At 38.7% G+C, this 59,105-nt stretch overlaps 1 protein-coding gene and 1 pseudogene across 8 annotated transcripts; both read right to left on the bottom strand.

The window, feature by feature from the left end:
- Window positions 1–4,911: 4,911 nt before the first annotated feature.
- tcea3.S (transcription elongation factor A (SII), 3 S homeolog) lies at window positions 4,912–31,281 on the bottom strand. 8 transcript variants are annotated; one of them, XM_041583237.1, is made up of 27 exons: window positions 30,734–31,276; window positions 29,979–30,041; window positions 29,724–29,829; window positions 28,279–28,351; window positions 28,100–28,144; window positions 26,812–26,880; window positions 25,261–25,314; window positions 24,607–24,660; window positions 23,422–23,475; window positions 22,542–22,595; window positions 21,693–21,746; window positions 21,367–21,420; window positions 21,048–21,101; window positions 20,729–20,782; window positions 18,048–18,101; window positions 16,466–16,537; window positions 16,307–16,384; window positions 14,268–14,396; window positions 14,109–14,186; window positions 12,021–12,092; window positions 11,862–11,939; window positions 11,643–11,779; window positions 10,972–11,028; window positions 10,387–10,541; window positions 8,814–8,960; window positions 6,319–6,390; window positions 4,912–5,168 (listed from the first exon to the last, which is right to left on the bottom strand). In XM_041583237.1, the coding sequence occupies exons 1-27, from the start codon at window positions 30,800–30,802 to the stop codon at window positions 5,160–5,162; spliced, it is 1,995 nt and encodes a 664-aa protein (XP_041439171.1). In that variant the 5' UTR covers window positions 30,803–31,276; the 3' UTR covers window positions 4,912–5,159.
- A 9,562-nt stretch (window positions 31,282–40,843) lies between these two features.
- LOC121400778 lies at window positions 40,844–50,686 on the bottom strand (annotated as a pseudogene).
- Between the last annotated feature and the right edge of the window lie 8,419 nt (window positions 50,687–59,105).

The following is a 59,105-nucleotide window of genomic DNA, read 5'->3' as shown; positions in this document are numbered from 1 at the left end:
GCTTCTAGTTCCAAGTAATTATTGAAATAAAAGCTTCCTCTATTTAGAATTGTCTCTTGCACTTCTTTAATCCAATTAGGTAATGAACCATTGAATACACTCTGTACATGACCCTCCAGGCAGTTTTCTATCTATGTGAATTTCCCCAGACATGAAATCCTTTGCAAAATCTATGTAGATCCAATCATTACTATCCAACTTTCAGTTCTTCCTTACAATAGCAGCCACATTTATTTGACAAGGCCACTTTCTCATAAAACCTACTGATTACAATGTATGATATCTCCCTCCAGATTATGCTTGGGAATGTGTATTCTCAACAAGTCTTTGGTTTCCATGCTGAGACAGATTTAAAGGCAAATACAACAAGACAGCCTGGGAAGATTAAAACTAAAACATAGGTAGGGCTTAAGCCTCGCAGGGTTGTTTTACTCAAGGAGTGTTACTGCTACGTACTGTTAATTTCACTATAAACCTTGACCTGGTCTTGTGCCAAACATCTAACACACGGGGAAATACATTTCACTATGTAACATCCATAAAGGCTGGTGTACAAACTGAAATGTCAGTTTCTGCCTTCAATAAATATGTGGGATTGAGTGAACTTCTTCAAAAGGATTTCTATGATACTAAGGGGCAGATTTATCAAGGGTGTAATTGAAAATTAGAAATTCGAATTTTCGAGTTTTTTATGGTCAAAACTGTTCAATTCGACTAGGCAGTTATTCGTATTAGATTCAAGTTTTTCAAAAAATTCAAATCCGATTTTCGAGATTTATCATACCCTGGCCTTTTAAGAACTTGAATTTGACTATTTGCCACCTAAAACTTGCCAAATTTCTGTTTAAGTCAATGGGAGACTTCCAGGGATCAATTTGGAGTTGTTTACAGCCTTCCTGACATTCAAGGTTTTTTTTCGATGAAAGAACTAGAATCAAGTTTTTAAAATTCGATTCAAATTCGATTCGGGTTTTCAGGTCGATTACATTCATCCGAGTTTGAAAAATTTGATTTTTTTAAATACATTTTGATTTTATGGGAGTTTAGGGTAGTTTTTAAAAAATCATATGAATTCGAAATTCGACCTTTGATAAATGTGCCTCCAAGTGGGATTTTGTGCTTTTCGAATAAGTTATCTAAGTCAAGTATAAAGGGATGCCCTCTTGGTTTGTTAATTAAAGGAATCTGTCATTTTTTATGGTATAGTTTGTATTACTAAATTACACTGTGTACATTGGAAGTAATTCATTTTACCATTAAAAATGTATTCTTGAACCAATAAATGTATTTTTTTAGTTGTAATATTGGTGTGTAGGCAACCATCTCGGGTTATTGTGCCTGGTCATGTGCTTTCAGAAAGAGCCAGTGCGTCACAATGGAACTGCTTTCAGATAAACTATTGTTTCTCCTATTTAACGAAACTGAAGGAGTGACTTGGTGAACCGGACTTGGATTTTTACTACTGAGAACTGAGTGATTTCATATTTACCACTAGCTGCGGCATAGGAGCATTTTTAGCAATGCAGGTCTGTTATTTGGTTACCTTCCCACTGTTCTGTTGATGAGCTGCTGGCAACAAAGAGAGGGGTAATATCACTCCAACTTGCAGTGCAGCAGCAGTAAAAAATGAATATAGTTTCTAAGAGCCAAAGCCAAATAGTTAAGGGCACCTGCATACGTTTTAAGCCACCTGCAGGCAGAGTAATTAAAGTGACAATGATTGGTTGCCAAATAGCCAGGTTTCCAGTGTTATATAAATGTGCTGTTAAATGACACAGCCTAGATTTGCACAGTCTGTTATCCCAAAGAATACTCCTTAATTAAGGGGAATCCCAACACACTATAATCGTATATGTAACTAGCATTTATATTATTTTTGCACTAATGTATAACCTTGCATTTATCAAAAGACATCCTCATTTGCCAGTTGCTGCCCAATTCTCCAAATTAGTCAAATCGATCAGCAGCATCCTGCGTACAACTTATAGTTTTGCATAATTTAGTATCATCATAAAAAACAGAGAAAGTACTTACTGTACCCAACTCCAGGTCATTAATAAACAAGTTAAAAAGCAAAGGACCAAGGAAAGACATCTGGTCCGCACTGGTTCAATTAGAAAATGTTCCATTTATTACAACTCTTTGTTATCTATCATTCAGCCAGTTCTCTAAACAACTACTCATGTTATAAGGTCAATATTCCATAATTAAAATAGTAACCTTCTGTGTAGTACTGTATCAAATGGCCTTTTTCTTGTGAGTCAATCGTGAAGTACAAGGAAGGAGCGTTAAAGGATGCAAAATGCAAGGTAAGCCTGTACATACAACTGCTTTTCTGTTTAGGCCAAGGTGCATGGCACAATTTGCATTTGTCCTGGGCAAGGGTGCAGGTGTTTTCTGTATAGACGTGCATTGAAGAAAATCAGTTTGCAATCCCTGTCCGTATTAGGGTGTAATAAACATGTAATTCTGCAATTATGTGGGTATACTCTGAAAATAAAAAGATATGACGAGTGTGTCATATCCACAAATTACATAATTAAAAGCTCGATTCTATTTAGTTTAACCATTACCTCAATTTAGTCAGAAGAAGGAACATCAGTCTTTTAGATCACAATTGCACAAATTGGGGAGGAAACAAGAACTGTTAATAATTTAATAAAACATGCTAATCTGAATCAGCCACATATCATTGTTTATACTTTCAAGTGAATGTAGTTAAGCATTTATTTTACATTTTGTGTATAAATGCTAAATCCTCTATGTGTTTCATAAAAGCATAGGCTTTAGACAAAGGCATCCTGGTGATTTTCCTTTGAAGTCAAGATAAGCAGTAGGCCACTGGGCTGCCTGCTGGGCCTTACTGTATGACAACCTCAGAAAAATTAATGTGGACTTTTCCGACCCCAGTAATTCCAGGGTACAATGGATTGAGACAATAGCCCCAATAGTTACACCAGTATCACTTCTCTCATGTCTGTCTAGAATCTATGTAATGCATGTAAATAACTGTCTGTATGTTTTAAGAGATAATATGCACATTGCTAAATCAGCACACTCTCTTTATACCTCTGTACCTTTCTCTACTCAGTTTCATATTTTAGATCTTCTAACCAGCTCAATAGTGTTAAATTTCTGCTGGAAAATTCACATATAACAGTTTTTTCTGTACTCCAGCCGGATCCACAGTGTGCAATGTCTTTATTGATAATGATCATCTCTCTGTTATGTGTGTGCCATTAACATGGACATCTACATGCAATATAAATATTTTATTGAATTAGAAGAAGGTCAGATATTTCCCAGGCTAGCATCGGCGATTCCAGTGAAGAAGCCGCCTGAGGCGGCTCCTCAAAATGCTGCCCCGCTCACCGGCTTACCCATCTGCGGGGGAGGCATCCAAGGCAGGAACACTAGTGCGAAGAGCGCAACTGCACTCTCCCGCACTAGTAAAGCCGAATTTCCAGTTTCAAAACCGAAAATTTGGCTCTTAAAAGTACAGGAGCGGCTTTTTGCCGCCCCTGGAAATGTATCTGGCGCTGCCGCCTGAGGCGAGCACCTCAGGTTGCCTCATTGGCTGAGCGCCCCTGCAGGATAGGGAAAGAAGAGGCAGAAAGAAGGATAGCAATGCAGTAATATCCATGTAGGGACAATACACACTACACACAGGCAGTGGGAACTAGAGCAGGAGATACTGCTACCGAAACTAACTCCAACAGAGAAGTGCACATACAGTATAAGCACTCAAAACCACTGTGTCTTTATTGAAGCTGATCATCCCAAATCAGCACTTGCAAAGCTCAGGAGTGCATATTGATCCTGTGAGTAATTCCAACTGCGTTTCAGTAGTAGAGGAATATTATTTTTTGTAAAGTAGATCAGGGTCATCTGTCATTCTGATAAATTAAGGACACTCATTAAACTCACAATTAGCAGGGTAAAACTACCCTGGTTCAATTTAATCCACACTGATCAATATTCAGCCTTGGTGCATATATGTTTAATACATGTGCTTTGATATGCAGTGATCTGGTAACCCTAATGGAAGCACCGTACTTAACATTTTGCCCCCTTATAGGTACCTGGTAATGAGTATGCAAGGCAGTTTTGGGCTTTAGTCCTTAAGAAATTAATGAGCTGGAGAGAGTGCAGAGACGTGCAAGTAAACTGGTGAGAGGGATGAAAGATTTAAATTATGAGGGTAGACAAGGTTGGGGTTGTTTTTTCTGGAAAAAAAAGATGCTTGCGTGGGGGACATGATTTCTCATTATAAGTACATTATATACATTATAAGTACATCATATAGCATTATAGACAGACAGCGGGAGATCTTTTTTTCCATAAATTGGATCACTGCACCAGAGGCCACCCCTTCAGACTAGAAAAAAAGAACTTTCAATTGAAGCAACGTAGATGGTTCTTCACAGTGAGGACAGTGAGGTTGTGGAATTCACGGCCGAATGTTGTTGTGATGGCTGATTTTGTTAATACTTTTAAGAATGTATTGGGTGATTTCTTGGACAAGCATAATATCCAAGGCTAAAATATACAATTAATTTGAATATTGGTATATACAGTTTATATGAGCGTATGGAGGGGTCAGTGTCAGTGTGTGTATGAATGGATGCTGGGTTTCATTTGAAGGGGTTGAACTTCATGGACTTTGGTCTTTTTTTAACCCAACTTAACTATGTAAATTACTATTGTCCTCCCCAGAGCTGCGCTGCCATCATGTGGCATGTGGATCATACGGTTGGATCAGTACAATCTGTCCTTCCATCTAAATATTTTCTGTTTGTTTCTGACCAATTAGCAAACAGTATGGTTGGCTAGATATATGGATAATTCTAATCCTGTCTGGTTCATACATCACAGCTCATAGAAGAGAAAATAAAAGACCAAAAAGCACAATTTCCATTTAAAATGTTTAATCTTAGACAGAGCTGGAACCATTGGCACTCTGATAATGGTTTTATGAGAATACTTCTTTAAAAGGAGTAAGAGAAAGAAAGAGAGGAGAAAGCTTGAGAAAGATGTAATTTACAGACAGAGAAAAAAAAAATGAAGACAGGGACATGAAACATAGGAGTCAGAATAACGCTGCTCTTTGGAGGGCAGTCCAACACAGCATTGCATGTAGTACTGAAGCTGGAAATTCATCAGCAAAACTGCAAGAGAAAGAGGGTGATCAAAGGCCTGAGAAGAGCAATGTGGGTGACCAAAGGCAAGCATTTGTGACTTTCCTTAAATTTTTGTAAGTTTTTGTAAAACTTTTTAAAAATGGTCCCACTAAATTGCTAATGTTGGCTATATGTGCCTCAGTGCGCTAACCCCATAGCAACAAATCCAGATTTTTTTTTAGCATTAGTACAGGTATGGATATTATCTTTCCATAATTTGAATTACCGTACATTTGGTCTGCTAAAAATCCCTTAAACATTAAATAAACCCAATAGGATTTGTTTGCCACAAATATGGATTCATGCAGCTTAGTAACCATCAAATACAAGGTACTGTTTTTTTATTATAGAGAAAGGGATTTTTTTTTTTTAAATTAGAATTATTTCCTTAAAATGGACTGTATGGGAGATGGCCTTCCTGAAATTCTGAGCTTTCTGTATAAAAGGTTTTCAGATAAGGGATTCCATACCTACAATGTGTAAAGCTATTTGTTGATTAATCATGTGTAGGTTACCTCCCTGTGTTAGTAAAAGCGAACACATATGCAGTGTCATGTAGATGGCATGATGGACAGTGGCATAACTAAACTGTGTCGCCTCCTCCCCACAAATACACACAGCATTCCCCCCCACTACTAAACCCACACACCCACACTTCATGCACAGTGGAAAATAGGAGAGCGACTGGAGAGGGGAGATTTCTAACAACTATAGATGAAGCAGACCCGCCCGCAGTCTGGGCAACCTTTCCCCTGGAAAAAAAATTCTAAAATTGATGTATAAGAGAAAACAATTATTCTTTTTTAAAGATTTACATTATTTTTTACCCCAATGCAGGTTTTTCTCTACATCTGTATAATTTTAAATGGATAAAACTGTTTTGTTTCTTTGATTTTGTGTGGTCCGAGCTAAAGAATCATTTGTGGAAATGGAAGTGGAAAAAAATAGAAAACGGATGTCTTATGGTGTGGGATAGATGAAAGAAGAAACACGGAAACACAAGAAGAAACACAAATTCTACTGCATTTGCATTCAGCACACACAAAATGTGCAACAATTAGCAGGCAAATGGTTAAAGGAATACAGGTGGCAGGGTGCAGAAAGTATAGAAACAGGAGAGAGGGAAAGATAATCTCACCTTCCAGCGATTTCCACACTCATTACACAATACAAATGTTGTCATGGGCTCATCAGCACTTCTGGTCTGCACCTGAGAGCATATAGATTTACACTTACATATTAATATATTTGTATACATTATATCTATCTATCGATCAATCAATCCATTTATATATCTACAGTATCTGTTATAAATATATATATATATACAAAAATATATATTTACATGGAGTTTTTATGTTCAATCTGTGTTTAAAATGGTTTCATAGGGGCACTGGTTTCTGATGAAAAATAACCATAGTATGTGCTTACACTGTATTTTTCACTAATGAAGGAATATTTGAACAATTTCGGAAAGGACAACAAATAATCATTCAATTCAAATCTTACACCAATCAGTCTCTTGTCTATGCTGCTGCTTTGAGTACCTTTGTGGAGTCAGAACCAGTTTTGGAATAAAAGTCAGGGGCCTATGTTTTACAGTGGAGTAGGCAGTGGGATTTTCAAAGTCCCCTGTTAGTGAGAACATTAGATAATCTTCCTATTATTTCACTCAAATGATTTTGACATTTTTATATTGAATTACACTTTTTTCATATTTATTGACAAAAAAATGCTAATTTGCATTTATTCAAGCACAATTATACTCTAACTTAAAATTTCAGTGGAAATTTAGCCTGGTCATTCCATGTCCTGCCCTCCTTCCAAAACCAGAAAGGATTTGGATTACCAGAAATTAATAATACAATTCATTGTATAGCAGAACACATACAAGCACTTGCTGATAATGTCCATCCAAAAAAAAGAAAATCCTTTTAACCACTAGCATACTCCTTTCTGTACTGCAGCAGGTGAGCTCATTAGTAATAATGCCCTAGATACAGTGACACATCTTTGCTTTTTATTTCAAAATTGAAAAGGCTGAGGGAGAAAGGGAGGAGAACAGAAAAAGAAAAAGGGGCAACCTACATACAGTAATATTAACTGGAAGCAGCAGGAATATAGTTGTACAGAGCAATTTTATAAAGGCTTATGCAAAAAAATAATTACATGTAATCTGATTCACTGGAAATACTCCAGTTCATAAGCAACGTATATTGTGAACATACAGCATTTGCATTAGAAAAGAACATGCCAGTTATTTGTATTCAAGCTGTGCACTTGGTATTGAGCTACAACTTCAAGCATTCTCCAAGGTATACTGGCATATACACTAATAATTTAGTGTTTCCCGTGCTAAGAAATCACATATGAATCATACCTCTGTGATAAATATAGTAACAGGACTTTTATTTCTAAAATAAACCGCTGCACTAAGCCACAAGGCTCTAAAACAGACACAGAAATGTCATTCACTGCTGTTGTAGGGAAAGAAACCCTCACTGTTATTAGTTTGGTTGCAGTTACACTTATAGACATGAAAGCACATTTGCAGCCTGCTGTCACGGCACGATTCATGATAACGGATGTATATATGTAAAACGTCCAATTTATTGACACATCACAGATGAAGCCAGCAGGGGGAGCATGGCTTGACGCGTTTCAGAACCCAATGCGCCCTCTGCCAGTTACTTATTTAAATAGCCACACCAATAAAATCATTAATTAAAGGTTATTAAACACAGTCAGAACGTTACAATGTAATAATGTATACTAATAATAATATTTACTAGAGCCATAGCGCTAATAATGTTATAATCACAAACTGTGATGACCCGGCAGTGAGAGGTTATTTATATTATATAATATCTCTCTTTTTTTATACCTCTCACTGCCGGGTCATCACAGTTCATGATTATAACTATATTAGAGCTATGGCTCTTGTAAATATTATCATGGGAATACATTATTACATTGTAGCATTCTGACTGTGTTTAATAGCCTTTAATTAATGATTTTATTGGTTTGGCTATTTAAATAAGTAACTGGCAGAGGGCGCATTGGCTTCTGATGAAGTGACTTGCACAGTCACGAAACACATCGAGCCATGCTCCCCCTTGCTTGCTTCATCTGTGTGTGTGTTCACATTTGATTTTAACTTGATGTCTCAATTAATTGGACGTTTTAAATATATACATCCGTTTTCATGAATCATGCCGTGACTGCAGGCTGCAAGTGTGCTTTCATGTCTATACTGGATTAACCACGTGACCAGAGTGGTATCGGCCACTAACCGCGGCATTGGATTCTTCGCTCCATCTCCAGGATCAGTCTTTCCCTACAGTGTGATACTTTTCTCTGCTCTGGGTTCGGGTGCAGTTGCACTTACCATCACACATTGTCATTCAGTACCACACATATACAGTACACATAATCAGTGGCACACACATGGCCACACATATAGAAAACCTGGTTGTAGCAATAGTGAGGTGATGTTGGTTTTTGACCTGTTGCAATAAACCATAATTTTTTTTATCCGGAGTGCCGCCTTTCAATTTCTTCAAGCACACCTGGTTGAAGCTACACTCACCACCATTTCGTATCCCACATGTAAACACAGCCAATAGTACACACCTGGTTGTAGGAGCAATTCTTCTTTTTGCACTTTTCGCACTGTAGTAGATCTGTCTGAGTACCTCCAGTTTTCGCCATCTGGTGCTCTCTGATGGCTTCTTGTGTCATAGTGTTCCTAAGCTCCCGCAGCTCATCACTTGCCATCTCCTGCCACATATTGAAAGGGAAAAGTGTAATCTACTGTGAATACTTGTACACACATTAGTACACACAGACAACCTCCTCAGGGGACTGGTGTATCTTTTTCCATACAGAATAGTAGATTATCTGTTTCTCTTAAATAATCTATATATCTCTTATAATTGACCGAAGTTAGCGTTCAGGTATGTTCCGTAATGTGTATTTCATGGGGATGTAACATAAGAGCTTTTATGTTGGCTCCCTAAACGCTAAGGGTGGAATTCACAAAAGTGGAGATAGCCCATTTTTGGAGTAAAAGTGATGGTAAACTGGTGTAAAATATTTTCTCCATATTCAAAAAAACAAAAATCTGCCTAAATTCCGACTCAACCGCCACTTTTCCTTTTTTAGTGAAAGAAAGACAGTTTACAGACAATTTTATAAATTTGTCTTTCAAATTAAATAAATATGGTGCAAAAACAACATTTTAAACAACATTTTCTCCCGACATTCCCCCCATGTGTCAGACCAATTCTAAGATAACTTGCTCTGTTTTGGTTCAGCCAATCTTTATTTCACACCTCTTGTAGATGCCCCATTGGGGAGTTATTACCATATTAATAGGAATTAGCATTTTATAGTCAGAGCACAAGTTTCTGTCTAACCCTATAGGTGTAAAAGCCTCATTAACAAAACAAATAAAACACTGTTTAAATAAAAACAAAAGAGTGTTTTCTATAATTTGATATGTAAAAGTTTTTTAATCACACTTGCATTATTTTACTAGATTTATCTTAATGAATGAGGCAATATTAGCAATTTCAGTGAATATATTAACTAAAGGTAAAGTAAAGCATCCTAGCCAATTTTTTAGTTTTAGCAGCAGACACTTGACCTAAGATAAAACATATTTCTGATACAAATCCCTATATTATGCAAAATAGTCTTTTTTAATATTTAGATCCTTATTTCCTTTTACAGAAGTAGAATAACACAAACATGTAGGCAGATTTAGAAATCCCAGATTATCCCGAAAAAATTTATAATTTTCCTAGGTAAAATAAATCACCTTCCCCAGAAATTCCAATTTGATGGCTGACTGACAAGTTTAGTAAGTGTCTGTTTAACAGACAAATTCACAAAAGTGGAGATAGAGGTTTGTGAATTTGGTGGGAAACCCAACATTTTTATATCCACTTTTATTTTGCCTCAGTATCACCACTTTTGTAAATCCCCCCCCAAAATCTGAAAACTGTCTGTTTAAAAGACAAATTCACAAAAGTGGAGATAGAGGTTTGTGAATTTGGTGAGAAATCTGCCATTTTTATCTCCACTTTTATTTTTTCTCAATAGCACTCCTTTTGTGAATTCCCCCCTATAAGTCATTACCTAAAAGCAGTCGCTCTCTATAATCTGTCATTTTTGCTACAAGGAAGTTTGTAAAGCCTGTCACCTCTGCTGTCATTGTAGCAATGCTCTGTGGTGTCACCACTCCACAAAGAACGTTCTTTCTCAGATTGGGATTCTTCGGATCCTTGAGATTGCTTATTCGACTTCTGATCCTATTTCTGTACTTCATATCGGTGACTTTCACTTCGCTGTATATACGTGAGAAAGTTAGGGATAGTGACCCAGACAGAAAGAAGTTATTTGCCTCTCACGTAAAACTTTAAACAAGGATAAGAAACGTCTGAACAAAACAGATGTGCTGTAGGCTATGTACTATGTCTGACAGAAGTACCGGTATTTAGTACAGAACTTGTTTTTTTGACAGAGAGAGAAAAACGCTTAACTTTATTCAATATTCTAGTGTACTATGTGTTGACTGTTGAGTGTTATCGACTAGAATAATGCTACGAGACACAGGATACAGTTCTGAGGTCCACATGCTATATGTATAGAATTAAAAACAGATTGTACTATACTGAATATAGTTTCTTTCTAATCCCTATCCTTGAAGGCCAAAAACAGAAGAAAGATAAGAAACCACCAGGACTGCAGGGAGACACTGGTGCACAATGCTGTACATAAAGGATATATTCCTCGATTTCCCATGCAAGTCTTTCACAATTTGTTCCAAACTGTTTATAATCATCTAGAAAAGAGATATCAGTTCACAATCTTTGTCGTATATTGCAAAATCAGTTTTCTATTTTGACCCCTCTAAGATTTAAGTTTTACTGTTTCTATACTCAATCTACATGAAAAAAAACCTAATTCTTTTAAAGGGGTGGTTCACCCCGAGGTAACCTTTAGTATGTTAGATAATGTCCAGTTGCTAGCATCTTTTCAATTGGCTTTCATTTTTTTAAATATTTTTTGAGTTATTTGTCTTTTTCTTCTGACTCTTTACAGCTTTCAAATGGGGGCCACTGGCCCCATCTAAAAAAACAAATGGTCTGTAAGGCTACAAAATGATTGTTATTGCTAATTTTTATTACTGATCTTTCTATTCAGGCCTCTCTATTATTCTAGTCTCATTTTCAAATCAATGTATGCAGCCAGACTGCTGAAATTGCAAACTGAAGAGCTGCTAAATAAAAGTTAAATAACTCAAAATCCCCAAATAATAGAAAATGATAACCAATTGCAAATTGTCATAGAATATCACTCTCTACATTATACTAAAAGTTCATTCAAGGTAAAAAAAAACCCCTTTAATGTTTTCTTTTTGTGTATCCCCTGCATATGGTATATGCTCCATCTCACCATCGGTCTTCAGAGCTGAGGCCACCATTTCCACGCATTTGTCCCTTACTGAATCACCAGTCAAGTAGCAAGGCCCTAACAAACAGGATGATGGGGAATGGATGTCTACAGGTGATCCCATCTGCCCCCCACTAGCTCTGCAATGAAAGCACAGCACACAATAAATAACAGAATTCTACATCACTCTAAATCTCTCCATTATTCAATCATTAGCATTACCCTTGTTTTTCAGCATCACTAAATGGTTTTGTGGATCCATTCCGAGTAGGTTGAAGTGGGGAGCCAGCAGAGAATTTTCTGTTGCATAAGACAAAGGCAGAATGAGTATTGTTGGAAAATAAACATATAACCACTAACTTTAAAAGCCAGTATTTTTACCTCTCCTCTTTGGTGTTAGTGGGACTCTTACAAGATGCAGAAGATTGGAGAGGGGAGCTGAGAGAGTGTCTCCTAAGACAGAGGGAAAATTCAATGTTTTGATATTGTGTTGAGACCCTTGCAGTTTGTCTGGAATTAAATAACCACCACAAATACTTACAACAAAGCAGTAGTGGGGGCAAGAGAGTCTTGACTAGGGTTAGGCAAAAGAGGTACCTGCCCAGCACTCCACATCATTGCACCACAGACAGGGGCCTCGTCTGCCTACCCCTAGTTCCGGCCCTGGCTGGTCCTGTTTCCTCACCTACCCTGACACTGCTCTAACCCATACTAGCTCCACCCTCCGGCCCACACAATCCCCAAAACCCCTCACCACTGACTCGGGACCATCTTAATCTTTGGCCCTGGAAGAGCATTTATTTAAGCCTTATGTAAATTATCCACTGTAAATCACATTCACCAGGTTCCATTTTATGAGAAGCCATTTAAACTGCCTGTAGGTTTTTAAAGAGTTGCAGTGTGTCTGAATAGGGTGTCCACACAGACATGGGGAGAATTTACAAGTTCACTGCAGATATTTCCCAGATCAGAATTGAACTATGGACCTGGGGACCTCAGGACAAACTGTAAGTGCTAAGCACTGAGCCCCCATAATTTCTCCTTATTTGTAATTTTTTACACACTCTAAATAATGCTGTGTTAATTTGGATTTTATTTATGCATTTTAAACCTATATCACATGAATCATTTTGACTCTCACTATTATCAGTCACTGCTTCTCATATTGCACTATGGGAAACATGGGGCTTAAATCAAATTTAATAGTGATGGAGGAAACTCCTCATGGTAGTAGTCACAGAATTACCAAAGAGATGCGGACCAAGCATTTTATACATTGCAGTTATTTTAGTCACATTATCCATGTCCTTGCCATTGCACTCCTGGATCTGCCAGCGCTGCCTGTTTTACAGATTACAAGGTGCAGGATAGTGGGCTGTTATGGTAGAGAGGGGAATCCACAACTGGGTGATTCCCAATTAAGCTAAATTAGTCAACTACTTTAAAAAAAATACAGTGTATGGCACATCGTTAGCAAGAAGGATATAGCTATGTTACACTAGTGGAAAATGTAAGGTTAGATATAAATTGATAATTATATTTTATGTTGATTAGTTGTTATTATGACACTGTAAGGCATGGGATCCCCTTGAGGAAGTTTTAGAGCAGGTTCTCCTCTGTGTCACTCAACAGGGGATTTCCCTAGGTAGTCTATATAAGGGGTAGAGCACTGGGCCACTTACATTTGGTTGATATAAATAAGGTAAGAGTGACTGATGTCAGAAACCTTAGAGAGGTTCCAAGTGAGAAATATTGTTAGAAAAGCTTGTGGTTGGCCAGATTTGAGGCACCTACTGTAGGTGGTGAAAGATAGGGGTAGGTCACTAGCTGAGGCAATGTGAAGGAGTAAGGAAGGAATTGGTACCACGATGGTACCTCATCTGTGAGCGAGGGACCTTTAGGGAGCTATGATAAAAAAAAGATCCTGTGAAGGAAGAGTATTAGGGTGGTAAGTATCAAAAGAGGACCATTTAGCCTGAGAATCCGTCTACTGTGTTAAATAATATTATCATTGGGAACTGTGTAAACTACTGAGAACTGGAGTCACTGTGCAGTTAATTCCATTTTTTAATGTTCTACTATAAGTCTGCCATTCCCTGTAATGGTGGTGTGTCTCTAAAGGATTAAATCAGCCATTAATACCGAAAGTTACAAAATGCCTGTGGTACACCTTTAATGGAATTGATCCGGCCAACTCAAATTTGATTGACAAGGAACAGAGTTGCCTAGTGTTCACATTTAGTTTTTAAACATATGCAATTTGGTTTAATTTGATTTGATCACCAGTCAAGTAGCAAGGCCCTAACAAACAGGATGATGGGGAATGGATGTACAGTATATAGGTGATCCCATCTGCCCCCCACTAGCTCTGCAATGAAAGCACAGCACACAATAAATAGCACAGCACACAATAAATAACATAATTTTACACCACTGTTAATCTCTCCATTATTCATTTAATAGCATTACCTTTGTTTTTCAGCATCACTAAATGGTTTTGTGGATCCATTCCGAGTAGGTTGAACTGGGGAGCCAACAGAGAATTTTCTGTTGCATGAGACAAAGGCAGAATGAGTATTGTTGGAAAATAAACATATAACCACTAACTTTAAAAGCCAGTATTTTTACCTCTCCTCTTTGGTGTTAGTGGGACTCTTACAAGATGCAGAAGATTGGAGTGGGGAGCTGAGAGAGTGTCTCCTAGGACAGAGGGAAAATTCAATGTGTTGATATTGCGTTGAGACCTTTGCAGTTTGTCTGGAATTAAATAACCACCACAAATACTTACAACAAAGCAGTAGTGGGGGCAAGAGAGTCCTGACTAGTGGTAGGCAAATGAGGTACCTGCCCACCACCCCACATCATTGCACCACAGACAGGTGCCTCATCTACTTACCCCTAGTTCTGGCCCTGGCTGTTACTCACCTACCCTGACACTGCTCCAACCCATACTAGCTCCACCACCTGGCCCACACAATCCCCACCACCCCTCACCACTGACTCTGGGCCCTCTTAATCTTTAGCCCTGGAAGAGAATTTATTTAGGCCTTATGTTAATTATCCACTGTAAATCACATTCACACCCGCTAGGTTTCGTTTTATGAGAAGACATTTAAACTGCCTGTAGGTTTTTAGAGAGTTGCAGTGTCTGAATAGGGTGTCCTCTTAGACGTGGGGAGAATTTACAAGTTCACTGCAGAAAGTTCCCAGGTCAGAATTAAACTATGGACTTGGGGACCTCAGGACATAATGTAACTGAGCCCCTTTACACACCCTAAATAATGTGTTGATTTAGATTTTTATATGCATTTTAAGCCTATATCACATGAAGCGTTTGACTGCCTCTATTATCAGTCACTGCTTCTCATATTGCACTATGGGAAACATGGGGCTTAAATCAAATTTAATGGTGATGAAGGGCCCTATGCTTGGAAACTCCACATGGTAGTAGTCACAGAATTACCAAAGAGATCAAGCATTTTTATATTGCAGTTATGTTTAGTCCACATGATCCATGTCCTTGCCATTGCACTCCTGGATCTGCCAGCGCTGCCTGTTTTACAGATTACAAGGTGCAGGGTAGTGGGCTGTTATGGTAGAGAGGGGAATGCGCAAGTGGGTGATTCCCAATTAAGCTAAATTAGTCAACTACTTTAAAAATAAATACAGTGAATGGCACATTGTTAGCAAGAAGGATATAGCTATGTTACACTAGTGGAACATGTACGGTTAGATTATAAATTGATAATTATATTTTATGTTGATTAGTTGTTATTATGGCATTGTAAGGCATGGGATCCCCTTGAGGAAGTTTTAGAGCAGGTTCTCCTCTGTGTCACTAAACAGGTGATTTCCCTAGGTAGTCTATATAAGGGGTAGAGCACTGGGCCACTTACATTTTAATTGATATAAATAAGGTAAGAGTGACTGATGTCAGAAAGCCTGAGGTCAACAACCTTAGAGAGGTTCCAAGTGAGCCAGATTGTTAGGTAAGCTTGTGGTTGGCCACATTTGCGGCACCTACTGTAGGTGGTGAAAGATAGGGGTAGGTCACAAGCTGAGGCACTGCCAAGGAGTAAGGAAGGAATTGGTACCACAATGGTACCTCTTCTGTGAGCGAGGGACCTTTAGGGAGCTATGATAAAAAAAAGTTCCTGTGAAGGAAGAGTATTAGGGTGGTAAGTATCAAAAAAGGACCAATTAGCCTGGGAATCCTTCTACTGTGTTTAATAATATTATCATTGGGAACTGTGTAAACTACTGAGAACTGGAGTCACTGTGCAGCTAGTTTCATTTTTTAATGTTCTACTATAAGTCTCTGTAATGGTGGTGTGTCTCTAAAGGATTAAATCAGCCATTAATACCGAAAGTTACAAAACGCCTGTGGTACGCCTTTATTGGAATTGATCCCGCCAACTCAAATTTGATTGACAAGGAACAGAGTTGACTAGTGTTCACATGTAGTTTTGAAACATTTGCAATTCGGTTTAATTTGATTTGATCACCAGTCAAGTAGCAAGGCCCTAACAAACAGGATGATGGGGAATGGATGTCTACAGGTGATCCCATCTGCACCCCACTAGCTCTGCAATGAAAGCACAGCACACAATAAATAACAGAATTCTACATCATTCTAAATCTCTCCATTATTCATTCATTAGCATTACCCTTGTTTTTCAGCATCACTAAATAGTTTTGTGGATCCATTCCGAGTAGGTTGAACTGGGGAGCCAGCAGAGAATTTTCTGTTGCATAAGACAAAGGTAGAATGAGTATTGTTGGAAAATAAACATATAACCACTAACTTTAAAAGCCAGTATTTTTACCTCTCCTCTTTGGTGTTAGTGGGACTTTTACAAGATGCAGAAGATTGGAGTGGGGAGCTGAGAGAGTGTCTCCTAGGACAGAGGGAAAATTCAATGTTTTGATAATGTGTTGAGACCCTTGCAGTTTGTCTGGAATTAAATAACCACCACCAATACTTACAACAAAGCAGTAGTGGGGCAAGAGAGTCCTGACTAGTGGTAGGCAAAAGAGGTACCTGCCCAGCACTCCACATCATTGCACCATAGACAGGTGCATACCCCTAGTTCCGGCCCTGCATGGTCCCGTTCCTCACCTACCCCGACACTGCTCCAACCCATACTAGCTCCACCCCCTGGCCCACACAATCCCCAACACCCCTCACCCCTGACTCTGGGACCTCTTAATCTTTGGCCCTGGAAGAGCACTTATTTAAGCCTTATCTAAATTATCCACTGTAAATCACGTTCACACTCACTAGGTTTCATTTTATGAGAAGCCATTTAACCTGCCTGTGGGTTTTTAGAGAGTTGCAGTAGAGATACAGGATATATTCTGCAAGGTGTTGTGTGATGTATTTTGTATGAAATTGCCATTGCATTTATCCTGCCATAATTTCTTGGGCATTATATGCTGAATGGACCCTGGGATATTATAAAGGAGTCATAACAAACCCTCCCCAAACACAAAAATCATCTACAGCCTACGTGTCAGATGCATACTCTCACTGCACTACAAATAAGAAGAGAGATAGATGCAAACTTTTTTACCTCTGGAATTTGGCAAGTGTGCACTGTTGACTAAAAAAATAACATGGGTAAATGCACCTGTTTGTTTTTTTAACTTCCTACAATGTGTGAATTTGTCCTTTTATATTTTGACGAACAGAGCCACAAATGTGTAAAAAAATATGTCAGTTTGATAAAAGGTCATTTTGTCAATTTCATGTGGTTTAATGCAATTAAGGTCTAATTCAATGTATTACTTAGTGTGATGAAGGACATTGATTACTACTTGCTGCAAAACAAATGGTGATTGCTTGAAGGTCACAGTAGTTGAAGAAAGCAGAATTTGAAATTTGTACAGGTTAAAATATGGGCAGGCCAATTAGGCCTACATTACTGCATTACTGACTTATAATGCAGAGAGATTTACACTATATACATTGTATATGTGTATATATATATATATATATATATATATATATATATATATATATATATATATACAGTTATCCTTGAGAAAGAGCACAGTTGGTGTTCGAAACGTTGGATTTTTTTCAATAAATCTTGATTTTCTTACAAGTATTCCCGTTGAGTGCTGCCCAATGTCACTTTATAAAGATATATATATATATATATATATATATATATATATACTGTTTTTCTGATGGACTTTCCCAACCACTTGAATGTAAGTAATAAACATAACTAGGTCATAAATGTGCATTTATCTGAAGGTGCATTTATCTGGAGATGCAGTAAGCTGAGAGAAATATAGTATGTCAGTGAAGTATAAGAGACCTTTCACATTCTAGCAGATTTTGATTTTCCTTTATTTTTGTTATATCTAAGGAAATTCCCCATTTGTTCACACACATCTCACCTCTCTGGCTTCTTTGGAATCTCAACAGTGGTTTGGGCATTGGTAGGGTGATTTCTGCCAGGGAAAAAAAACACAGCATAGTATACTCAGAATATTAAAGCTAAACCAGCACAAAAGTTTAACTCACTTCATGTTTATAAAGATAGAATGCTGGATTTGAACTTAGCAAATACAACAAATAATTTTCTCCCTCATCCTGTATATAATCCACACAATATATTTTACAGGGACAGTATATTCCCTTGGTCAACATGAGTGCAATGAATAGGGCTTGTGTTGAACATATGTTTTGCCTATTCTTTTAATCAGGAAAATGCCCTGTTTAGATCAATTAATAACAAAAATCTTAGTTCAATAAGTGCAATACATTGAACATTAGTTACAATAACTAATACAAGAGGTAAATAGATTGCTGCCCAAAAGAGCTAACAATCAATTTTAAAAGGTGAAATTTTAAAAGGTGAAGCTTAATTAAAGAAATATGTTATAAGAGAAAAGAAGACAGAAAGAGTGGGAGAAGGTTGGACAGAACCAGGGAGGGAATTGCATAAAAAGTGGGAAGCCTTTGCAAAGTCTTGTATGGGAGGAGGTATTGAGAGAGAGAGAGAGAAGTAGAAGAGTAAGTCACTAGAGAAGCGTAAAAAGTGTTGGTAAGAATTAGAATTCTGGTGGCACTTTGGGTAATAAACAATCATATTTGGGAAGTATGTCTTAAAGGAATAGTTCAGTGTGAAAATAAAAACTGGGTAAATAGATAAGCTGTGCAAAATAAAAAATGTTTCTTATATAGTTAGTTAGCCAAAAATGTAATGTATACAGGCTGGAGTGAACAGATGTCTAATAAAACAGCCAGAATCCAACTTCCTGCTTTTCAGCTCTATAACTCTGAGTTAGTCAGCGACTTGAAGGGGGGCCACATGGTACATTTCTGTTCAGTGAGTTTGTAATTGATATTCAGCATTCAGCTCAGATTCAAAAGCAACAGAAATGACCCATGTGGCCCCCCCCCTCAAGTCTCTGATTGGTTACTGTCTGGTAGCCAGGGCAACCAGTCAGTGTAAACCAAGAGAGCTGAAAAGCAGGAAGTAGTGTTCTGACTGACATGTTATACATCAAATCACTTCAGCCTTTATACATTACATTTTTGGCTTACTGACTATATTAGAAACATTTTTTATATTGCACAGCCTATCTATTTACCCAGTTTTTATTTTTACACTGAACAATTCCTTTAAGTGAAAGTGACATGGTTTATATGTGAATGAAAATGTGGAGTGAAGGACAGTGCAGAAATAATGATAAACCCCAAGCTGTCAAGCTTTTAACTGTGGCAGAAACTTCTGGGATATTATAGGTGTTGCATGTTCTCTTTTGGAGAGGTTTAATTTAAGGTATTGTTGGGACATCCATGTGTAGTGATATGTATGGGGCCTATGTATGAATGAATGATCACCTATTCCTGTATTCTAATCAAAAAAAAGTACATTCCAAAGTAGAACTGTTTGTACAGTTGTTATTGGCAAAACAACATCTAAGGAAATTACAAGAAAGATTTTGATACTTGATTAACTTGTTAATTAGCCAATCAGAACACATTCTTATTTTGGTCAGTGAGACTGTAACTGTATAACTTAGGCAGTTCTTACACAGAGAAAGGGTTTATAGGGCATGTCATCTCGGATTTGAACGTCAGGGAGGATGCTGCTCCCTATACAATTTTTTATAAATTTTTTATAATAAAGACCTATTTATAATTTGCTGTCTCTGGGCTGGATAATCTCAATAAATTGTTTCATCTCTGGGAACTTTGGTTGTATTCATTTACCTGGCTGTGGTAAATTGCGGAATCTATATTTTACACCACTATACCGATATATATCTATAATATTATACACAACACTAGTTAGGGACAACAGACAAGCAAGAAGAGACTGGAGTTAAAGGGGTTGTTCACCTTCAAACACTTTTTTCAGTTCAGTTGGTTTCAGATTGTTCACCAGAAATAAAGATTTTTTTTTCCAGTTATTTTTTATTTTCTATTTGTGACTATTTTTCTAATATTGAAGTGTAAAGGGGGGGGCACATGGGTCATAATTGTTGCTTTTGAATCTGATCTGAATGCTAAGGATCAATTGCAAACTCACTGAGCAGTTATGTCCCATGTTGCCCCCCGTTCAAGTCACTGACTAACTCAGAGTTAGAGAGATTAAAAGCAGGAAGTAGTGTTCTGTTCTGTTACATCCAGTCACTCAAGCCTTTATACATTACATTTTTGGCTAACTAACTATATTGGAAACATTTTATATTTTGCACATACAATCTATTTACCCTGTTTTTATTTTTACACTGAACTGTTCCTTTAAGCTAGTGCCACGTGTGGCGGATTCTCAGCCTGAGGATGAATGCAATCCGCCTTATGGTCCTAAAAGCTTTTTGATGTGCCTGCAACCAGAGCAATTGCTTTGGCCCAGGTGCAGCCACACGTAGCAGATTCTGGCAGCAAAACGCATATCCATAATGAAATCTGTTATTGTTTGCACCCAGGCATCCATACAAACTCACACACATAGATAGATAGATAGATAGATAGATAGATAGATAGATAGATAGATAGATGATAGATAAATAGATTAATAAGTAGATATAGAGGGAGAAAATAGTGCAAATTGAACAAACCTCACCTTTCTGGTTTCTTTGCAGTATGTAAAGTGGACTGACCATCAGTAGAGTGACTCCTACAACAAAGCAACATACCACTGTCTTAATATTGAAAAAATAAGGAAGAAACCAAACGGGCTGTTGAGTCCCTAAGCCTGCAACCATATGCCTGCAACCAGAACCATTACATTAGGCCAGGTGCAGGGACATGGAGCAAATTTTGTCACCAAACTGCACCTAGGCCAACGAATGGATCCATACAAACTCACACACGTATATGTAGATATATTAATACTTACAGACAGAAAGAGAAAATAGTGCAAATAAACACAAACTTCTCACCTTTCTGGTTTCTTTGCAGTGAGTAAAGAGGACTGAACATCAGTAGAGTGACTCCTGCAACAGAGCAACATACCATTTTATCTTAATATTGGAAAAATAAGGAAGAAACCAAAGGGACATTTAGGCCCAAGCCTGCAACCATGTGTCTGCAACCAGAACCACTGCATTGGCCCACTTGCAGGGACATGGAGCAAATTTTGTCATCAAACTGCACCTAGGCCAACGAATGGATCCATACAAACTCACACAAGTATATGTAGATATATTAATACTTACAGACAGAAAGAGAAAATAGTGCAAATAAACACAAACTTCTCACCTTTCTGGTTTCTTTGCAGTGTGTAAAGAGGACTGAACATCAGTAGAGTGACCCCTACAACAGAGCAACATACCATTGTATCTTAACACTGAAAAAGTAAGGATAAAACCAAATGGACTGTTGGGCCCCCAAGCCTGCAACCATGTGCCTGCAACCAGAGCCACTGCATTGGGCTAGGTGCAGGGACACTAAGCAAATTTTAGCACCAAAATGCTCCCAGGCCAACGAATGGATCCATACAAACTCACACACATACTGTATATGTAGATATATTAATACTTATAGACAGAAAGAGAAAATAGTGCAAATAAACACAAACGTCTCACCTTTCTGTTTTTTTTGCAGTGTGTAAAGAGGACTGAACATCAGTAGAGTGACTCCTACAACAGAGCAACATACCATTGTATCTTAACATTGGAACTGTTGGGACCCCAAGCCACTTATAGTCTTAGTCCCTTAATCCACCCACATATTACAATAAAATGTTACAAATTTACAAAACGGATATAAACTTGCCTTTGAATCTACAATATGCCATGATTCTAAAAGGGTGCCATTGCCCTGTCGTCATGGTGCTAATAAACTAAATCATCAGTGAATTATCCAACTAGAGGAAGAAGACCTTCTTCAATGACTAGTACTCCATATTAATTGCAGTTTAAGGAGCTGGTGAATGAGAAACAATACTGTATCAACAAACAGCCCACGCACTGTGCCCTTACTGTAGAAACAAACTAAATCAACACATTCGCTGTTCTTAGCAGTTACGTTTTTGCTGTGGTCGTCTAGGAAACCTGCCTGGATTTGCCAAGCTCATGTCTTTGAACTTTCTCCAGCTTCATTTAAGCCTCAGCATATTTCATCAGTTCATGAAATACATAAATACTGCCAAATAAGTTTCTGGGAAATAGTAAGTGATAAAAAAAATCCATGTAGGGGATATATTTCCCCAATTCACTGCAGTGCTAACAAGCTAAAATCACTGCACCCACACTCTGCTGACAAGCCTAGTCCGAAAAAGGTTACATTAACAAAACAACAGTTAACTAGCCTAGCACAGATAAACAATAAAGCAATTTATTCCTGACAACATCCACCTTTAAGTAGGGAGACTTATGGAAATGCATTGTGAATGGTTGGCTATGCAGTCCCCCCTCTCTACTCAAATATCTCACCTTTCTGGTTTCTTTGTAGTATGATCGGAGGACTGGACATCAGTAGAGTGAACTCTGCAACAAAAAAACAACTGTGTTGCAACTTCCCTGCTGTAACAAAGTATGCTGAAATCTTTACTTAGTTAACAATCTTCTCTCATGGTACATATGTCTGAGAAGTCCTAGCTTTTGGGTTTTTTTTATGTTCAGTCAGTCAGGATCTCTTCATTCATAACAGTCCTCTAGGGGTAGAGCCCCACAGTTAAGAAACCACTACTCAACTGCTCACTAAAAAATGTTTCTGTCTTCCCCTAACATGGACCAATGTTGAAGAGATACTGTGCATTAGTAATGTATTTCTCCTGTAGCTTTCTCCTGATGATGATGTTGGGAGTTTTGCTACAGGCTCTAATTTGGTAGCGTCTCAGATCAAATTCACACTGAAGCTTGAAATGAAAGGAAATACATTTACTATGGACCTCATAATATCAGATTTTCAAAAATACTCTTGCAGTTTATTGCTGGAAGAAAACTTTGGAGAATTGGTTATTTAGGGCAGGAGGAAAGATAAAGAACATGTAAGTAGAAAATAGACACAAAGCACTCTCATAGGATCCATACACAATCATATATTTCATTTTCAACATTGGGTTAGTATGCTATGTCAAAAGAAGGAAGAGTTTGATAGATCATACTCAAGAAAAATCTTTCAAACACGTTTGGCATACATGTACAACTAATTCTCTCTCTCTCTCTCTATACATATAGTCCTCCTTTTAAGAATAAAATTTTTCATTTTTTAAGACCTGTGAGTGCGGATCTTACTTGATGGTAGTTATATATATATACTGTATATCATATATAGTTAGATGTAGGACCATGTTTTACAAAAATTCCTTACCTTTCTGGTTTCTTTGTGGCATGTAAGAATGATTTATCATTGGTAGAGTGCCTTCTGGAATTGAAAAGCAGAAAATTGTGTCCTTACATAGGATTGCATGCATCCTGCCCTTCCCTCTGAATAAACACATAGCAACTTCACTGCATTCTCTGGTTGTATTTTCTTGCTTTCTAACATAAAACACCAATGCAATACACGGAATGACTGGACGAGTTATTGCAGGGAATTTTAAATCACTATGCACTACTGCAGTAACCATTAGCAACCAAGCAGCAGCTAGCTTTGGTCACCCATGTGCAGTAAAACTAGTGGAAGTAAATGTCAGAGCAAGATGATTACTGAACAGAACCTTGGAATAACAGTGCTTTGGGGCCACATACTCACCTATATTTGAAGAAATTTATATCAGAGTAGAACTTACAAGTATTGTAAGATGCCATACTTCACTGTATGATTACATTAGTTTTTGACTCCCTGATCTAGAAAATAGAAGCATTCTGAAACACATACTTAATACTACTGTTCAGCTGCTGTGTATGGGCTCTCTAAAAATATTGGGATATGGCAGTGTTATTTTTTGTGTTGTAAACACCATTTAGCCAGTTAAATCACTGCAATGAACCTTTTACTTCTGTAACAAACTGATCATACATCTTAATGCACCTAAAATTTTATACTATGTCCTCAAATATCTCAAATACTGAAACAAGACATTTATGGTAAAAAAATACTTCACCTGTTTTGAGCACATTATGGCTACTGATGAGAATACTATTGAGTTTTCCTGCTTTTCTGAAGAGTACACATGAGCTTTCTCGTATATTAAAATGTGCATAAAATGACGATGATGATTATTATTGTTATTATTTTAATAACACGAGTAACTTATAGGTGATTATAGCAGGCTAAAAATAGTTTGCATTGATTTCTCTGGGGTATGCCACATGGACTGCATGTTGTAGAACAGACTTTCATCATAACAACAGAATATATTTTCAGTCTTCTGTATGACACATTTTCACCCCCATGTAATATATGGCAATGAATAATGAACATTTAAATATCTGATTGAACATTTTAGTAAATATACCCCTCTTCTACCCTGATTCTGTTAACAAAGACAAAACAGACAAATGAAGTCAACACAACCCTCTCATCGCTATAAAGATTTCTATCATTGCAAACCTTTCTGGCTTCTTTACAACCTGCAAAGAGGGCTGGATGGTGGGAGAGTGACTCCTGCAGGAGAAAAAGCAACATCACATCATTAGACATGCAATTCCTTCTCTCAACCAAACTAAACAGCTCCATGATAAATTCAACAGGTATCAAGTTTTCTGCATCACCCTCATTGTACCTCCAACATTACCAAGAACACTGGACAAAACAACATATATTTGTTTTGTCCTTACAAATTATTTGCGGTTTCTAATAAACTAGGATATTCCATGAGAATGCCATTACTTTGGCTCATGGATTAGAGACTGATCTTGCTCCTTGGAGTACCAAGTCACTGGTGGTAACTGGGCATTCCAGGTTATTTATTCATCATTGCCTCAGTTTGGCTGGTTGCGACTGGCCTAGAAATATAAGCTGTCAGTTCCTCAAAAATAGAGCTGCCAGACTAAACTAGAACCCAATATACTCACAGTACTAACAAGCATAGCAGCTAGCAGAAGCTGATTTAAAACAGTTTTGTTCTTTTATGTATACAAACGCATGGTGTTGCTGTCACAATAAAAGATCCGCTGGAATCTACTGCTAATGCAAGATCAGATTTAGCAAACTAAAAATTAATTATTTATTTTTCTGTCTTAAACATTTTTGAACACATCTCACCTCTCCTTTTTCTTCTCAGTCTGGATGGAAGGCTGAACATCTTCAGAGTAACTCCTGTAAAAGAAGGACAGAGATTTGAACCTTGTGAATTTTAATCTATGAAAATGTTCATTAATCCAGGTCATGATATAAAGTATCTAGTAGAATTAAGGCTAAAGCAACTGGACTTCTCTATTTTTTGAAAACTGAATCAGAATACCTTCTCAGAGAGAATGCAAAGTAAATGTACTTATTAACTGTTGTAATGATCTAAAACTGCTCAATAAGCAAACATCATAACAACTATGGCAGTTAAAATATATCTAAAAATACAAATTATAAAACATTTTAAATAAAAATAATTACTTTACATTTTTAGCCTACAAGCCAAATCCAGCCACTTTCTGTTTCAGTACAGTTACAGCCCTGCACCATATGAATACCAATATATTATGTCTGCTATAAGCAATGCCAGGTACTTATACCCAAGGAAAATATCTCTTGTGCCCCCATCTTCTGGCAGCAGCCACTAGTTCTGAACCTGCTTGCCCTTTCCAAAACTAGTAAGCCAGGATGGGAGCAGAAACTGATTACATAATTCAGTATTTTTTTTTTTTTTTTTAAATGCACCCCCCCCCATATAAACAAGTTGCGCTATCCTTAGTTCAAGGTATGGCTAAAGGTGTTCTCATTTTGCTGTTTCCGCTAACAAATTATTGGTGTTATATAGTAACAGAGACATATACAGGTATGGGATCTGGAAACCAGTTATCCAGAAAGCTCCAAATTATTGAATGGCCATTTCCAATAGACTCCATTTTAATCAAATAATTAAAATTTTCAGAAATGTAATAATACAACATTACCTTGTACTAGATTCCAACTAAGATATAATTAATACTTACTGAATGAAAAACTATTTTTTGAGATTTCATTCGTTCTTAATTTTTATATTTTTGGAGACTTTAAGTTTGGAGATCAAAATTACTGAAAGACCCCTTATCTGGAAAACCCCAGGTTCTGAGAATTCAGGATAACATGTCCCATACCTGTATTACTATGGTGTATTTCTATAGCAAAAATGCAATATTTACTTTGAGTGTTCTCCCTCTACCTCTAGAATTGGTTGCTATGATTTACTTACCAAAAACCAAGAGAAATTCAAGAAATCCACCAAAGAATATACTGAATTAAAAAACAGGACATTGTGCAAATGAACAAAGTCTGTGTATATTATGTAGAGGATACATAATATACAGAGATCTATATATGTCTGCACATGAGTATAATTGACACATTTGAGTTGTGCAGGTAGTGAGGCAAGTGTGTGTTTTATACAAATCATTTTTGTACTGTCCACTCTGGTAGTAGGTATAAAAAAAGATTGCCCTTTAATAACACACAGTATTGGTGCTATGTTAGGCGATGTATTACTGGGCTATGACAAATTAGTACATTTAGTACATTTTAATACAGAAAGCAGGATAAGCTAACATCCTTGATTTCAGCAGCATTAGGCAGTATATTTGTGCATGAACCCTGTACCTCTACTACACATAACCCCTCATCTACCTTTTTAATTTGGGCTCCTTCGGGATATCTTGCTGAGTGTGTGATGGTTTATAACTTGCAGGGCACTGACTGTAGGAAATAAAAAAAATATAGCATCAGTGACATTTGTAGATAAAAATGTAATTAACATAAATCTAAAACATTTGTGGTACACATTTAATGTAAGCTTTACTTCACAGTTAGTTAGAAATCCAAAACTCACAGGGGGTAAACACAAATAAAATCAATTTAAAAGGTCTGTGTCCATTAAATCATAAAAAGTGCGAGTTTATTCATTTATTATTCATAAATATGGGGCAACACCCGCCATACTCAACTTGCAACTACATTCTTATGGATTTCATGTTTTCAAGTTTTTCACAATTATTTTTGCTGATCTTCTGGCAGTAATTAATTTCCGCAGTTTCCCTATCACTTCCAAAGGTTCTTAATAGCCATCCTCTGCAATCAGACATGTCTGTCCCTTCCTACAATCCATTTAACTCTACTGCTAACACAAGACTCAAAACTGCAGAGCTATTGTAATTCCCACTTATAAATCCCTTCTGGCTAGTTCACCTCTTCAGAACCCTGTCTGGATCATTAAGGCTTAAGCTATAGGTGGCATGGTGTTTGAAAAAAGGGACTAATAATTTTACTGAGCCACAAAGAAATGCAAAGTTTAAAAAGCCAATGTGAGAATTGTAGGACAGCCTACCGCAGTGTACTATAATTTAGAAAATGAAAGTAAAGGCTGCACTTGTGCAAACTACCAACTATAGTATATCGAGATATATATATATATATCAACATTTAATTCCTCTAAATACTATTTTAGACTATACAGTATGCAACAGGGGTTTGATAAATACTGTACCTCACTGGCTTGAGTTTTCTGTTTGCTGCCCTGGTTTGTATCGGGGGGGGGGAGGACAGGTGATTTGTGGTGATAAAAATCTAGGTCCTGGACATTCCCTTTCTATGGTGCAAACAAACACTCCTTATTTAGTGGCTCCAGCATCCTGTGGCACAGAATGTGTGCACTGTCATCAGGTAAAAGAAAATGTTTCTATACACTTTGTATAGGGAAGAAAGCTAAAATACTATACATTATATGGAGGTGTGCAAGGGATATACAATTAGTTTTGCAAGCATGTACTTTATGTACCTCCAGAAAACGCAGAGAGACATCTACTAAGCCATAATTTAATTTAAAATCGGGCATTAAAAACTTCCTACAACTGATTCCCCATCAAAAATTTGCCATTTAGTAAGTAAGGATGACAATACATAAAATTTAAAAAGATACCTGGGTCTTTCTACATGTAGATTTTTGGATGTAGGAGACGAAATCCTGCAAAAGAGAGTTTAAAAAAAGAGAAATTGAAAAGCTAACTGAAAGTGATGAAGAGAAGTAAGATGATTTGATTTGCAAGGGTAGGAGGGAATAAAGTATAGAAGATGGTGCAAATTGAATGCATCACTCACCTGGCAGGACCTGACTGGGTTGGTTTAACCACATCTGAAGTTGCTTTGGTGCCTTTGTCTTTGTAAGAAGATTCTGGGTTGGAAAAGACATACAATTTTAGAGTGGGATATGGTTTGAATGTTTGTCTAAAGAATCCCATCAGCCCAGTCAGAAGCATCCGATATGGGTGAGATCTGAGGGTGAATACAATTTGTTATCCTAGATATTAGTGGAATTAGGATGACTGATGACAATGTTTATTATATAGTATTATATTTATCTTTATATACATTTAGCTCCATAGATATTTGGACAGAGGCAATTGTTTTTTTCGAATTTTGGTTCTGTACATTACCAAGAGGAGTTTTAAATGAAACAATTCAGATGCAGTTGAACTGCAGAATTTCAGCTTTAATTCCGTTTTAAGATTGCATAAAAATGTGAGGAACTAAAGCCTTTTTTTAACACAATCACTTCATTTCAGGGGCTGAAAAGTAATTGGATAAATTAAAAAACTGAAAATAAAATTTGAATTTCTAATACTTGGTTGAAAACCCTTTGCTGGCAATGACAGCCTAAAGTCTTGAACTCATGGACATCACCAGATTCTGGGTTTCCTCCTTTTTAATGCCAGGCCTTTACTGCAGCGGCTTTCAGTTGCTGTTTGTGGACCTTTCTGTCCGAAGTTTAGTCTTCAAGAAGTGAAAGGCATGCTCAATTGGGTTCAGATCGGGTGACTGACTTGGCCATTCAAGAATATTCTCAGGATGTACCAAAATGTAGATTTTGCCACTCCTAATATTGTAGCAATTTCTCGGATGGGTTTTGCTGTTTTTTCAGCTTAAGGATGGCTTGTTTCACATGCATGGAGAGCTCCTTTGAAAGCATGTTTTCTGTTCACAGCAAAATCTTCTACATACACGCATCCCCCCCCCTCAAATCAACTCCAGGGCTTCATTGATAATGACATAACGAAGGAATTGCCCACACCTGCCCATGAAATAGCCTTTGAGTCAATTGTCCAATTACTTTTGAGCCCCCCGAAATGAAATTATTGTATTAAAAAAAGGCTTTAGTTCCTCACATTTTTATGCAATCTTTTTGTTCAACCCACTGAATTAAAGCTGAAAGTCTGCAGTTCAACTGCATCTGAGTTATTTGATTTAAAATTCATTGTGGTAATGAACAGAGCCAAAATTAGAAAAAAAAGTTCTCTGTCCAAATATTTATGAACCTAACTGTATGTAACCTTAAAATAAGGGAGTACGTGACCAAACAGTGAACCATTAATTGTTGCTTGAACCCGAAATGTCTGAAGATTGCATAACAACAAAAAGAAGGGAAAAGGAAAAATGCTGTAAGGGCAATGGGTGAGTGGACTTGTTATCAGCACTTGTTTCCATACTAGGAGATAAAAAAAGAACATTATCTAAATACATTACAGTGTCATATTATACAATTTTACCAAATATTTTCTTCCAGTCCTTGATGATGGCTGTGGCAAGCTCTATGACCTTTCGCTCATCACTCTTCTTCTTAATTTTATTTACAGTCACACCAACTCTTGTGCTCTGTAAGTTGAATGGCGGAGACAATAGTTCACATATCTTCAGTAAACAATAACCCTCTCTGGTCCATGAGCAGTATGTCATTCACATCTGAGCTCTAATAAATAACGGGTTGTGCTAGCATGTACAGTGGTAGACGGTGTTAGCCTTACCCTCAAGAGAGTAACATTGACTTCAATTGCCTGCAGCTCCTTTAGCAATTCCAGAATACGGTCCTGAAGAAAAATCAGTGCATAATGGAGGGTGTCAGGAAAAACAAGTAAAGAAAACTAAATAAATAAAGCTTAATGCTTATGTTGTATGAATTGGTGCTAGTCATTAACAATGCACCCAGCCAGTCTGCTCATTTGAGTTGCATGTAGTATATATATTAATTGCCTGCATCAATACACACAGGCACTTGACAGGACGCGCGTGCGCGATCGTGCGCAAACGAGAGAGCGCGTGGGCGATCATGCGCATGCACGATCGTGCGCGGACTGCGTCAGAACGCTCAGTAGTCAGAGAGCATTGAGAAAAGTGTAAAGACACAAATTAATTTTGTCAATACTGACACTGATATAGCAAAAGTACAAAATAACGTCATCTTTATCAAAGTTTCACAGTCGTATGCATAACAGATATACTGCGTTTTCACAGTACTTTCCCCCATGCCTTACTGTATCCAGTTGCCAGTTTTCCCTCCGCCGTTGCTACACTTCATAAATAACCCAGAGCTGTCAGACTCCATTATGTGTCCTCTTTGCACAAACACGGAACTTTCTAATTGCACTTCACCAACTTGATTTTTCTTATTACTACTCTGGTACTTTTGTTATTGTTTTCTCTCCTTGTCCACCCTCAATGTCCACACATGCTCTAAGTTATTGTTTTTGGAACTCCCACCCACCAACTCCCATCTACTCACTGTGTTTCCCTCGCTGAATCTCCTTTCCAGCCTTCTTCCAATCTTCAGAAGCTCCTCTTCCAAACCCATTTCCTCATGAGGAGTAGAGAAATATGTAAATGTATATATGTGATTTGTTTTTGTTTGTTGACTGTGGGTGGAGTGGGTGTGGCTGAGTGCCTACTAAATGCGGTGTGTGTGTGTTTTTTTTATATAAACTTTGTCTGTGTGCTTCAGTACCTGTATGCTTTTGTGTATACAGTGCTGTGTTTATACATTAATGAGATAAATGCCCAAACTGTGTGTATATACCAGGACTAAGTATATACAGACTTTTCTTGGCTTGTTGTAAGACAGGAGGTGTGTCCCAAATTATAAATAGTCCCAAGGACTTTGAGCTTGACACAGGAGGAGGAGGGGTGGTAGTGACAGCTGGACACATGAAGTAGAAACTTTATACTGTACACACAGCAGACACGTTAAAACACATATACATAGTACCAAGCTCGCAACCAGCACTAAACACGTGTAGGTTTTGTGATGCAATGAATTCCATAAACATTTAAAAACTGAGAAAACACCAAACTACCAGACTAAATTATTATTTAACTAATGAGCAAAGAGCAAACATAACTTTGTAACCACAATCAAATATACTGTAAGACTATGCCCCCTAGTGATCGAGAAAAACTCGATCCGCACCTGACCTGAACCAGCACACCCCTGATCAGAGCCCGCACCCGACTTCTGCCTTCCTTTTATAGACCTGCGCCGACACTTCCCGCTAATGACATCACAAAAGGAGTGGGACAGGCAGGTGTGCACCTATAAAACTGGAAGTCGGAAGCAGGCAGGAAGAGCAGGCAGAAGAGTTCAACCCGAACCTGCCCATGACCCACAAATGGGGCAGCAAGGTTGACCCGAACCCGCCCGACCCATAGATAAATCCGTGGGTATCGAGCCAGCACACACATCACTAATTCCCACTACAGGATTCCTGATTGAGATATGTTCCAATTAAAAATAAACATTCATCTGTTTCCCAGAAGTTCCAAAGCCATTTCATTTCAAATACACATCAATTAGGCAGTTGGTATTTCCAATACACTCTAGTGGGCAACCATTCTGAAAGCAGATATTTGATTGGTTGCCATGGGTAGCTGCCTAGTGTTAGTAAATAAAACCCTCATTCACTGGAGTGCTCACATATCTATTGTATTTTCTGTTGGTATTTTGCAATTGGCACATTTTTGTTTATTAAGAAACCTAAAACAAGCATGACTATCATTTGTAAGGAGCTGTCGGGGTTCTGCCTAGGCCTCTCACCACCTGAGATGGCAGAACCAGTTGTATTAACTTATCCTGTGCTTATACTGTATTTGGACAAGAGGGGTTTGCTAGTGTAGAGAGCACAATTGCACTTGTAGAGTCCCAGTGGGTCTCTTTTATAAAAGTCAACATTTTGTTGGGTCTAGTAACCCATAGTTAATGAAATTTCAGCAACTTCTTTTTTTTTGCTTCCTATATCATATTATACAATTTCCTTATTTTGTGCTATGTAAATTCATGCCATGTATGCTGTTTTCGACTCCTAAGCAAAACTCTGTTTTGATCAACGCCTTCAACATGTGGCCCATCACCTGCTGCTAAATTTCAGATCTCAATGACTCCCTCCGTAACAGCTGCTAAGAAACAGCTTGTAGTTCCAGCCACTCTTCAGTCCTCTAGTCCTCAGTTTAGTGATTTTCTATTGAGGATTTTAATAGGGGCACATTTAATAATGTGAACCAAGTGCAAAATTTCAAAAACATTTTCTACCTGCTCTGCAATGTTTTTAATGCATTACAACATATTTGTTGCAACTCAAGGGACAAGACCTGGGGCTTCACTTACACATCCTTTAAATGAATATGATGTTAATGGCCATGGCAGGTACAGGGCTCATTTGTACTTTATTTGCAATATAGATTGCAACTGGCACATTGGTGCCGGGTGGAAATATACATAGATGAAAGCAGTTCCAGATTGGGATTCAAAATAGGCCCTGGCATATCAGATACACAGAGGTCTAAACAGTCCTCTCCAGGCTCGATATAGATGTATAGTCCGTTACATCTTAGAGCAGCCACTCTGGCATTTGGCAGAATCCACAGACTGCCAGTCTGGGCCTGGATGCAAGCATATTTTTATAGGTGCAATTATGTGCACAGTTTAGCAACTAATGCTCCCATAAACAATAAATGCATCAAGTTTCTATCGATGTAAGGTGCAAAAACAAGTTCAACTTTGTATTAGTGAAAAATATTTTTACCATACCAAATTAACATTTGCGATCAACCTTGTGGCAAACAGTAAATTAAAGGGGAGCTATAGTAAAAATGAAAATTTAATATAAGCTGCATACTGAAATAAGAAACTTTCTAAATACAACCAATTAAATATTCTGCACTGTTTCTGAAATAATTCACTATTCCTCTCTCAGCATCTGTTTCTTTTCATTCCCTCTTCATTCAGGAGTTGGGTGTCAGACAGGGCCGCTCCGGCCATGAGGCAAGGTGAGAATCTTGCCTCAGGCGGCACGGAGCGGCCAGTTACCAGGGGCGGCAAAAAGCCTCCTCCACCCGCTCCGACGCTGGTAGTTAAAAGAGCGGAGCAGGAGGAGGGGCGGCATTGGGGCTGCTGCCTCTGGCGGCAGCAGCCCCTGAAACGTGCCTGGTGTCAGATAATCATTTACAGATAGATCCAATATATGTTATAGGGGGCTCCTTGTGCCTAGAAGAAGTATAAGAGCCCACTCTATTAAAATCACCAGACACCATGTCTCTCTACATGCAGAATTTGTGCAAAAGGCAGTTATTTTGTTAGATTTTGTTTGTACTGGAATCAGTTATTTGAATAAGCTCTAATACATCTGCTAGGAAAGGAAGCCCTCCTATAATATATTGTATATTGGCTCTAACTGTAAATGAAAATCTGACACCCACCTGCTGCAAGAAGACAGAATGAATAGAAACAGATGCCGCTTGAGGGATAGTGAACATAAACTTGATTATTTCACAAACGATGTAGAATATTTAATTGATTGTATTTAAAAAGTTTCTTATTTCAGTATGATGAAGTTATATTAAGTTCCCCTTTATGTAAAGAAGAGGCCTAATATTGTTAAGGATACAATAATTGAATTAGCCATACTAGCAACTATGGTGACTGAGGAGCAGAGGGCAAAGTTAGACTTTTAATCCTATACCTATTAAAGGAGAAGGAAAGGCTTCGTACACTTTGTAGTGCCAAATGTTAGGCACCCCCAAGTGATTGTATTGACTTATCAGCAGAAAACTGCACCGGCCCGGGGTTATACAGAAGAGCACCACAAATCGATCCTCTTCCATCTTCCTCTTTCCTTCTCTTCCAATTTGAAGAAAGAAGAAGCCCAAAAGAATCACTTCGTGTTGCTCACCTGTATAACCCTGGGCCGTTGCAGTTTTCTGCAGATAGGAGCACTCAGTCCCTTTATGTCTATAAGATTAATTTATTAAACCTATTTCTGCACTAGCAGTTTACAAACCTAAGGGTTGTAATATTTAAGCACTTTTTTGAAAGGTTTTGTTTTGAATTTTTGCCATACTTTGTTCAAATTAACATTTAAAATTTGTAGTTAATCCTAACACATTAGAAATCAATTAGCTTAATTAAATAAAAACAATAGAATTAAATAAGGGGATATCTTTTCATCTTTAATTAACAATGTATAAGACTGTATCAAGGTCTTTAGTAATAAGAAGTATATCCGAATCTTCTTTTTTGCAGCGTCTGCCCAAAATGAACCTGCACACGTGTCACCAAGTTCCTCCTGTCACTGTGTGACCTATCAGTTTAGATTTTATGCAGAACATGTAAGCTTCGCTCCTCAGAAGTACAGCTGTTGCTTGTCTTTCCAAATACAAGACAGACTCCAGATCTGACTGGCTCAAATACTGCATCATTGCTCTTTCATATAAATTATGTCACAGTAAATCTAAACCTAAAAAAGAATTGATGTAAATGTACTCAGGATGCTATTCTGTGCACTTTTGCAGTTTACATTCATTTTCTATATTTAGCATTTTCTGTAATATTTGCAGTTTAAGATTGCACAGATGGCACTCCAAAAGCAAAAATTATGGTTTAAAAAAATTGCCCCCTGGTAACCCACTTGAATTCTCAGCTCATCTCATGGCAGCAGCACCCCTGTGTAAAGTATACAGGAGCAATAATAATTTGAAATTGTCCATCTATATTTATTCTGTTCAGTGAGTCAATTCCTGCACCTCACTGCGTCGATTGTAGTGTGATTGCACTTGTAATTTAGGTCATCAATTGTGTTCAAAGGGCCTTTAAAGGCAATCTCTGTGGCAGAAAAGCACACTCTTAAAAGTGCAAGAATTGAATGTTATAGCCTTAAAACTTTTCTTGAACACTTTGCTGCTACATGGTCTGTGTCCATACCTCACAGGTAGCTGGAATCACAGAACAAGAATATATCCTTGATGCTATGTGGACTGCATTTTTTTCTCCTTCACTGCTATACTGTCTTTGCCCTACCATTCCATTGATAGCATTCTAAATACTGTCATGGTGTTTGGATGATATCTAATATAATATATATTTATAATATAACGTGTACAATAAATGTGAATATCAAATACTTAGATGCAACATGCTTCTTTACACCAAACAAGTTTTTTATTTCTTCAGGATTTGGTCTAGAAAAGTTGTCTATATTTAATGGCAGATTTATTCATACTGTTGTATCCTGCTACTTTTTGTCTGTCTGTTTCCTTGGTAATCTAGCAGGCTCTATTATTTCCTGTGTTTCTGTCAATTGGTTGTTACAGATGGTGCCACCCCTGTGCTTTGTGAACACATTTCTAAAGCTCTTTAAGACGTGACATTCTTAAAAATGCGGAAATGTATGGAATTCCCACATCATTTTATAAGAAGCAGTGACAAGAAATTTACTTATCAAGCAATGTATCTCTCCTCTAGCTACATTCATTTTTCCCAGTGTAAAGAGTATTATTTGATGGCATACAATGACGCTTTTCTACAATCTGGCTTGCTAGAAAACTAAGAAAAAGATTTCAGCACATACAAATTTTATTCTGAAGTAACAGCCGACAGCATTTAAGTCAGCTGCAATAAGAGTAAGGGAAAAAAAACTGATGGTTACTATTGATTACTGCACCAGAGTAAAATATACACTTGCTTTATGAATTTTCCATACAGAGGTGTGGACTTCCTTAAAGAGATACTGTCATGGGAAAAAAAAAATTCAAAATCAATCAATCAGTTAATAGTGCTGCTCCAGCAGAATTCTGCACTGAAATCCATTTCTCAAAAGAGCAAACATATTATATTCAATTTTGAAATCTGACATGGGGCTAGACATTTTGTCAATTTCCCAGCCGCCCCCAGTCATGTGCCTGCACTTTAGGAGAGAAATGCTTTCTGGCAGGCTGCTGTTTTTCCTTCTCAATGTAACTGAAAGAGTCTCAGTGGGACATGGGTTTTTACTATTGAGTGTTGTTCTTAGATCTACCAGGCAGCTGTTATCTTGTGTTAGGGAGCTGTTATCTGGTTACCTTCCCATTGTTCTTTTGTTTGGCTGCTGAGGGGGAAAAGGGAGGGGGTGATATCACTCCAACCTGTAGTGCAGCAGTAAAGAGTGATTGAAGTTTATCAAAGCACAAGTCACATGACTGGGGGCAGCTGGGAAATTGAAAATATGTCTAGCCCCATGTCAGATTTCGAAATTGAATATAAAAAAATCAGTTTGCTCTTTTGAGAAATGGATTACAGTGCAGAATTCTGCTGGAGCAGCACTATTAACTGATTAGTTTTGAAAAAATTTTTTTTTCCCATGACAGTATCCCTTTAAGGATAAGCATTTGGTCCATTGCACCTTTACTCATAGCATTGTTACAGATATATTAACAAGTGCTGCAAATAGCCAGCTGTAGATCCAGGAATATAAAAAAAGTAAATAATTATTAAGCCTAAAGCTAATGACACTTGGGTCATATATATGCTAGCAGACAAAAAGTTGATCTGTTATCATAACATCATGCGCACTAACAGGCATGGGATGCACACATAGACCAGATTTAGGCATTTAAATGCATACTGTCGCGCTTCGTGCCAAAATCTTCTCTGTGTGTGCACTGGCAGGTGCCAGTGGGAAGAAAACTCATATGCCATTAGCCTAAAGTGTTTAACCCTTTAAGTGTTTGTTTTTCAGTGACACATTAGCCGGGACTTGTTAGGCCAAAGTGTAGTCGTTTACTTGGATGATATTCTAATTTTCTCTAAAAACTTAGAAGAACAGTTCGAGAGGTCCTCTCCCGGTTGAGGAGGAATAATCTATTCAGCAAACTTAAAAAATGCACTTTTGAAGTTTCTTCTATTCCCTTCCTAGGTTACATTATTTCCCAGCAAGGCTTCAAGATGGATCCAGCAAAAGTTTTGGCAATTCAAGACTGGCCTCTTCCCACCAGCACCAAAGCTATACAGAGGTTTATTGGCTTTGCCAATTATTACAGACAGTTCATTAAAGGTTTCTCGTCTAAAATTTCTCCTATCCTGTCCCTTATCCGAAAAGGGGGAAAACCTCAATGCTGGCCTCCACAAGCTTTGGAAGCTTTCAAGACACTTAAAGAATCCTTCTCATCTGCTCTGATTTCTGATCCTCTTTTGTCTTTCTGCATTGAGGTTGACGCTTCTGATGTTGGGGCTGGTGCTGTCTTGTCTCAAAGATTACCGTGTGATGGGAAATTGCATCCATGCGCTTTCTTTTCTAAAAAATTCTCGTCTCCGGAGCAGAACTATGACGTGGGAAATCGTGAGTTGTTAAATTGGCTCTAGAAGAGTGGAGACATCTGTTGGAAGGGTCCTCGGTGCCGGTATCTATCTTCACTGACCACAAGAACCTTGAATACATCCAAACACTAAAATGTCTTAATCCCGAGCAAGCCAGATGTGCACTCTTCTTCTCACGCTTCAACTTTGTCATCACATTCCACCCTGGTTCTAGAAATAAGAAAGCGGATGCACTTTTTTAGTTCCTGAAGTCCCTTGTTCCGAGGATCCTGAACCCATTGTGCCTCCCGCTAAGATTGTAGCTGCTTTGTTTCCCTCCATGGCTTCTCAGTTGTTAAAAGCACAATTTCTACTCCTTTGGATACTCCCTTGGGAGTAGCCTTTGTCCCTCCTGAACTTCGTCACACCATCCTTTCTCAGTCCCATAATTCTAAGCAAGCTGGCCATCCTGGAATAAGAAAGACAACTGAACTTTTATCTCACCTTCTTTAGTGGCCTTCTCTTCATAAGGATGTTAAAGACTTTGTTTCTTCTTGTTCTACTTGTGCAACCTCCAAGTCCAGTCATTCCCCTCCCAAGCGGTTACTCTTACCGTTACCCATTCCCTCTCGACCATAGACTCATTTGTCTCCCTTGGGCACACTGTCATCTGGGTGGTGATCGACAGGTTCAGCAAGATGGCCCATTTCATTTCCCTTCGCAAGTTGCCTGCTGCCCAGGAACTTTCAAGACTGTTCATTCAACACATCTTCTGCCTTCATGGATTTCCGGCTGAAATTGTATCCAACAGAGATTCTCAGTTCGTTTCTAAATTTTGGAGATCCTTACCATCCTCAGTCCAATGGAGCTGCAGAGAGAGTTAATCAAGCAATAGAGCAATTTCTTCATTGCCATGTGTCTTTGTGTCAGGATGACTGGGCAGACCTCCTCCCTTGGGCTGAGTTTGCCCACAATGCACTGCACGCTTCTTCTGAGAGATCCACCTTCTTTTGTGTCTACGGTCTGAATCCTCTGGCGTTCCCTCAAGATCTCCTTCTCACGAATGTCCCAGCTGCCAATGACCAAGCCACCCACATGTCCGTTATCTGGCAAGCCACAAATGCCAACTTGGAAAAGAGTTCTCTTTTTGAAAAAGACATTTGCCGACAGGAGAAGAGTTTCTTCCCCTCAATATAATCATGGCGATAAAGTCTGGTTATCTACAAGAAATATTCATCTCAGAGTGCCTAATCCCAAACTTGGTCCCAAGTTCATTAGCCCTTTTCCAATTATTGAAATTATAAATCCTGTGGTGGTTCGTCTGCAGCTTCCTCCGGAGATGTGGATTCCTAATGTATTCCATGTGTCCCTTCTCAAGCCGGCAACATATTCTTTTACTACCACTCCCACTCCTGTTCTTGTTGATGGTCACCAGGAGTTTGAAGTTAAGAGAATTCAGGATTCCAGTGTCTACAGAGGTGTCTTGCAGTACCTGGTCGAGTGGAAGGGGTTTGGACCTGAGGAGTGCTCCTGGGTGAGAAGTTCTGACATCCATGCTCCTCTTCTCATCCGAAAGTTTCACAAGCAGTTTCCATCCAGCCCTAGTCGTGGTGGTCCTGAGGCCCCCCCATAAGGAAGGGGCTACTGTAAAGGAAACCGATACCACCATGCTTCGTTCCAAGATGGCGGCGCCCTGTTCCTCCACGTGGATCCTGCTGGTCGCAGTGCTTTGACGCCAGCGTCTTCTCGCCCGCCGATTGGTCGCCAACGTTGGAATGGACGCCGGCGTCAGAACGGGCATTGGTGTCGGAACGCCAGCTTCAACATCATGACATCATCACATCCAGCTTTTGGCGGCCAAAACAGGCCTATTTAAAGGAGCTTGAACACTGCAACTTTGCCCAAGTATAGGTTTCACTTTGTGCATTCCTGGGTGTGACTCTAATATTGTTATATTGATTCCTGTGTACCGACCTTTGCCTGATTAACCATTTTGACCCTATTCTGCCTGGATTGACCCCTTGCCTGAACTCTGAACATTCTATTGCCGAACCCTCTTGTACCTTGAACTTTGTTTGCTTGAACTGGTCCTTGGTCCGCACTCCAACTGTGCCTACAGGCCCTTACTGTGCCTACAGGCCCTTACACAGCAACACATACAATGGAATGAAGTATAAAACTATAGTTAGAGAAATCTATTCTGTCTAGTTTTGTTGTGGATAATAACAAAGTTTAGCTAATAATGAGAAAAGTTCTGATACAGTTGACATAACCAATCCATAGTAAAAAAAAGTCCATGTTTTAAATGGATTCATTGTATTGGATGCATTTGATTAACTCACCTTACTTTGACTATCCTTCCTTTCTGCAATGTATTAAGCAGTTATTAAATATTTTCTTATGCTAAGGGGCACATATCCCTGAATCATTACTGGATGTAGCATGTACCATACATAAAGACCTATGTCCTGCAGCAGGTAAAGTACCTGCAGATTCCTCACAAGTAAGTGGGTAGCCTGCAGATGCTCCTTTAAATCATGCTTTTTTTGCCTCTGCCCACTTCTGACAAGTTCTAGTTTGCAGTAGCAGCACTTTAGTGGCAGTCATGCGTCAATATACAGAACTGCAAGATGCAAAGGACCCTTCACTATTGCTGGACGCAGGCAGCACTTCATACAAAAGGAGGTTCACATTTTATATAGCAACAAGGAATTTAATACAGCAAGATTCTTTAATGACCTCAATTTCTTAAATTTAATACCTGGTCATTGAATAGTAATAGTTTCATAGCTACTGTGGTTGAAATGTCCATGAAGTTCAAAATTGTAGTGGATCCTGAGGAAGGTAAAATACCCAATTATTCCTTGTAAACCTTTATTTTTTATATCCATAGTATTTTTCTTTTGACACAGAAAGCATTGCCTATTTGGGGTATTACATTTCCTGTGTCAATGCTGTTTTCCCACCTTTCCTTGTTTTAGGTACAACAAATAACCCTAACCTTAATGTAGCCTATGATTTCTTATGGTCATGCGTTTAAAAATGATAAATGTCAAACCACTCGCCTGCGAATGGCCTGCGATAATGCATCAGTATATGGACATAAACATACATGAATGATAAGTTGCAAAAAGAATATATTTTTATATACATATATATATATATATATATATATATCTGTAGAAGGTCACAATTTGGTCATCTCTACACTCTACACTCAAAATTTAGAGTGAACAGATACTGACTGCCCGACGCATTTTTCCATTGACATGGCAGGGATCCTTTGGGTGGCGAGTATCAATTTGGCGATTGCTATTGATTTTCATCTTGGGAACATCTTTTCTTATTTATGCCACCTGTAAATAAGACATGTGTTTTGATTAGAACAGGGGTGTCCAAACTTTTGGCTTGCCGGGCCACATTGGAAAACCAAAAATTGTCTGGGGCCACACATGAAATACACAAACACGTTTGATTTGTAAAAGTAAAGGAAATACACAGAAAAGAACTACAATGCCAGTTGGATAACTAGATGGAGCTATACACTGGAATATGGGACACCTGGATATTAAATAGACGTATTATTATATTATTATTACTAACTGGGCAATGGGCCAAGTCCCCCCTCCTCCTATTTCCTCGGGAACCAAGCGTTTCAAGCTGGGCCACATTCATATGCATCCTGTGCCGCATGTGGCCCTCAGGCTGCAGTTTGGACACCCCTGGATTAGAAGGATGTATAATTAGATCAAAACAACATCCAATTACAGTGGCTAATTGTTTTTTTTCTGCTATGTTAATAATGTCTTCCTTCTCTTTAAAGGATTCTCTTTCCTTTACAATGGTGATCATTTTTATTTCATGCTTATTATCCCTTTCACAATACAATTCACCTTGTTCTTTTCTATGTATGTTCAGCCTCAACTTGTACACCACTCTCTGTATCATACCTGTGAGATTCTCAGAGTCCGGATGACAGAATGAGGAAGTGCCAAGTAGAAGACCTCTACCATATGGTAGAAAATCTGAGTGGGGTAGGGCAGTACATGCTCCTTTAACTTTCCTGTATGACTTTACTCCATCTCTCCTGTAGGAACAAGTTAAACATATGCAATATCATAAGGCATCTCTTTTCTTGACACATGTTTTAAAGATGGAAACCATACCTGGATTTCAGAGGGGAAGTAGAATCGTCCATGGAGTACCGTGAAGGTTCAGATGATCGACGTTGCAACCCAGCTTCTTGGAAACCCTCCCATTCCTCATTTGTAGTGGGCTGGCTTACAGTACTGAGAGACGATTTTGGGCAAGAGAGGATTGGAGTGTAAATTCTGGACACTCTAAATAAGATGAGAATAAAGGAAAAGGTCTGAGTAAAAGCTGCATTAAATGATGAACATAATGTCAGGGTGTTCTTCTAGTTAGGTTGCACAAAGCATAGACCTTGGTTTTGGAAAATTCATCTATCGCATCTGTTCAAAAGAAGAGGCTGTTATCTATCTCACTTGTATGTTCCTTTAAACAAGTATTACATTATAATGCTCTCACTTATTATACACAGCACAAGCCTCAATTTTAGGGTCAGAAATATGGGTAGGAGCCCCTTAATAATGTTACTTCTATATCAATACTTCAGCTACTGGTTAAGACACCAAAAAGTGTTCTCTCTAGTGGATGTAGTTGGATATCAAAAAGACATTTTGTTCCACCATTTGGAATGTTCAGTAACACTCTTATGAGCAGGGTGAACATTTTTATAGTGTAAAAACGTTTTCATTAAATTCTTTTAAGACCTCTGTTATTTAAAATTAATGTAAAGCATTGTGTAATTTGATAGCACTAGATAAATAAATGATGGTTATCAGCATGGTTGTAAGTAGGGATGCACCGAATCCAGGATTCGGTTTGTGATTCTGCCAGGATTCGGCCTTTTTCAGCAGGCTTTGGATTCGGCCGAATCAAATATGAGGGCGGGGGAATTCCTTGTTTTGTCACAAAACAAGGAAGTAAAAATGTTTTCCTCTTCCCACCCCTAATTTGCATATGCAAATTTGGATTCGGTTCGGTATTCGGCCGAATCCCAAAAAGTGGATATGGTGCATCCCTAGTTGTAAGCCTCATTATGTTACCATAACCATCAATAAAGCACCATCAAGTGATAATAAAACATAGATGTCAATGCTAATGATCTCCTGATTTTATATACTGAGCTTGCTGGAGCTTGGATGTGGTTGGTGCGCAACTGAATGTGGTTGCAGTATTATGAGGGTAGTGTAAGTCAAAACTATCCCTAGAAAATAGACTGAAAACATTAGTACTTAAAGGAACAGTAACGTCAAAAAAATAAAAGTGTTTTAAAGTAATGAAAATATAATGCAGTGTTGCCCTGCACTGGTAAAACTGTTGTGTTTGCTTCAGAAACACTATTATTGTTTATATAAATAAGCTGCTCTGTAGCAATGGGGGCAGCCATTCAAAGGAGAAAAAGCTCAAGTTACACAGCAGATAGCAGATAAGCGTTGTCTGTCTAATGGTGTTATCTGTTATCCATTCGTTAACCTGTGCCATTTAGCCGTTTTTCAATTTCCGCCATTGCTCCACAGCAACTTGTTTATATGAACTATAGTAGTGTTTCTGAAGCAAACAGATCAGTTTTACCAGTGCAGGGCAACACTACATTATATTTTCATTACTTTAAAACACTTACATTTTTTGGTGTTATTGTTCCTTTAATAAGTAAGTTGAGCAGACGATAATGCAACCTATTTGGTGACTACACTCACTACAGGGATGAGTTTGGGACTCTGGGATCTGTGGGGAAGTGGTTCTCTTTGAGGAAAAATTATAGTTTCATGAGTCTTGTTGTCGATATCCAAACCCATGGAACTGTACAGAGGAGGGAGCTTGATAGGAGTTGAGATGTTCTGTGACAGAAAAAAAGAAGAGAAGTTTTTAGACCAGCGTATCATATTGTATCCCATTTACTTCACATCTCATCATTAATTAAGGTGTGGCTCACTGGGGGAGTGTGTTGGAGATATATGAGGCAATGCCCCACAAAAAGCAGCATACAAAGATATTGGGTTACAAACAAGCAAGAACACTGCTAGTATTTCCACTATTGTTAATAACCACAGGTGACTAATTACCTACTCATGCAACATTTTTTTATGGATACACAGACATTTTTCAAATGTCTTTATACTACATTTTATAGTGTGCTATACTAAAAAAGCAGAAAACATTGGGGTCAAGATTTCATTACAGCACCCAAAGCCAGTCCCTAAGCCAAAAGCAAGAGTAAAGCATTTTGCATCTCATTATTTTTATCCTATATGTCTATAAGTAAAAAAAAAAGCTATTTTTTCATGTATACAGAACAAGGTCAAGGGTGTTCAGCTTGTCTGTTTTTGGAAGGCAAGTGAGCTGGAGAGTGGCAGGTATGAGAATGGAATGCAGTTGGGCTGAATAGTAGATATGTGAGTGGCAGACTAAAGGAAAGCTACGGAGAACTGAGTTGTTGGAGAGGAGATATCAGGGTACTGGCAGGCTGGAGTAAATATGACAATAGCAGGCTGGATAGACCATATGTGCTGGTTTGTGTGCTTAAGTGCGCAAAGGGGTAAAAAAGGGTTGTCAGTTTAAATTTGGGGCAATGTTAATTTTATGGTGGGATAACGGAAGAGATATTAGTAATGTGTCACGGGAATAAACGACACCCAACTGAGAGAAGTAGGAAAATTAGCTAGTGAAGGGGCCTAGTTTGTGTAATAGCTCACTATAGAAGTGTGAGATCAGATAGGAGAGTTAGAATGAGCAGCTATAGCCCCATTAAAAAGTAATTGGTATAGTGACCCCAGCCAGTCAGGGTTGGAGTGGATAGTTAGGACACAGGAAGGAGATTGGTGAAAGGTGTCAGAGTCCCACTGGAAGCACCAGGCAAGGCTGATGTTTGGGCTAAGCCCTGAAGGAAAGGGGGAAGTGCTGTGACCTGCCTGTGTGTATCTGACCTGACTGTTGGAATGTGAATTCTATGCCCTGTTGGAAAAGTGGAAAAGTGCCTGCCTGTGAGCGTGTGAAGCGTAAGGAGAATTAATAGAACAAGCTTCTGTTTGATTGCAACTCCCCACCCCCTGGTTCTTTAGTGTGGCAACTATAACAGTAGGTCCCGCCTACAAGTGAGTGGATGAAAAAGTAGATATGAGAACAATGGCTAAAATTAGGAGCAATTATGAAGACAGTGAAGGTGGCCTTAGAGAGAATTATATGAGGGTATTCGGTGGATACTGTATGTTGTAGGATGGGTTTTATGAGGAGAAGAGATATAAGATGCAGTGCAGGTAAGAGAAGTGATATGATATTGGGATGTAGGCCACAGAGGAGAAATAAAGTTTGGGTGTACAATATGCATGACAATGGGATGTGGGCTACATAGGATATATGAGTATGGTTATATCTGGAGAAGTGATATGATGATGGTGTGTGGGCTACAGAGGATATATGAGTAGGAGGATGATGATGGGATATGGGCTGCAGAGCAGATAATTAGAGGTTGCCAGGAGACGGGATATGAGGAAAGAAGACAGGTAGGACTACACAAACATGGATAGCAGAAATGCCATAGAGCAGATATGACTGAATTTGGTAGAATGAAGATATAAGAATGTTGGAGAAAAAGTCAAAACATGGGCAGAATTAATATTCATGAAACAATGTTAAATTCAAAATTCAAATTTTAAAACTGTTTTCATATTTTTGTTTGCCATAACTGAAAATTTTTCAACCCAAATTAGTTATTTTATGATTGGGTTTGGCAAAACATTTCATTTGGCCCTTAAATACAAGAATATTAAATACAAGATTTGATTATGTGTTATACATCCACCACCTACACTCTGTCCAGTGATTAGGTGTGTGGGGGGTCTAAGAATGTACAGCTGTAAGTCTATCGCCCGAAGTTTCCTCGTGAGGCAACTTCGGGCGACTTCGGAAAACAAATCTCCACGTGTACCTTCCCCCAGACGATTTTCATTTTAGCCGAAGGGCAGGGGGAAGGCAGTTCAGGGAGATTGTCACTCTGAAGAAGAGGAGATTTGTTGCTGGGGCGACTAATCTCCCTGAATCTGCGTGTGTGGCCAGACCCTAATGCTTTCTGGCTTTTACTGAATGCAACATCAAAACAATGCATTTTGGGTGACATGAGCACAGGATGACATTACAGAATTTCCATTCCTACTTGTACAAACAGGAATTTTATTGCTGTTAAATATTTACCTGAGGTGGCAGCTCCAGTATTTGTTTAATGTTAAACTTCAGCTAACCAGAACTTATTTTATTCTGCATTTAACAATGTCAATGGTAAACAGAGACTGTGCCAGCAATCAGGTGATTTCCAAGGTCTTGGTGCCAGTTGTACAATATCAATAATGTGCACACATTTGACAAGCTTCCTGATTTTACATGCATTTATCGCAGTTGTTATATACCTTTTCTCCTTCGTCATCTTTGCTGTTGCTTTCTTCCTCATCTTGATGGAACCAATCGAATCCACATCACATAAAACATCCTGATGCTGCTTTTTCAAGCTGCAGCCAATAAGAAATGTTTTTAGATTTCATAGCCAACAGAGGGAAAAGGCCAAATTTTATCAAGCTCCGAGGAAGCTCTCCAGTAAGAACAAAGTATCTTGTGTGTTCAACAAAGCTTACTTACAAAACAACTTGTAACTCGCACTGCATCACTCTGCGCATGATAAAGCAAATAATAACTTGACTGTGCGCCCTTCTAACTTGAGAATCTTTCCACTGTTTCATAAATGTAGGAAGGAGCTTGAAGTGAATTTTTACCCAATGTTCATAAATTTTTTTGCATAATGACAGAAAATGTATTTCTAAGCAACATTCCAATAGAGATTTTTGAAAGGGTTTGAAAGTAATGCAACTGAAACAGTATCTGACTGGCTGTTTATATTCAACTTAGAACCACATATGGAGTAATAAAGTACCCCCCAGCAACCCAGTTCAGATGGCTAAATCTATTAAGTGCTCCAACCCTGACATTACTGGATTAAAATATAACCTTTATTAACACTACTAGATAAAAACAATTTATATGCACACACTTAAGCCACTGGCAAGTATGGCCAATATAAGTTTTGAGAGCCCCCTCCCTTCCATTCCATCCCATTCAGTGAATCCTGCCTGTCTATGTTGGGAACGGGTAGGAGCTGGTCTCACCACCATCCAACTATGTCTCCTTCCGCGTTTCGCAGTGTAATCGGCTTCATTGAGGGCATAAGGGATGAAGCCGATTACACGGCAAAACGCCTAGGGCGGCATAGGTTTAGCCATCTGAACTGGGTTGCTGGGAGTAAGAGGGAGAGCACACGTGTTGGCTGGGTGCTTACTTTATTACTCCATATGCGGTTACAAGTTGGATATTTTGATGTACAACCTTGAGAATGTGCTCAATAATAATATTTTTCTTTATTTTCATGCTCACTTTGTAATTGTTGTTGGCTGTTTATATTCTCTGCACTCATGAGCCTGAGAATTTTAATTAATGCATATTAAAAAAGCTGCTTTGAATGACAGTACCTTTCTTGTATTATACAAAAGAACAGTTTTTGGGCAAAGATTGACTTTTACATTGCATTTTACAGCTCTTCACACTCTGTATGCTTCATACTCTGAGCCAGCATCAAAGGGGTTAATCCATCCCCATTCACTGCACATGAAGTGAGAGTGTTTGATTACTAGAGATAATGAACATTACTGTTGTCAATGTATGATTGCATTTAGACAGAAAATGGATAAAATTGCGGTGGCGCATAGTACTGTTTATTAGTTTTTATTGGTTTATAGATTAATGTCCAAATGTCATGTAATTCCAAAGTGAAAACCTCATATTTTAACGTAGGGAGTACGTTATTTCCTGTAATACACAGGATTTAATGGATCATATGATACAAGGGACACAAAACTGTTTATAACTGATGACATCACTAAGCATTGTATTCTAAATTTTAAATCATTCAGAGCCCATGTTATGTTATGTTCTCTGTACTCTTCTGTTAGTCCTCTAAGGCCAGAGGTACAGTACATGTTCTTCTCAATTATGGAGACAGAGATAAGATGTGGCAATGACCTGCAGTCAGAGATGCTTTTGTTCTCAAGAGAAGTCAATTACAGTCCAGTTTGTTATATTTAACTCCTTAATGAAGTGCAGTATGCCCATCTGTAATTACTTTGTCCAAAGCGCCTCTGAGAAACAAACCATTATGAAAAAGTGTTCCAGAACAGACACATTACTCTTGAGGATTAAGTTCCAAGAACATGGGTACTTACCCATTCTGGATAATAAAATCCACTACTGGGAGGGATGTCCGATCAGACACATGGATGGCAAAGTGCAGAGTTGACTCACTAAGATCATGATATAGAAATGGAGAAGTAAGATGTAACATGATTTTTCAGGCAGTGAAGCAGGAAGTTCAGTGAGAGAGGTACCTGGCTGTCCTGACTAGGTATTGGCAAAAAACATACACAAAAGGCAGGAAACAAATAAAAGAATGTAAATAAAGAATAGGAGAGAAGATACCATAAATTAGGATAACTCACCTGGGGCTCCACAGTCACAGCATACTTGGTTCCCAGGTAAGGACCTTACCTCATTAATAATGTGCTTGTTTATTTGGTGGGGACTGTCAATGGTTCCACCATCTCCACCATATGCCACACTCCGGGATTCATCCTTACTGTTCTGTAGCACAGAGATCCAGCTGTGACGGAATGAGGGAAAGAAGAGGATAGTGGCTTACAGACAGAATGTGATAGTCAGAACTGGGCAATGACTTTAGGAAATTGTAAGAGACAGACCCAAACAGACAGATAGGGAATACATCAGTGCAAATAGATATCCTGCATGAGTTTGTTTTATTCTGAAGTAAAATGGGAGCCAACACTTACACCAGGGCCTCGTTTTCATCCTCAGCCTGAAAGTGATAGGTTCTGTTATCTGAAAGAAAAATACATTGCTAACAAGAAGAAACAGCAGTGATTGCCATAGGTGTCCCCTGTGTTGGTCATTTCTGGCCAGGATCTGCTGCCTCTTTAGAACTGCTATTGCAGTCTTACAAAACTTACTCTACAGGGCATATTTATCAAAAGGTCGAATGTTAGTTTTTTTTTCATTCGAATAACTTCAAAATTCGAATAGTATCTTATTTAAGAAAAAAATTTAATATCTAAAACTCAAACTAATATTACCGACCTAAAAACTCGAATTGTATTCGGCTAAACTCAAAAAGAGTTTTTTCTCTGAAAAAAACTTGACTGTCAGGAAGGCTTTTAACATCTTCAAATGGATAACTGGACCTCCACCGTTGACTTTTTCATGAACTCGGCAGGTTTTAGGTGGTGAACAGTCAAATTTGAATTGTTCCCAGGGTCCAAGTATGATGAAGCTTGAATTTGAGTTTAAAATTATTCCCAACTCGAATTGGAGAGTTTGTGATCAAAAATCCAACTCGAAAACTTGAATTCTAATTTCCAACTAGATGGTGTCGTTTCTGAAGAAACCACAAGATGTTGGCTTTGAAACGCAAGAGGTGTTGGGGCCAGTCGCCCCTGGTGCATAGAGAGTACACAAAGTTGGTAGAATCTGGTTTAAAACGGTGAAAATTGAAGCAGATCAAATTGTACCATTAAAATCAATATCATAAACCTGATTGGCTGTTTTTGGCTACACCCACTTTTAAAATTTGAATCCCAGTCCCCCTGTGACCAACTGTGCCAAGTTTGAGGACCCTCCCATTAACAATCTAAGAGCGGCGACAGTTTTAACTTTTCCCATTTAAACAAATGGCTAATATTTGATTGGCTGTGGTAGTCTCCACCCACTTTTCAAAATTTTAACTCCAGTGACCCATGGTGCCAAGTTTTGGGTCTATGGCTTTAACACTGTGGGAATGACAGTGTTTTACATTTTCTCATTGAAGTCAATAGGGAAAATCTGATTGGCTGTTTGTTGCTCCGCCCACTTTTTGGAGTCCCCAAAATGTGACAGAACTTTTCAGATTGACCGCATGACTAAGTGACCCAAGTTTGGTGAGTGTAACTTTAATGCTGTACGAGTGGCAAAAGTTTCAAATTTTCCAATGAAAGTCTATGGGAAAAAATGGGGTCTTTGGGGGGCCGCCACAGGGCCACGGAGGGTGGGATTGCTTAACAGAGCACAAGCAACCTATTTGGGTATAAGCCGAACAAGTGTGCAAAGTTTCATAATTGTACTCCTAAAACTCTGGGAGGAGTAGCGTATAGAAAATTGCTAAAATTTCATTGGCTGTTGGTAGCTCCGCCCACTTTGGGGTGCCCCCCCAAAATACATATTTTTATTCGGGTGGCACCAACAATATGTGGTCCGAGTTTGGGGAGTGTAGCTTCAAAACTGTACGAGCGGCAGCGATTTGAAAATTTTCCCTGTCAAAGTCAATACGAAAAAAGGCGTCTTCAGTGGTCCGCCGCACGGGCGCAGTGGGTGGGATCGCTTACTAAAGCACAAGCAACGTACTTTTCTATAGGGCGAATAGGTGTGGAAAGTTTGGCGCTTGTACCCCTAAAACTGTAGGAGGAGTAGCGTACATAATTAGAACCTTAATAAATCTGCCCCTACATCTCTACACAGTTATATCAACAGCAACTAGTGCACCAGAAGACATGATGCAGAATATTAAGTAAACTTTCCAGAAAGTGGGGCTTTATAAACCTTATAATAATAATAATTCTTCTTACAAAATGACCTAAAGACTACTAATACAGAATATGGATTATGAGTGCATTACATGAACATCTGATAAATCAAGGACACTCTTCAATTCCATAAGCAGGACAGAACTGTTTTGCTCTTAAACTACAACAGTTCTTAGAACACCTTGTATTTAGTTAAGAATGACTGCATATATATGTAGAGCTAGCAGATCGTACCCTTTACTGCCATATAGCGCCCTAGTTTATCTGGCAAATGGTCAATATAAGACCAGCGTACAGAATCTGAAATCACTATTGCTGTCACTCTAACTTTTTTCTCTTGGAGTTTACTCATGTATATCGTGTTATAGCCTCTAAAGTTTAACCTAGGCATAGCGTTGGCCTTGAAATGTGTCTCTTGTAGAAAAGCAATTCCAATTTTTTTGTTTTTCAGCTCTAGTTTTAAGTTATTTCATTTTACATAAGAGTTCAGTCCTTTCAAGTTGAGAGTCATTAAATTCATTGAATTATCACCCATAACCTTATATTAGGGCGAGTCTGCTAGATTTTGGCTTCATTTCCTTATTCTTCAAGTTTGTCAACCCATGGTCTTCCCTTATCGTTTTGCCTAGGTGAGGTGCCAACATAAAATATAAAAGAGAAAAAGGAAAATAAAAATAAAAGAGAGAAGAAAAATTCGAATAAGTACAGTTACACCAAAAAAAAATGTAACCGAGGCAGTTCTTTAGTTGATCCCTAAACTGCCCTGTGGACACTCCCCTAGTTATTCTGCTGAGCCTATATCCCAGTAGGGGTTGGCCAAAAACTGCGGATGATGTTCTAGGGGGGGTAAAACCAATGTGTGCTCTCCCCATTCCCCCTATTCCCCTATCAGGGTAAGGGAGATTCTCCCGTCTCCATATGTTTTATCATATTTTCCCTTACATGGGTACCACTTTGCCTCCTATTCTGTCTGTTCCTCACTCCTGTTATCAAAATTCTGTTCAACCAAGGTAAAACAGGCTCCTCATCCATATCTCCCAATTGGGAGTACTCCCTAGCTCTACATATTAATCCATTTCCTAGTATAATAATTAATAAAAAAAAAGAGAGAAAAGAGATTGGGGAAGAGAACAAAGAGGGGAAAAGAAAAAAAAAATTTAATAAATAAATTCAGAGAATTCAGCCTAGTGATCCTCATAATAAAAATGGAAAACCCTTATTTGTGTCTAGTCTTCTTGTGTGAGATATCTTACATAAAGTATCCCAGCAGGTATATTGTCATATGAAGAAAAGTAAAAAAAAAAAAAAGAAAAAAAAAAAGAATGACATATAACATGCTGTTCTAAACTTACGCATAATTAGGTCAAAGCTCCACTTGTCCTTAACATTTGGATGCACCTGGCAAGTTAGCAATTTTATCTTAGCGGGAGGGCGATCGATCTGAAAAGAGAAATCAAGTTACCACATATTAAGTTACTCTAATAATTTTAGAGAACATGCTTAGGCACTGGTAGGAACACTCCAGAAACTTGACTTGACAGTCATGAGGGAGATGGTGATGCAGTCCTGTTTTTTTGTAGGCCTGAATATCTCTTCACATTAAATAATAACATGAAATAACTTTTATTCACCATGATGATAAAATACCCAGGATCATTAGGCGGCAGATTTATCAAAGGTCGAGGTGAATTTTCGAATGAAAAAAATTTGAATTTCGAGTTATTTTTTGTGTACTTCGACTAGGGAATAGTCCAAATTCGATTCGAATTTGAAAAAAATAAAAAAGAATTGAATATCGAAATGTATCATGTACTGTCTCTTTAAAAATTCAGCTTCGACCATTGGCAATCTAAAACCTGCCAAATTGCTGTTTTAGCCTATGGGAGACCTCTTGAACCTATTTGGAGTCAATTGGTGGACTTTGAAAAATCGAAGTTTAATTTGGGAAAAATTTTAAATCGAATTCGATCAAATGCACTTTTCCTTCGATTTGTACAATTCGAATTTGGCTGAATATGGAAATATTCAAAAACTGACCTATTTGACCAAAAAAAAACCCTTTGACTTAATTTTATATGATCTTTTTGAATTCGAATTTCAAAGTTTTTTCAATTCGAAATTCGACCCTTGATAAATATGCCCCTATGTGTTTGTGTTACTTTTCTTTTCTCTGGTCTTCACTTAATTTAACTACTCAACAATTAGGACTAAGGAACCTGGATAATTTCTCCTCCTACTATTTTTTAGCAGCAGCAAGCAGGGGGAAGCATTGCAGATCACTACAAAAGGACTTCACTGGCAACCATCAGTCAACAGTCCTCTTGAAAATATATCCATACATATATTTTTATTTCAACAGTTACTTCATCAATTTTTTATTTAAAAACACTTCCAATACTTCTTTCATTTATGAAACATTTCACAGTGTTTTCAGACACAAAGGCCATAGTTTGTTTTTAGGATTAGCATTACCTTGAAGTGATGCCTTGTATTGTTATGACACCTGCCTTAAATGTGGCTAGGGCCACACAATGCTGATTTTCAGCCTATAGATAAAGACAGGCCAATAATCAGCACCCTATTTTCCAATCAATTTCCCCTATGCATGCACCCAGAGCCACTGCGTCAGCTGGGGTACAGGCACCCAAAGCAGATTTTAGCACCCAAATGCACATTCATTCGTTTAGATGCCAAAATCAGCCTGGAGTGGCATTAGCCTAAGGTTTATTGACCTAACTAAGCAAAGGATAATGTTTTGGACCAGGCATAATATTTCTGTGCTATTCCAGTATTGATTAGCATGCATTTAGGTACACGCTGTGCCCATAATATGAGGGGCAGCACACGGACATGCCATGGACAGAAACATGCACACCCTTTACTTGCGAGCTTTGTGCAGGAAGTACTGGCTGAATTGGCTGTATAGCACCTATTACCTAAGGTCTAAAGTAATTGCAACAGGAACAACCCGCACCCAGATATAATCAAGCAGTAGGTGACTTTTAGGGGTCATTAACAATCTTAGCACTTGCTAATATGTGTTAATAAGGACTAGCATCCATGATATGGAAACTTTCTAATGACACAGATACTGAGCCAGTAAGGATGCCAGAGGAAAATGTTACTTTGTTTGTGGAGTTATCGATTGCAGAGAAGTTTTGAAATTGAAATGTAACTTGTCTATGCTTGTCTCCAAATAACAATGGTATCTGTGGAAATAACTCTGCCAGAAATGAATGTTCGCCGTTTAATATCGTGCAAACAATGGCAGACTTCTACTATTATAGACACTGCAGCAATTGGGGTATAAAAGTGGTTAATGGACCACTATCTGTCACTGTGCAAAATTGTTTGCATTCTGTCAGTGGTTTTAAGATTTCCTTATACTGTATATATGGAAATATAATTGAAAAGGATGAAGATGTCTGAAAAGATTCAAGATAGAGTCAAGATAAGTGATAAGTGATAAAAGAGCTCATTTATGTTTGCAAGTGCAGTTGTGCCAAAATGTGCTCTCTGCATAAAGCTGTGCTCTGTGCCACTCAGTCTTTCCTGCCGTTCCTTCTGAATCAAGTGCTGCTGCGCCTATTAATGTAGGGCAGGGGACCCCAACCTTTTTTACCCGTGATCCACATTCAGATGTAAAAAGAGTTGGTGAGCAACACAAGCATAAAAAATGGGTGGTGCAAAATAAGGACTGTGATTGGATATTGATTGCCCCTATGGGGACTGGCAGACTACAGGAGAATCTATTTGGCAGAGAACCTGGTTTTTATGCAACTAAAACTTGCCTTCAAACCAGGAATTGAAAAATAAGCATCTGCTTGGGAGCAACATCCAAGGGGTTGGTGAGCAACATGTTGCTCACGAGCTACTGGTTGGGGATCACTGATGTAGGGGAACCTGGAGCTATCTCCACCTCCTGACCAGATGATAGCTCCAGGGTTCCCTTCATGAAACCAAGCAGACTTCAACATAATTGCATTTGATTAGCGGAAAAAAACGCAAGATCGATTGTAGACGCAGTGTAATTGCGCCATACACATCACCCCTTGAGACCAAAATGATGCAGGAATTTTGGAGGAAATGCTGCACTGTGGTACAAAAAACAAATTGGCACTCAAAATTAAATTTTTTCGTAACTTTATTTTAGTGAACAGTTTTCATTTTTTCAAAATTGTACTTTAATCGCTTGTAGACATTAGTGAGCCCATAAGTCTCATTTATAAACGTAGCACATTGCGCAAAGTACACATTTCCCAACAACGCAGCATTTTTTCCCAGATCACTGCATCTATGTACTGAGTTGCATCTGGTACAATTGTAATTGATACACCAAAAAGCACACCTTGCATCTTTCTGTGAATTGGGTACAGATTGTATCCAGTTTGTGATGCTAATGTAAACAGCATTAGCACATGATTAGCTAGCTTGCTGTATGTCAGTATTTGCTATTGATACAGCATGCTAATGGAACACTGGAACTACTGCTACATCCATGGTAATTCCAAGGTTCTCTAGCAGGGCTGCCATCAGGGGGGCAAAGGGGGTACAAGTGTCCCGGGCCCCCATTCAGGCCGATTGCTGAACTTTTCGAAAGCGCCGGGCCCCCCTTTACAGTCCCGAACAACTGAAATGCGGAAGTGGCGAAAAGCTGAACAGCCAAAGTCCTGAAGCGGCAAACAGACCCGAAGCCACGAAAATAGCCAAAGCTGAAGTCCCGAAGCACCGAAAAGACCCGAAGTTATGAAAACAGCCAAAATTGAAGTCGTGAAGCGGCGAAAAGACCCAAAGTCACAAAAACAGCCAAAATTGAAGTCCTAAACTTCAATCACTCTTTACTGCTGTACTGCAAGTTGGAGTGATATCACCCCTCCCTTTTCCCACCCAGGAGCCAAACAAAAGAACAATAGGAAGGTAGCTAGGAAGATAGCACAAGAAAACAGCTGCCTGGTAGACTCAATAGTAAAAGCCAAGTCCCACTGAGACACATTCAGTTACATTGAGAAGGAAAAACAGCAGCCTGCCAGAAAGCATTTCTTTCCTAAAGTGCAGGCACAAGTCACATGACCAGAGGCAGCTGGGAAATTGACAAAATGTCTAGCCCCATGTCAGATTTCAAAATTGAATATAAAAAATCTGTTTGCTCTTTTGAGAAATGGATTTCAGCGCAGAATTCTGCTGGAGCAGCACTATTAACTGATTCATTTTGAAAAATTTTTTTTTTCCCATGACAGTATCCCTTTAATGTAGGTTGACAATACACATAGGGGCTACCAAATGGCCAATCACAGCACTTATTTGGCACCCCAAGAACATTTGTCATGCTTGCGTTGCTCCCCAACTCCTTTTACTTCTGATTGTTGCTCACGGGTTCAAAATTTTGGGGACCCCTGCTCTACACCATAATAAAAGTTAATTTAAAGGTGAACAACCTCTTTAATGCTCATGCCATTTTAGTGTACCACATTAGCAGTTGCATTTATAAATGTGCATTCAAATGGTTTGTCAACACTTACCTCTTTATTCTATATCTGGAGTTGCTTCTATATCTTATCTCGATGCTCTGAAAGTTGCTTAATGAGTGACGGGGGCCCAGCCCCGGCTCATTTCAGACACATTTGTTATCTCATCATGACATTGTATCTCCCCGATAGCAGATTATATAGGGAAGCGCTGCTCAGACATGATAGATTTCCCTAAAGAACCACCGTGCTCTTTAATAGGATTCCAATTGTTTAGAGGAGCCGTGGGGGGGAACGGCTGAGAGGACTTGTTCAAGAATAAAGCGAGTCTAAAGAATGAACAATCTGCTATCTAAATTCGACCATCCATTTAAGAAACCCAAAAAGTGCTACTATTATTTTGGTTTTACTTATCTACAACTTTTATTTTTAAAGAATTGCCATCAAGTCCCTTAAGGGTAAGGTCACACTGGACGGTTCGGGGAGATTTAGTCGCCTGGCGACTAATCGCCTTGTCTTTGCGGTGACCAATCTCCCCGAACGCCTTCCCTCACTCTTTCGGGCGACTTCGGAAAACGAATCACCGCGTGTGCTTAGCGCCGGCGATTTTTAATTTTTTTCATTTAGTTTTCGTTTTTCCAGGCCAGCACCACCAAGTACCAGAGGGCTGGGTGAATATGAAAGAGTAAAGGATAAAAGTGAATGACTCGCATTCTCCACCATATTTTCAAGGCTTCAAGCTGTAGTCCAGCAACCAGAGAGATTCATTCTTAGAATTAGACTTAGCCAGAGCCAGGGGTCCAACTGAAGCCAGAGGATCCTGCAATGACCTTCTCATCTTGATTTATAGGTCAGGCTGTTGGTCTCCAGAAGGTAGTATCAGGAGTCAGAGGCAGCAGTGCAGAGAGGAGAAAGGGACAGACATAATGACAGTTACACAGAACTATAAACCCAGTGAGAATGAGTGGAATGAATGGATATTGGGAAGTTGTATCAGGAGTCAGAGGCAGCAGTGCAGAGAAGAGAAAGGGACAGACACAATGACAGTTATACAGAACTATAAACCCAGTGAGAATGAGTGGGATGAATGGAGATTGGGAGGTTGCTTAGGTATACATTTTTTCTATGGATGCACCGAATCCACTTTTTTGGATTCGGCCCAACCCCCGAATCATTTGTGAAAGATTTGGCCAAATATCCAACCGAATCCGAACCCTAATTTGCATATGCAAATTAGGGATGGGAAGGGGAAAACATTTTTTACTTCCTTGTTTTCTGACAAAACGTCACACAATTTCCCTCCCCGCCCCTAATTTGCATTTGCAAATTAGGATTCGGATTCAGTTCGGCCAGGCAGAAGGATTCGGCCAAATCCGAATACTGCTGAAAAAGGCCGAATCCTGGCTGAATCCTGGATTCGGTGCATCCCTAATTTTTTCATGATTTAGAACATGCAGTTCACAGGACAGACAACAGCAGTGACAGTTACACGTGTCTATACACCCAGTGAATGGATATTTGAAAGCAGTTTAGAATTATATATTTATTAGGCAAAAACTAGTTTTTGGATGAAGTTCCCATTTAAGAACAGTCTCTGGATTTACACATTAGGGACAAATATAGTGACATGTGATTAAATAAAGTCACAAGTTCCTGAGAAGGGTCACTAGACTGACAATCCCCTTTAAGCTACAGGGCTGGTGTGTGTATCCGCTCTCACACAGCTCAGCCTCACCTGCAGTCACATTTACAGCAGCACAAGGTGCACAGCTGAATAAGGTGCAAAGTGCAGGAAGCACTGGGTTTAGCACTGGGTTTAGCACTGGGTTTAGCACGGGACACTTCCAGGGCTCTTTGTGCACAGAACAGACTGCCCCTTGCAGTGTGGGTCACTTTGCATTATCAATAAGCTGTTGTCTAGCAGCCCCTGTCCCTAAAAATTATACATTACAGCCAGGAATTCTGGGAGCTGTAGTTCAGGTAACACTTAGACACATGATATATAGTTTAATAGGGAAGCAACACTGTGAGATGCTGCTCAGGTTAATGTGGGAGCAGATATCCTGATTTACAGGCACTGATTTGCCAGGAATGCTGGGAAATGTAGTCCAGGAGTTGCTTGAGATGAACATTGCAGGACAATGAGGAGCCGACAAAGGTGAGATTAGTTTAACAGACCTGTACCCTGTGTTGCCTTACAGGTGTCAGAGCAGCCGTGCATGCTGGGAGTTGTAGTAAAGAGAAGCAATGCCAATCTCACTCACCTTCCATGTCCCCAATCCTACAATGGGCATCTGGGCCCTGGTATAAAGCTACACGTGGGTTGGACCTTTCATTCCTGCAGCCGGTGCTGTGAGCTGAGACAGTGGAGGAGACTGAACTCCAGAACCAGAGACTGGGAGGACTTACAAGCCAAGGGAGCCAAGGAATTTCACCTTTAAATGAACTAAAAAAAGCAACTTTCATTTGGTCTACATTATTTATTCTGTGAGCTTTCTCCAATATTTGTTTATTCCCAGGCGACTTACTCGGCTTCTTATCGGGTTGTCAGGGGGTTGTTGACCCTGGCAACCCAAAGACACAGAATGTGACGGTTGAAAATTATCATTTAACCTAATTGTTTTGCCTTCCCAGCTGTGGCCTGGTTGCTAAGGTAATTAAGCCCTAGCAACCTGACAGCCATTAAAATTCCAAGCCTGAGCGCCGCGTCAGAAAAACCACAAAATATTTAAATTAAGGCTAAAAAGCAAAGAAATATATATATATATATATATATATATATATATATATATATATATATATTATATACCTGCTCTACGGCCCTTTACTTTGTTTCCTGCTTGTGGGCTTTACCCAACCTACTGTCAGTCAGTGTCTAGCTTTGATTTGAAAATGTCCTCATATTTCCCTTGGCCCAACATGGGGTTTCTATAGAGGGACGTGATCTATGCTGGGAGTTGTAGTTTTACCACATAATGAAGAACAATCAGCAACTGATCCTATGGTAATGGACAAGGTGGGTTTCCCTGCAGAGCTGGGGAAGAACCATGAATAAAATAAGCCCCTTACTTGTGTAGACATGGAGCCTGAGTGCATTGGCTGCCTAATATGTTTCACTGGAGCACTGTTACTTTAAGAATCCATCCCTGATGTTACTGCACTACAACTCCCAGAATACTTTAATCCCTGCCATAGCAGTGGAGCATGCTGGTAGTTGTAGTTCAGTAAGATTCATTCCTAACATGCCTGAAGCAGGGACCTCAGTAGCCCCCAAAGCTCACACTTTATTATCTTTCAGTTAATAAAAAGCATCACCTACTATTATTGGTTAAAATCACAGCTGTC

Source organism: Xenopus laevis, chromosome 2S, assembly GCF_017654675.1.
Source record: "Xenopus laevis strain J_2021 chromosome 2S, Xenopus_laevis_v10.1, whole genome shotgun sequence".
NCBI lineage: Eukaryota > Metazoa > Chordata > Amphibia > Anura > Pipidae > Xenopus > Xenopus laevis.
The sequence above is the reverse complement of the archived record's forward strand: the minus strand, read 5'-3'. Positions and strand labels throughout refer to the sequence as shown.

Coding starts and splice junctions, on each gene's coding strand:
- tcea3.S (XM_041583237.1), bottom strand. CDS start 30,802: ATGGGTTTGGAAGAGGAGCTTCTGAAGATTGGAAGAAGGCTGGAAAGG. Junction 11,780..11,861: donor AGTGATGCTGAAAAACAAGG/GTAATGCTAATG, acceptor CTTTCATTGCAG/AGCTAGTGGGGGGCAGATGG. Junction 10,542..10,971: donor TGCATGGGAAATCGAGGAAT/ATATCCTTTATG, acceptor TAACTTTCTCAC/GTATATACAGCGAAGTGAAA.